The sequence below is a fragment of the Rhincodon typus genome, chromosome 5 (assembly GCF_021869965.1).
Source record: "Rhincodon typus isolate 14 chromosome 5, sRhiTyp1.1, whole genome shotgun sequence".
Taxonomy (NCBI): Eukaryota; Metazoa; Chordata; class Chondrichthyes; order Orectolobiformes; family Rhincodontidae; genus Rhincodon; species Rhincodon typus.
The window spans coordinates 45,419,278-45,491,366 of NC_063336.1; positions in this window are offsets into that span (position 1 = coordinate 45,419,278).

Here is a 72,089-nt window from a genome sequence, read left to right on the forward strand (position 1 = left end):
CTGATTCCAGCAAAAGATAATACTGGAAAAGTCAGATTCCATAGTGAAATCTGGTTTGATAAAGTGTAAGTTGGTTACCATGATGGTCTGACGCTGAACACATTAAAATGAGGTTGTTCAATGTATCCTGACAAAAGAACTGAAGTTGATTAAATGAAAGAACAGAAAAAAATAAGCCACATAAAAAATGATTTGGAATGATCTTATCATAAACAGCACAGAAAATTCAACCTTCTTTTTCCCAGCCATATCCTTTAAAGACAATCAACCCTAGTGAAGTGTCATTTCTATCTTCACTTTGAAATTTCACACTTAAGGGACAAGGTCACAAGAATGTTTTTTGGTCACTTTCTGTACACAGACCAGATGTGATTCTTTTTGTCTCTCCCAGAGGCACACAGATGAACTGACAATTTCTCACTAACCTCTAAGAAAACATTAGTGGCTTTTTCCAACACTGTCTATTTGCATTGCTAAAACAACGAAAGACTTCTTTCCAGTTCTGATAGCCTGAAGACTGTCAAAACTAAAACTGCCCTTATGCTGATCTGAATATTTCTTCTTCTGAACTGAAGCTGCATATGGCCTTTGGCCTCTCTTTCTATAATTTGCAAAAACTCCAATTTAGCACACACTTCAGCAGTTATGTCCACAGGATAGCTTGCCTATTCATTTAGCTTAAGTCTTGTGTTTTCTTTGAAGCTGTTTAGAACTCACTGTTAAAAATGACTTTTGACCTTTCAACAAATAATACATGCCATCTTCAGCAACCTGAAACCAAAACCCCTTTAATGTTAATTTACAATCAAATTTCACAAATGATATTATGACAAATTTTCACCACATACCTGTTAAAGGTATCTATTGTGGACAGTCCTGCAATCAGCATTATAGGGAGAATGTGATAGTACTGGAGAGGGATAGCAATGAAGATTTACCAGGATGTCGGCAAATGTAATTTATAATTAATAATTAATTTATATTATTAAATTATATTTTGTATTTTTGTAATTTAAAAAGGGACAGAGACCTGATTGGTCATTTTTAGAGTTTCATTTGCAAACTTGGGGACTAGGTGACAAGAGTCTGGAAGCCAGGTTATGTATGTGCATTTTAATGAGGTTTTGCAACCTTGAAGTGAAGAGCTGGGAGTTAAAATTTTAGTTCATTTAAAAAAAGAGTTAAAGGTAAAGTCACCTAATGAAAGGACTAGGAACAGACAGAGAGACAGAAGAATTCCAGAAGTTAGTCAATGTATGTATGGTTGTACTAGGGAATAGATTTTGAAGTGTTAAATCCTCTGGTAAGAAGCATAGCAAAATCTTCTGGAACTGCAGTTTGGGAAGTCATAGGTTTGCTCTACAGTTAAAGTAATAGTGATTTTAGTTTGCTGTTAGTTTACAAATCTCAGGGACACATACCCGTTGGAGAAAAGTAGCATCTTGTCCACTAAAAGGAAATTGGTCATAGCCAGGCCAAGAATTCTTAATCATAGAGTCATAGATAGAAGTCTCCAGCACAGAAAAAGGCCCTACAATCCATTAAATCACTAATGGACAAAAACAACTACCTAACTTTTATAATCCCATTCTCCAGCACTTGGCACATAGCCTTGTGTGACTTGGCATCACAAGTGTATATCTAAATATTTGTTAAATGTTATGAAGGTTTCTGTCTCTACCACCCTCACAGGGAGTGATTCAAAGAAATTCCTCAGAACTTCTCTAAACCCTCTGTCCCTCACCTTAAATCTAAGCCCCTGGACATTGTTCCCTCCATCAAACAGAAAAACTTCTTCCCATTTACCATGTCTATACCCCTCATAATTTTGTACACGTCAATCAGACCTCCTCAGTCTCCTCTGCTCCAAGGAAAACAACCACAGTCAAGGTAGTCTGTCTTCATAATTAAAACTATCTAGACCAGCCAATATCCTAGTCAATTTCCTTTGCTATCTCTCTCCAGTGCTATTATATCCCTGCTGTCATGTGGATTCCAGGACTGTGCACAACACTTTAGCAGAGGCCTAACAATAGATGCCTTATACAGCTCCAGCATAACCTCCCTGCTCTAAAACTCCTATGCTTCAGCTAATAAAGGCAAGCATTCATTTGCCCTTTTAACCACTTTACCTATCTGTCGGTTACCTTAAGGGACGATGGACATGCACAAGAAGATCCCATTGGTCCTTTTCACTGCCCCCTCAACAAATCCAACCTATCTCCCTCCGAACTGACTGCACTCCGTGCACTCAGATCGAACCCTAACTTTGTCATCAAGCCTGCCGATAAGGGTGGTGCTGTTGTGGTCTGGCGTACTGACCTCTACCTTGCAGAGGCTGAGCGCCAGCTCTCAGATACCTCTTCCTACCTTCCCCTGGACCATGACCCCACCATGGCACATCAGGCCATTGTATCCACTATGGTTACAGATCTCATTTCATCTGGTGATCTCCCCCCATCTGCTTCCAAGCTAATAGTCCCCCAATCCCGCACAGCTCGTTTCTACCTCCTGCCAAAAATCCACAAACAGGACTGTCCAGGCAGACCCATTGTTTCAGCCTGCTCATGCCCCACAGAACTCATCTCTTCCTACCTTGACTCAGTCTTCTCCCCCCGGTCCAATCCCTACCCACATACATCCATGATTCACCTGACGCCTTATGCCGGTTTCAAAGCTTCCAGTTTACCGGCTCCAGCCACCTCCTCTTTACCATGGATGTGCAATCCCTTTACGCATCCATTCCCAACCAGGAGGGTCTTAGGGCTCTCCACTTCTTCCTGGAGCAAAGACCTGAACCATCCCCACCCACCACCACTCTCCTCCGCTTGGCTGAGCTTGTCCTCACCCTCAACAACTTCTCTTTCAACTACTCTCATTTTCTTCAGGTAAGAGGTGTTGCCATGGGTACCCGCATGGGCCCTAGTTACGCCTGTCTCTTCATGGGGTACGTGGAATATTCCTTGTTCCAGTCCTATTCCGGCCCCCACCCACAACTCTTTCTCCGATACATCGATGATATCATCGGTGCTGCTTCCCTCTCTCATCGAGAATTGGAAAACTTCACCAATTTCGCCTCCAATTTCCACCCTGCCCTCACTTTCACCTGGTCTATCTCTGACTCCTCCCTTCCCTTCCTCGACATTTCTGTTTCCATTTCTGGGGATAGATTGGCCACTAATATCCATTACAAACCCACCGACTCCCACAGCTACCTGGACTATACATCCTCACACCCCACTTCCTGTAAAGACTCCATCCTATTCTCTCAGTTCCTCCGTCTCCGTCACATATGTTCAGATGAAGCTGACTTCGACAAGGGAGCCTCCGAAATGTCCACATTCTTCCTCAACCGAGGATTCCCCAGCTCCATTGTCAACAGGGCCCTCAATCGGGTCTGATCCATCTCCCGCACTTCTGCCCTCACCCCTCCTCTTCCCTCCCGCAACAGCAATAGGGTTCCCCTTATCCTCACCTACCATCCCACCAGCATCCATATCCAGAAGATCATCAGATGCCATTTCTGCCACCTCCAGCAAGATGCCACCACCGGACACATATTCCCCTCCCCTCCCTTGTCCGCCTTCCGCAGGGAACGTTCCCTCCGGGACACCCTGGTCCACACTTCCTTCAACCCCAATACCTCCCCACAGCCCTACGGCACCTTCCCCTGTAACCGGCAAAGGTGCAACACGTGCCCATTTACCTCCTCCCTCCCCAGAATCCAAGAGCCCAAACATACCTTCCAGGTGAAACAACACTTCACCTGCACTTCCAAGAATCTAGTCTACTGTATTCGCTGCTCACAATGTGGTCTCTTCTACATTGGGGAAACGAAGCGTAGACTTGGCGACCGCTTCGCAGAACATCTATGTTCTGCTCGCAAAAAAGACGCTGAACTACCTGTTGCCTGCCACTTCAATGCACCACCTTGCTCCCTAGCCAACATCTCTGTCTCCGGCTTGCTACAGTGTTCCAGTGAAGCCCAGCGCAAGCTGGAGGAACAACACCTCATTTTCCACTTGGGGACCCTACAGCCCTCCGGCCTCAATATTGAGTTCAATAATTTTAGGCCCTAAACTCTCCCATGTTCCAGCCCCCAACCCCATACACCAGGCCTTGTTACCACATAGCCTGCCACTACACACCCCCTGTTGTTAGTCACTAACCATCCCCATTAACAACTATTCACCCTCCCAGCCTGATCGTTAGCAACTCCTCTGTCTGTCCAACTGTTTTTCTCTCTCTTTGGGCTCTATCCTATCATTTACTCCCTACCCCACCCACCTCCCTATTTTCTGCATATAAACTGACGTTTTCCCAGCCACCATCAGTTCTGAGGAAGGGTCACCGGACCCGAAACGTTAATTCTGTTTTCTCCTCCACAGATGCTGCCAGACCTGCTGAGCTTTTCCAGCAACTTTGTTTTTGTTCCTGATTTACAGCATCTGCAGTTCTTTTGGTTCCCATTGGTCCTTGGTGCTTCACAGGATCCTACTGCTCATCATTTATTTCCTTGTCTTGTTTGTCCAGTCTAAGTGCATCATCTCACATTTGTCCGGATTGAATTCCATTTGCCACTAATCAGCCCATCCAACCAGCATACCTATATCCTCCTGTGGTCTAAGGTTATCTTCCTCACTATTTACAACCTTGCCAATTTTTGTATCATCCATGATAATGGTAATTCTTCACTGAGTTTTAGGTGTTTGCGAGGATATTGCTGGAGGAGAAGGGGTGGTGAGAGCTTGAATTTGTTTCTAGATTTTGTAATAAATCTCTCCAGTCTTTTTATCTTGTGTAACTTTTTTTTTAACTTGTGTGCATTGCATTCTGTGCACTAAAAGTGCACTGGCAAACTCTTGTTGATGCGTTCACTAACAGACCTCCATGGTTACAAAAGGGCAAGGTTCTAGCAAATCAGATTTTACTCTGGGATCTATATTGTTCAGTGTTAACATCAGCTGTGATCATAACACTATAGCTATCAACTCTTTGGTTTCTACTACAAAGAATTTGATATGCAGTCATTTCCTCCTAGTCCCATCATCATTATCTGTTTCAAGTCAAAAATTACTCTTTTTCGAGCTCTGAAGGAGAGTCCTGCTGGACTCAAAACAGTAATTCTGCTTCTTTCTGCACAGATGGTGCCAAACCTAAAAGATTTCTCTCGCATTTTCTGTTTTTATTTCAGATTTCTAGCATCTGCAGTACTTTGCTTTTATTACCTTTCTGTTATGTATTGCACAGAGAAAACAAAACATGTGGACTCGCATTCAGCATTGGGGTGATGGCCACTGATTTGAGTCCAAACCTCAAGCTTGACTCCCCTACCATTCCAGTTGCACACAATTGTGTTATTCACTGGTCTGTTCAGTGAGATGAACTGTACTAGAGTCGAGCACTATTGCAGTTGAGGAATCCAAAATCCTGAGACAAGACATGCCCTATCCCCAGCCTTGTGCCTCAATCTAAATCAGTGGACATCAATTAAACAGTGCTTTTAGAAAGTCCCTTCATTTACAGTCATGTCTGTTGTGATATATGAGTAAATACAAGGACAGCCAACTTTATAACTTGGAAAAGATCAGTAATAAGGAATTAAAGTGATAATGAAGGAGGTTACCTGAGGACTGGCATTACAGGATCAAAGAAGACAGCATATTACTTAATGTGAAACCAATATTGTTTGGGCTGTTCTTTTTGAGAACATTTGTTAATGAGCATAAGATTTTCTGTTAAATGGATTAAAAGAAACATGTATTGGAGTTTGAAAATTTTGCCTATTCTGTTATCCTTGTTTAAGAATCAAGCAAAATGTGTGAAAATCATTTATGATGAGCATTGTGTTAACAGCTGAACAATGAAATCAATACTGTAAAAGAATGTCCCAGATCTTCTGATCTACAGGACCAGCCTAAGGTCCAAACCCAAAGTTTGTGAAAGGATCTCATAGATGTCCTGATGTGCTGACTCTATGGGATTTGTCCACAAAGTTTGAAATTCCAATGAGCAATTTCACACTCCCTGGGACCTTCCAAAAAAGTAGCTGATTCTGAGTTAGCAGCAGACACTTTAGAGAGTTCCAATATATCTTACCCAAGAAATGTTAAAGATAAAGGGTCCACTCCAACTCTTGGATACAATACAACCGATCCCATCCACTATCACTCACGCTGACTGCTCGACCCCATCAGCTTCCACCTCCACCTCACTGACACCCTCCCCTAGCAACCTGAGTTAACCCACTGACATCTCAATGAATTCCAATGATCCAACCCGGTTATCCATCCTGAGCCAAGCGCACTAATCCTCCAACCCCACCTGACCAGCCCTTACCACTTAACTACTCACCCAATCTGACCTAACAACACCTGGACACAACTACCCACTCACCTACCTGTCTCCCAACCCAACTGCCAAACCATCATCTACCCATCCACCTTCAAGCCCTCCAACCCATGCACTCATCCACCTGTGTTGGGGTGCAGAAAAGAAGAAGCAGAGCAGAAATCGGTTGTTGACTGTTGCTTTGTCAGAAGTGCTTCTAAAGTATTACTGAATCCGACTGATTAAGAATGTTGAATTCGCAGGAACATTTCAGACTGAAGGCTTTGTGGTTAATGATTTTACCTCTACAGATATCAATTCCACTCCTATCAACTCTGCTCGTTCGATCCAGTTACCTTAATGATCTCACCAGTACTTCCATTAAACAAAATATATCTTTCCATAGTCGCTACAAAAATCTAACTGAAATAAAGGAATAAGAAGGTCAATGATTTCATTAAAATTCAGTTGTTATATAAAATGCACAAGTCGCGATGGCGACAATTGATCTTTGAAGTACAATGCTGCATTTTTATTTTAATATTACACAACAGCTGGTCAGTTAAAGGTTAAATTTTAAAAATAAACTTGGAAAGGGCAAAGAAGGTTAATCCCACTTTAGGGTTTTTTCTGAAGTTTTCTTCAAACTGTTCAAGTCATGAATTTCAGGAAAGCTTTTACTATCACAGATACAAATATACTATCATTTTTAACACTCAATGAAGTTTCACAGTATTTCTTCCGCAGTAAGAAATAGTCTTGTTATTTTCTATAGTCATTTTTATACAACATATAAATACAGCTGGTGGCTAATCTCCACAGTATTACCATAATCTTGCCTGCTCGAGTTTTAGCTGCAGTGCTGGGACCTTTGTGATGGGACTAAGTCTAGTGTAAAAAGGAGGCTGTTGAGATCTAATTTTTGATAGCTATTAAACAGCACCCATGTAAAAGTGAAAAAGGGAAAGTGTCACCTTAAATTTTACTTCATCCTTTCAGTTACACTGAAAAATGAAAAAGGAATAGAGCTTCCAGCTATTCAAAATTCCCAACTGAACAAACGACTTAAATTTGGGAAAATGTAATGCATTTTAAATCCTGTTTTTTTTTTCAGAAGCAGCCAGTTGCAGTGATCAGATGGCATTCACACATGGAATAATTCTTTGTGGGATTTTCATATTGCATATAATTATAGAGCAATGGCACTGCACATCACACCAGCCTGAGCATGGAAAGTGTAATTTATGGGGAAGGTTTTGCGTGGACAGACCAATGGATTTTCTGTTTTATTCTGCGCTTAAAATTAAAGAAAAATGAACTAAACTGGAGAAATTAATAACGTCAGTTTCATGAAAGGATTTTGCTTTACACAAAAAAGAAACTGTGTTCCCAAGTCTCAATTGTTGGCCACAACATTCTCCCCAGTAAGCTGTTTTGGAAATTGCTGAGCTCACTTTCTATTTAACCTTCTAATGCAATAGTCAAATATAGGTATTTGGAGTTCCTATCACGTCAGATTGAATTTTGTTTACATAGAAACATAGAAGATAGGAGCAGGAGGAGGCCATTCAGCCCTTCGAGCTTGCTCCACCATTCTTAATGATCATGGTTGATCATCCAACTCAACAGCCTAATCCTGCTTTCTCCCCATAACCTTTGATCCCATTCATCCCAAGTGCTATATCTAGTCTCCTCTTGAACACATTCAATGCTTTGGCATCAATTACCTCCTGTGGTAATGAATTCCACAGGGTCACCACTCTTTGGGTGAAGAAATGTCTCCTCATCTCCATCCTGAATCTTCAGACTGTGGCCCCTGGTTCTGGACACACCCACCATCGGGAACATCTTCCCTGCATCTACCATGTCCAATCCTGTTAGAATTTTATAACTCTCTATGACAGTCCCCCTCATTCGTCTGAACTCTTGTGAAAACAATCCCACCTCATCAATCTCTCATCATATGTCAGACCCACCATCCTCGGAAGCAGCCTGGTAAACCTTTGCTGCACTCCCTTGAAAGCAAGAGTATCCTTCCTCAGAGAAGGAGATCAAAATTGCACACAATATTTCAGGTGTGGTCTCACCAAGGCCCTGTATAACTGCAACAACACGTCCCTGCTCCTGTACTTAAAACCTATCGCAATGAAGGCCAACATACCATTTGCCTTCTTTACTGCCTGCTGCACCTGCATGCTTACCTTCAGCGACTGGTGCACAAGGACACCGAAGTCCCGCTGCATACTCCCCTCTCCCAGTTTATAGCAATTAAGGTAGTAATCTAAATTCTTGCTCTTTGCTTCCCAAGTGAATAACCTCACATTTATCCAAATTATACTGCATCTGCCATTGATTTGCCCACTCACCCAACCTGTCAAGATCATGCTGAAGGATCTCTGCATCCTTGTCACAGTTCACCCTCCTACCCAACTTGTTATCATCTGCAAACATTGAGATTCACATTTTGTTCCCTCATCCAAATCATTAATATATATTATGAATAGTTGGGGTCCCAGCACCGATCCCTGGGCACCCCACCAGTTACTGCCTGCCAATTTGAAAAGGATCCATTAATTCTTTGTTTCCTCTCTGCCAATCAGTTTCCTATCTATCTCAATACACTTCCCCCAATCCCATGTGTTTTAATCTTGCACATTAATCTCTTATGTGGGACATTGTCAAACACTTTCTGAAAGTGCAAATATACTACATCAACTGGCTCTCCCATGTCAACTTTATCGTTACATTTTCATAGAATTCCAACAGGTTTGCCAAGCATGATTTCCCTTTCATAAATCCATGCTGACTCTGTCTGATCCTGCCACTGTTTTCTAAATGTTCTGCTATAAAATCCTTGACATGGATTTGAGAATTTTCCCCACTACTGATATTAGGCTCACCAGTCTATAATTCCGTGTTTTCTCTCTATCTCCCTTTTTGAATATTGGACATTAACCACCCTCCAATCTGTAGGGATGGTTACAGAGTGTATAAAATCTTGCAAGATGAGCACCGATGCATCCACTATTTCTCAACTTACCTACTTAAGTACTCTGAGATGTGGATTATCAGGCCTGGGTATTTATCGGCCTTTAATCCCAACAATTTTCCCAACACCATTTCTCTACTAATATTGATCTCTCTCAGTTCTTCCCTCTCACTAAATCTTGCCTCTTTCAACAATTCTGGTATCTGGTTTGTGTCCTCTTTTGTGAAGACAGAACCAAAGTATGTATTCAGTTCCTCAGCCATTTCTTTGTCTCCTGTTATACATGTAGGGGACCTACATTTGTGTTTACCAATCCCTTTCTCTTCACGTTCCTATCGAAGCTCTTAGTATCAGTCTTTAAGTTCACTGCAAGCTTACTTTCGTACTTTATTTTCCCCTTCCTAATCAATTCCTTGGTCCTTCTTTGCTGAATTCTAAACAGCTCCCAATCTTAAGATTTATTATTTTTCTTGGCCAATCTGTATGCTTCTTCCTTGGATCGGATATTATCTCTTATTTTCTTTGTAAGCCATGGATTGGCCCTTTTACCCATTTTGTTTTTGCGACAGACAGGAATAAATAATTGTTGCACATCCCCCCATGCGTTCCTTGAATGTTTGCCATTGCCTATCCACTGTCATCCCTTTAAGTAACTCTCCCCAATCTACCAAGGCCAACTCACACCTCATATCCTCGTAGTTTCCTTTATTAAGGTTCAGCACCCTAGTCTCAGAATCAACAACCTCACTCTCCATCAAAATTTCTATCACGTTACAGTCGCTCTTCCCCAAGGGGTCCCACACAACTAGATGGCAATGACTCCCTTCTCATTACACAGCACCCAGTGTAAAATGGTCTGCTCTCTAGTTGGTTCCTCCACATATTGGTCAAGAAAACCATTTTGTATGCACTCCAGGGATTCCTCCTCTATGGCATTAGGGCTAATTTGATTTGCCCAATCTATGTGCAGATTAAAATCACCCATGATCACCAATATTCCCTTATCATATGCATCTCTAATTTCCTGCTTAATGTCATTCTTGACATCACCACTGCAGTTTGGGGGTCTATATGTGACACCTACTAATGTTTTTTGCCCCTTGGTATTTCTCAACTCTACCCATACAGACTCCACATTTTAAGAGCTAATATTCTTTCTCACTATTGTGTTTATTTCCTCTTTAACCAGCAATGACACTCTGCCACCTTTCCCTTTTTGCCTGTCCTTCCCAAATACTGAATATCCTGGGACATTCAGTTCCCATCCCTGGTCACCCTGCAGCCATGTCTCCATAATCCCGATTATATCATACCCATTTACATCTATCCACACAATTAGTTCATCCACTTTATTGCAGATGCTCCACGCATTAAGGCACAAAGCCTTTAAGCGTGTCCTTTTAACAGCGTTTGTCCCCTCTTTATTTTTCTCAATAGCCCTGTTTGAATCTCATCCTTGGTTTCTCAGCCTATCATTTTTCTTATTCCATTTTTTGTTAGGAGGTAAATAAATGGACCAAATCAAGTAATAACCTATCTGAATTCATCTTTTACTAAAATTAAAATAATTAGCATCATCATAAAGTAAGACAGGAGAGGTTTTCCGTGTTCTCTTCTTTTTCCTTAGATCTCAACATACCTAGCTTTTTTTTTCTCTCTTTTACTATTCAAGATGTTCTGCTTTTTATTTTAAAAACGCTAACACTTATCTGTAATGACTCAAGATTCAGGTGTCTAGGGTAACATCAAACATTTTATTAGTTTACCGCTCATCTGATTTCCTTTTCATGTTCGTCGATGAAGGGAAATTTTGAGCAGCTATAACTTGCATTTAGTCTGATAATCCCCATTAAACATAATTGCTAAAGATTAAAGTTACACTTAACATTAGTTTCATCTTCCCTTGATCATTTTGTATTAATTATTTTAATCCAAATCTTATAAACAAGACATTTTCTTGCTAGCAGTAGCACTGTGATAAGGGAAGGTGGTAATAGAATGGTTATAGCACTTATCTAATAATCCAGGGTCCCAAATCCTGTCACAGCAAATGGAACTGAAACTAAATTAAGAAAGGAAACCTGGAATTGACTGCTAATCTCAGTAGTGGTGACTGCAAAACTATCATTTGATTCACTAGTGTCCTGAATGAAATCTGCCACCCTTACCTAGTCTGGCCTACGTATGACTCCAGACCTACAGGAATGTGATTGACTCTTAATTGTTTTCTGAAATGACTGAGCCAGCCACACCAGTTTGAGGGCATTAAGAATGAGCAACAAATGCTGGATGCCATATCCTACAAAAGGATATTTTGCACAATGTAAAAATAGATTTTATAACAAAAATGAAAAAGTAGTGAATTAACAGCCCACTTTATGTCTCAAATTGATCAACAGAATATGCCAACTTGTCAATACCCAAAATATATCCCCAAGTCTCTTAGCATCATGAGAGAAAGTATCTGTAACACTAAATACTTTGAATCATTCCCAACCACAGAGTTATTCTTTCAAACTAAGCAGTGCATACATTTCCATTTACCTTTCTACATGTCTAAGTCTGTGAAGTCTTATACACGTTACATCAAATATTATTAAAACAACACGACTAAATTGAATGACGAAATACATGTTACTAATGTACTCAATTAAGATGCATATATTTTGAACCCATGTTATTTTCACAGCAGGCCAGAAGCTGATACTATAGTTCAGTTGAAACATGAGCCCCTGGAGCACTGACAGGAAAACAGTTAGCTGTCAGAACAGAACCATACTGGGACTGATAAAGTGTGAACAGTCTTTTTAATGGGCAAATATTTTCCAACTACCTGGACTTTAACTCTTTGAATGAAGAACACTTATGAATTTTGAACCATAAACAGTTTATGTGTAAAATGAAATATATTGCACTGAATTACCTCTTGGTACTACTTGCTTTAAAGGAGAAGGCTTGTACGAAGCATAGTGCAAAGCAGCAGTGTGGAGCTTTTAAATAATGTGGTAAAATTGAAGCACAGATTGAATCTAACTACTCTTTTGAGTTCCGATCATCAGTTAAGTTGCTCCAAGGAAGCATGATGCAGATATTGTTCCACTCCCCAGACGTGAGAAAGTGAGAGAGATTTTAAATTAAAGGGTGATAACCTAAATTGGAGGGAAAGCTAACCATGTAACATTGTGAGCAGACCTCTCAGCCAGACATAACAGATCAGAAAACAGAATAGAATAAAGAGTAAATTCCTTTAATAAATGTACACCATATCTCTCAATGATGCTGAATTATTATGCTTCATAAACAGTTTTAATGCAAATTGAAAGAAAAAAATTGTGTACAATGTTCCTAATTATTCATTGTGAAATTTCCACTGAACTCTGGAAGGATATTAGTTTTGAGCAGTTTTGACTATTGCTAGTTTTAAACTATGACATTCAAAGTCTTTTTTGTTAAAATGAAGTGTCTCCTGCTTCTGTACAATGTCTTGTTTGCTCCTAAAAGCTGAAACAGTGCCTGAGTCCACTGATGTTGGCATGACAAAGAAATTTCAACAGAAGTCTCATGTGAGGGTTTCCTGGTCTCTACTGAGCTACTCAATCAAAAAGCAGACAGTGGTAGACACTTCTTTGTGAAGCAAGTTAGTAGAACTGCAGGACGAATGATTCTTTACAGGTAGCTTTGCAGTGGTATTAGCAGCAGCACCTCAGCTGGTTCAGTGAGTCAATAACATATGAGTACAGTAATAGAGCTAGTTCCAAGATAACAGTTCCAAGATCCATCTTTAATCAATGCTATATCAGCTGATGTCATTCAGTGTGGATGCTGAAGCGTCAAAATGGACATCTATGTCTGAATCAGGGCAGAGAAAAGTTTCACTCCTGATGACTACCCAGTGAATCCTCCTGGAAGATGAATGTGCAGTGCAAAGGATCAGCCTCAGCTGTCCCACTCAGCTGATGTAATCTGTGCTGATATATTTAATTATCGGCTGATACAGTGTTAAACCTTCTTCTACAGAAAGCACCAAATAGGATTATGTAATTGGAGCAGTATACAAAATAACAACAACCTGGCAATAATTATAAACATCAGTAACTGTTTCAATTTTTCTCTTCTGTTCTTTTTGTATGACATTGCAATCTTCCATATGAGTGGGAGGAGCAGCAACATCATCATCCCACAGATGATATTTCATGTTATATAAAAAATCATCTCAACTTTTGCTGTTCCAGATTATCCTACATGAAGCAACGAATAGCTTTGTAGATTGATATAAACTGCAGCCTTTAAGAAAGGAGCAATAAAGAGAATAGCCTCATTGGCGGAGACAACATTTGCACAATCCTACTTTTAAGCTAAGAATATTGCACAAAAAAGAAGCAGGAGAAACTTAAGACAGCAAAGCAAAACTAAAGAAGAACAAGAGAGCAAACAACTCACTTGACATGCATTTACAGCAAACATTCAAACTAGGAGCAGGAGATGGTCGTTCAGCCCCATGAACCTGCTGTGCCACTTATAAGTGCATGGCTGATCTGTTTGTCACCTTAAACTTACTTTCCTGTCTCCCCCTGCAGATATCATGTGGTTCATTTATTAATTAAGAATCTATCTCCTTCTCAAAAATATTTAATGGTGTTGATTCCACCACTCTTTGAGGAAGAAAGTTCTGCAGACACACTTAGAGAAAAACATTCTTCTTCTGTAGTGGATGTTAAAGACCACACATAACTCGACTGATGGCCAGAGGAGCTGCTACTGGTGTCCTGGATAATAATTATCCATCAACCAATGTCATTGAAACATATTATCTAATCATTTATCTCATTGTTTGCAGGATATTGTTGTGTGCACATTCAATGCTCCAGTTCCCCACAGTACAGTTTGGGCTACACTATAAAGTTACTTCAGCACAAAAGCAAAATAACAGATGCTGGAAATCTGAAATAAGAACAGAAAATATTGCAAAAACTCAACAGAAATTAGTCAGCATCTCTGGCGAGAAGTAGACTTAATGTTTTGAATCAATAACTCCTCATCAGAAATCTTTAGCGTTCTTACTTATTCCGCTGGTTGTAAAATGTCTTAGGATATCCTGAGGTTGTGAAAAGTGTGCCTTTTGTCGTATTCAGAATGCCCCAATATTTGATATTTCATAAGTGATAACTGACACAAAACTCACTTAGATATCTGTCTGCAGGGAATTTCAAAACAGGGCCCTCAGAAAGTGATTACAATGAACAGCAAAACTATTGGAGAGATCTTGATACAGCCTTCTGGTGTGGAAAATATTTTATTTTGAAGAAAAAATGTCCCCTTACCAGGCGCAGATCAGAGTAGAATTAGGTTAGTACAATATTAGCTATGAAATTGCTAGTTATCTTCAAACAGTCAGTGTGAACCACCAGTTTAAATCACAAACTATATCACTAACCCAAAGCCGTTCTCTGGAATGTGTATGACTGGACTAATGATGTTGTTACACCTAGTATTCTATTGGTTAGAACATAATGTTTAAAGATAATTCTTGTTACTGTTCTCCAGTGATTTTGGCAGTTCAGTTTTTGTTTTGAAGTCATGTAGGGTGCAACAGAACTTTATCCATATTTCCCAATAGTCATCGTTGTTCATGCTTCTGCAAATATTGATAGATTTGTTATGTAACTTAAAGGACCCTCAATTCAGAGGCATTGAAGCTGCAACTCAAAAGATGATTTTTTTCCCTTGTATGAAAGAAGTGGGAACAATATAGAAATAAATCCAAAATATCTACTTTCAAGTTTGTGCAATATTTAAAAGATCACATGCACGGTTTTTCAAATAACTGCAACTTCCATGAGGTTAGCTATTGGCTGGATGTAGAGACATCTCTATTCCCTGCCACAACAAAGACAATTGGGTAATTCCCTCATCAATCATACTTGAAGACCATCTGGCTGGAAGGAACTGGGTTTGATCAAACACACACAGTTTGTATGGAGCCATCCTCCACTGAGTGCATTTTACTGGGCAAAATGTCTTCTCTTAAATTAGGAGATGTTGTTTTTGTTTTAGACGTGAAATACCATCTGTAAATAGACTTTTAGTTGGATTTTCTCACAGATTGTGGGTGGAAAATTCAATTTCCTGAGTAATTCCTTCCGAGTCTGTGACAATGGGGATTCTGCAGGATCTCCATGTGGAACCTTTATCAATGCAGTTATAATAACTGTTATAGTAGCAGAAAATATGGGCCAATGTGTTCTATGCCCTTTGCTGAGTTTTACTCACTGTAACATCCAATGGTAAGTTACATCTAAATAATCAGTTGACATAGTGTTGCCAATGGATACTCAATGAATTATTTCCCCATCCCTTCTTTTGCAGAAGTAGGCTATTTGGTTCATCATTCCTGTGCTGCTATTTAATAAGGTCATGACTGATCTGAACACATCAACTTCCCACCTATTTTGATAACTTTTCATCCCTTTGTTTGTCAAGAACCAAGCTATAAAAATACTCACCGACTCTGCTTCTACTGTTGTTTGTAGGCATGAATTCATGATACTCTGTGAGAAAACTCTTCTCCTCTGTGACTTAAATGGGTGATCATTTATTGTTAAATAGACATTCCTGGTTTTATTTCTCCTACAAGGTAAAACTACTCTCCACATCTACCTGGTCAAGATCCCTCAACATCTTATATGTTTCAATCAAGTCACTTCTTGCTCTTCTAAACTCCAGCAGAAATGAACCAAATCTATCCAACTTTTCTCATAACACGACATACCCATTCCAGATATTAGCATAGCAAACTTTTTCTGAATTGCTATAAATATATTTATATCCATCTTTAACTAAGGAGACCAGTACTGTAAACAGTACTGCAGATGTGGTCACACCAATGTCCTGTATAGTTAAGCAAAATTTACCTACTTTTGTATTCACTTTCCCTTACAATAAAAATGATATTCTATTAGCTGTTCTACTTACGTGCTCTACCTGTATATTAACCATTTTCCAATTCATATACTTGAAGAACCAGATCCCTCTGCATTTCAGAGGTCTGCAATATTTTAACACATGGATAATATACTTTTTATCTTATTTTTCTGCCAAATGTACAATTTCCCATATTATACTCCATTAACTAGACTTTTGCCCACTCACTTAATCTATCTATGTTTCCTTGTAGCTTCCTTATATCCTCTTCACGAGTTATCTATTTTTGTGTCATCAGCAAATTTAGCAAGCATGCCATTTATATAAACTTTACTAAAAGGCGACAAGGAGTTGATGCTCTTTGTCTTGCAGTTATCGGGTCGAGATTGAAAGGAACAGACTTCACATTAAGGATACCAATTAATACAGCATGCAAAGGGGCTGCTGATTGGTTTGGCACTGAGCGGCATGGAGATACAGCCAGAACAGTTAAGTGTCAATCTTAGTTCTCAAAACAGGCAGACAGATTCTGGGAATTACCCAGCCGTCTTTGTTATGGCAAGGAACAGTGGTGTTTCTACATATAGCCAATACCCTAACCTCATGGAAGTTGCCATTTATTTGAAAAAACTTATAGAAGATATTCTTTTGAAATGTTGCACTAACTTGAAAGTGGAAATTATGTATTTATTTATATATTATTCCCAATTCTTGCATACAAAAACAAAATTTTCTTTTGAGTTTCAGCTTCAACGCCTCTGAATTGTAGGTTCTTACACTATGGGTGCTGCCATGGGAATCAGTAGAGATTAGCAATGTCCATGATCCTTTATTTCATGAAAAAAGTGTAATGTATAATTACCTTTTGTTTACATAAAGCAGAGTCCTCTGCATTTACATACATATGGGAATATATACACACATATAGAGCACATGAAAATACATCAGTATAGTTTCCCATAAAGTTGTAGCTGACTAATGACCACAACAGGTAGAAGCAAAATCAGACCACTCAGGTCATCAAGTCTGCTCCACCATTCAAGAGCTGATCTGATAATCTTCAGTGTGAAATGATCTTAAATTGGTTTCTGGTGTCATTTTGAGCACGGTCTGGATTATTTAATATATGGAGAATTCTCTATTCTGAGAGGGTTATGTATCAATGGAATTCTTTACCACAGAGGGCTGTTGAGGCTGGGTCATTAGTATATTCAAGGCCGGCACAGACAGATCTTTAATTCGTAAGAGAATCAGGGGTGATGGAGTAAAGGCAGCTAAGTGAAGTAAAAGATTATCAAATCAGCTATGATCTCATTAAATGGCAGAGCAGATCTAATGGGCTGGATGCCCGAATTCTGCTCCTATGTCTTATGGTCTTACGTCATATGTTCTTATGTCTAATGGTTTTGTGATTTCCAGCAGCAGAATCACATCTAATGAGATTTGCAAGCATGGACTTTTTTTTTTGATTTCTCTTTCACAAAACTATGTTGGCTCTGTCTGACCTTGAACATTTCTAAGTGCACACTATAACATCTTTAATAATAATTTCTAACATCACCATGACAGATGTTAAACTTGCTGTATTTTCTTGCTTTCTGTCTTCCTCTCTTCAGAATAAAGGAGTTTACATTTGCGATTTCCTATTCTAATGGAACTTTCCCTGAATCTAGGGAATTTTTGAAAATTAAAACCAATACATTAGTTATCTTGCGAGCCAGGTAATTTAAGACCAGAGGTTGAAGTCCATCAGGGTCCAGAGATGTGCCAGCTCGTAGTTCTAAAATTTTGCTCAGCACCACTTCCCTGGCAATTGTATTTTCTTGAGTTCCTTCCTACCTTCCATTTGCTATTTCTACGATATTATTTGCATTCTCTGTAATGAAGATTAATTCAAAATAATTCATCTACCATCTTCTTGTTTTCCATTATTAATTCCCGGATTTACTTCTTATCGAGTCAATGTTCACTTTGTTGAATTGTTTCCTTCTTAAATATCTGTAGAAATTCTTACTATTTGTTTTTATGTTTCATCTCATAGTCTAACATTTTTCCTACCTTATTAATCTTTTGGACAGCCTTTGCGATGTTCATATTCTGTGCAATTTTTTGACCTACCACCTATTTTTATGCAAATATATATTTTCCTGTAGGTTTCACAACATCTTTAATTGTTTTTAGTTAATCATGGATAGTAAATTCCCATTGGAATCTTTCTTTCTTATTGGAATATATTGATCCCACGAAAAGGCTGCTGCTGCATCTCAATTGACCCAACTCAAACCCAATTTGTGAATTAATTTTAGCCAAGTATGCTTTCATGCATTAATATTTGTCCCTATTTACAGTCAGATTACAAGTACTGGACCAATCCCACTCTCCTTCAAACTGAATGCATAATTCATTTATATTATGATCACTGCTATCTTCAGATATCTTCACTACAAGGTCATGAACTAATCCAATCTTGTTCACAATACGACGTTTCATACGATTTTCACTCTGGTCAGCTCCAGAACTTTATGTGAAACTATTCTGAAAATGTTCTATAAACTCCTGTTCTAGTTTACCTTTGCTCAACTGATTTTGCCAGTTAATATGTAGATGAAAACTCCCCATCGTTATTGCGGTACCTTTCCTGACAATCTCACATTAGTTCCTCCAATATGCTCCATTGTATTGTGTGGTTATTGTTTGAGAGTCAGTATATCATTCCACAAGTGAATGTTTACCTTTATCATTTTTCAACTCTACCCAAATTGCTTCTGAATCCCGACTGCCTGAACTTAGATCTTCCTATTCTATTGTGCTGATACAATAACTAGTTAACAGAGCTACACTTCCATTTATTCATAACTTCAAATATCCCATACCATTGAATATTCAGGTCCAGATGTTTTTTATAATAATCAATAATAGTTTCATAGTCACCATTGCTGACAGTAGCTTTCAATTCCAAATGTATTGATTGCATTTATTTTACAACATCAGCTATGTTGGGATATGGGGTCACAACCCAAGAGTATTAGCCTGGGTTTTGCAATTACTTTTTCAGTGACAATACCCTATACCACAGTCTCCCCATAACTAGTGAAAAGAGAAAACCACATCTCCGTGTCTCATCAATACCTCAAGAGGCTCAGGCTTTCATGACAGTTTACTATTTATACCTGAAACAAGACGTCCTTTCAAGAGGCAACTGGTGGGTATGCATTGGCAATGGTTTACTGAATGTTTGTTAGAGGGAGCAAAGTCCCCAATCCTCCACTCCCACCATTCCAAAATGACTGGTCAGTGGCTTTCCACGGAAAATGGAAAAGGGGTGTTATCTCAACTGGAAAGTCACAATCCTGCCTACGTCGACATTCTTGATTAAATTTCCAAATCCGTATTACCAACAGAGAGCCTCCTCTCTCAAAAGCAAATATTAGAAATTCAAGTGGGCAATTATCTACCCACTATGGTTAGAGATAATTCCAAATTGCATTCCTGATCAACAAGACTTCCTTTGACAGTATTGACAGCTGAAATGATCCCATTAGACTGATATATCTGCAATGGATGTGTTTGATAAGTTCTCAGTTCATAGAAAAAGTGTTTAATATCAGCATGAAGATGTTCAACAGATTTGTCTAAAAATTCCTTTGTCCTTGGATTTAACAAAGCATTAGTCCTTATATTTTGAGTAACAAAAACAATGTGATACTAATATGTTAAGCGTATATATATATATATATATATTAAACAACTACATTTCACATCAGTTAACTATGTGAAAATATTGTTCAATGGAAATAGATAATAAATAACTCCAATGCCAGCAGTTCTCCAAGGTCTGGAAAAATGGCATAAACTTTCAATCTCCAAATGAATCAGAGTTGGAGACTTCAGACAGCTACGATTAATTTACCTGGATGTTTACCCAGAAAACATTAGGCTGAAAATATCCTAGCCTAACCCTTGGGTAACTACACAACTGACAACTCCCCCTTATAAAATTCTGCTTGACCACTCCCTCAGTCGTCCTGACTAACCCCCATCGCCCAACTCCCTACAACCCGAGCTGACCGAACTGATCATTCAAGAACTGCTAAACCCTAACTCCTAGCTTCACACAATTTGACAAGTCCCACCATCTGACTCCAACTGACTCACTTCCCGAACCACCAGCTTCCAAACAACCTGACCTGGCAACAACTCCTAATCCAAAACAACTACTCCCGACCCACCTACCCACCTCAACTACCGGCCATCCTACCTACCAAATAACCTACTCTACATACCTACCACCCTAACCACCTGCCACGTGACTCAGTTACCCACTAACCTCCCCCACCTGCCCACTCTACCATGATGCCAATTCAGTAAATGACATACACTCACTCTTTCAGTTCCATTCTCATAGGACCGGACATTTGAACCCACCTTACAGCAGCGAGTGCTGTAGTAAGAAAGGGGGTGGTGGCTGTGTGGTTTATCTTCCCCGCTTATGTGACTTCACCATGATGAAACCTTTTGTTGGATGGCTTGTCCATATTTCTGATGATCCCAGGATCAGAAGAGCTGGCCAGAAACATGGATCTCTGACAAGGCAAAGAAATATAGGGGTGGAGCAACAATCCAAAGGCAGTTGCAACTTCACACTGGGGAAGGTCCCAGAGGAAATTCTACCTTAAGTCCTGGCTCCCAAAATTTGCAATCATTAACCTAAGTATCTGACTGTTGAATACAAAATGGTTTCTCAAATGGCCTGCCACCAAATCAAATCCCTGTTAAGTAGGTTCATTACTGAGGCACTTCAGAATAAGCAGATCACAACCTAAGTTAACTAAGATGCCTAGATACTGAACTTTCATAGCCAGGAATTACATCAGCTCTAGACTATGAGAGGAACAATAATATATTTATAGTTCCCAATGCAAGATTTAGAATTAAATTTCCACTGTGGTCACAAAACCTTTTGTTTTGTTGCAGCTTGATAAAACTGCCAAGAGAATCTGGTTTATGCTATTTCAATGGGCAAGGAAGGGGACAAAGTTGGCCGGGATTCCAATCTTTGTCACTAACTGAATACGCCTGCTGCAAAGTACCTGCGCATAAATATTGGATGATAAAAGGATTAAACAGAGAAGTGACACTTTCTGCAGATGAATAACTTGCAATAATTCAACGTATCGGACCCAAACATCCCTTAAACCTGACCACTCTCCCTCATTTATTGCCCAACTATTTCCAAACCTTTAGTTATCCTCCTGCCTCAGCATTCATTTTTGACCAATTCCACCCCTTCCCATTTACAATCTATTATCTCTCAATCCTATGGTCTGCAGCACTGATTCAATCAATCTCATTGTGAGCTTCAGGAATAGTATCCAATCTCTCTCTTGGGTGGTCCGAACATCTTTGGTCTGAACAATTACATGAGAAATTTAAGATATTAGCTAATTTACCATTTTCTTTGCAGTAATAGTGCGATAGTGCATTGAAGAACCTGTTCGGAAAGTAGGTTGATCCAGTTGCAGATCTTTAGCCAGAACGGAGTTCTTGTTGGCTTATTTGTGCTTTGGTTTTATTGCTGATATGGAATTGATGTACCCCCAGTTGATACTTATGAAATTTTAGTTTGCGGCTGAACCACAAACCAACTTGTACTTATACATTGCCTTTAAATACAATAACATCTCAAGATGATTCACAGGAACATTAAAAAGCAAAATTAAATATCGAGCCACTTAACATTAGTGCAGATGACCAGAAGCCTAGTCAAAGAGATAGGTTTACAGAAAATCTTAAACGAAGCAAAGGAGGTCAGAGTCAAAGAGTTTTAATGAGTAAATTCCAGAGACTTGGGGTCTAAGCAACAGAAGACACACCACTTCAGTACTTTGCTCATTCTTTGCCTCAGCATTCACAAACTGGAGCTTTGCAGCAGAACACATCACACTAAATACCACCATTCTCACCAAATTTACAGACTCCCTGTGCTTCAGGAAACTGAATTTAAGGTCATTCTTCACATTTTAAATTTTCACTAAGATGTTCCTGAGAAGCATTATATATAAATATTGGTGACAGTGATGGTGCTGCAGTTGTGTTTGTGGCAGTGATTATTACAATGGTAAAATTGAGAGCGTCGCTTATTTGAGATCTCCTTTTACAGCTGTCAGGCTTTGTTCCCTGAACTGGGAGGGTGAAGCATTCAAGGTCAGTTAATTCTCTATTGTTATTATTGATGCTGCTCCCATGATTGACTAGTGAAACTAAATTTCTGTAGATCAAGTATACCACAAGCAGTGCAGACATGGTTCAAAAGCTTTTCTTTCCATTTTTATAAGATGGAGATTTTATTTTTTGCATATTTCTTCATAAACTAATCAAATTAAAACTGATCAAATCTTTCGTATGAGAGGAAATAAGTCTCAAAGTCAATCAAGGTCAAAACTGACTTTGTAGCACTCAAGAAGACCTCTCCTATACTGGTTATACCATCAGGTCACGAAACAGACATTTCACATTTTTTGTGCATAGGCACATCCTTATAAGAAAATAGAAAACATGCCTGACACCATGCACTCACTAATTCAATCGCAATGTTTCTTGACTTCTTTTTGTTTTAACAATTCATCTACCTTCTTTTCTAAGTAACATTCAGGAATATATCTTCAGAACAAAACAAAACGTATGGAGTTACAATGGTGGATGCGATCTGAGAAGTTTGGAACAGTGCAACTGAACTGTGATAGATTCGAAAAAGAAAGAAAATATGGCTGCATTTCAATAGCAAAGTCAAATCCAATACCGTGTTATATTCCGTGTGTACGAAAGACAGAAAGAACAGTCAGAGTTATCTACAGTGACATTTCAGCTTGGATCCTTTTCTCATCCCGCGGGAGCAAACTGCATTGACAGCAGTCCTGTGTCAATTTCCATCTGACTGTCACTTTCACTTCCCTCTATTATTTGCAGTAAGCTGGGGCAGTTCCCAGTCTGGATAGGCTGCTGATCACTATCTCTCCAGCTCTAAGCTGCCCTACTGTGAACCTGACCAAGGCAAAGGGACGCTGATTCTCTTTGGATCCTTTTTTTACTCTCTATTCCTTTCCTTTTCTCCAGCGCCCAGTCTTTTGTGTCTGTTTTCGAAACTGCTGTTTGACTGGCAGCCTGTCACAGATCAGTTACCACCTAAAGCCGCTTGGCAGGGTGAGGTGACGGCCCAGGAAGGGATCTAAGTGGGTTTATCAGTGCTTCTTTACGCCTCGTGGGCTTCTTGACACAAAGGAAAGGGTATTAAAGATCTGAGGCGAACCTAAAAGCGTGAAAGCTCCTTATAGGCTGCAAAATGCAGATGTGACTAAATGTTTAAATATTCTGAGAAGCAGCTATTCATTCAGCCTATGGAGGAGAGAAAAAAAAAAATGTGTTTCTTTCAAAACAAGAAAAGGTATATGTTCCACTTGAATGAGACTTGGAGTCTCTGGAACAATTAGTTTCGAGAAGCTGTGGTGAAATGGTGCCAAACAAATACTTAAGCTTTATCCTTTTTCAGTGCTACTAAATCACAAATTGCATTCTTCCTCACTTCATGCAGACAGTGTATCAGTTCTGATTAAAACAGACCTTCAAGTGACAGTTTTACTTTGTTGTTTACTGCAGTGAATGTAAACTGGTCTTCTTGCTATGATAACATGAAAAGACTGTATTCATTTTCCACTAGTGTCAATCGACAAATTTCAGAAGACATTTGCTACTGTTATATGTTTTTACTGCAGAAAACTATTAAGCCATTCCTGTTTATTGTGAAATACGAAAAATAATTTAGCATTACACAGCATCAGAAAATCTTCACTTTACAAAACAACTGTGATTGCTTAAATTTATTCACTAAATTGCTTTGTTTTCTCCCTCATCTTCATTATAGTACCATCAGTTTTCTGAAGAACAATATAAAGAATGATATTTCAACATCAGATTCATGTATTTTTCTTCCTACTTAAATTGCACTTATATCATTTTTAGAAGGCAGAATCTTAATTACTTTCCAGCTCCAATAAATCCTCGAAAAGGTAAAGTACAGAAGTACAGTGCATCCAATCAATTCATTTTGCAATTATTGTTATTATACTTAAGACACATGAGAACTTACTATAATATGTTAATTTCAATATTAGAAACTAGGCTACTTTGGTAATATTCAGACAGCTGATTTTTTTTAATATGTTACACTGAAGACATATGTTATGGTTTCAGAAAATATACCTTCTGATTAGTAAATGCCAACGGCATGGTTCTACTTATTACAATTAGATTTGTACTCTTTGCATCCACTTTCAGTTGCCCTGACTTTGACCTGCCTTTCTCTGACAGGCACAGATAATGAATGCTCAGTGCATTCATCGTGCACACTTTGGATATAAAGCTACATCTTAAAACCATGGGCTGAGTCTTACGTTTATTAGTTAAGAGCAATCTTCGATGGGATTCTCGGCATGTGGTCTAGCGAAATTTTTTGGCATACCTTACCAAGCATACCTTATTAGTTATCTAGACTTTCCAATGGGATCCCTCATTTCTGATTCTACCCCATCTTATCACGTGCCATTCCCAGAATAACATGCCACTCAGCGGATATCTGTGATAAGATCAGCATTTCTTGAGCTGCACCATCTTTAAGACGAGAGTTGGCAGTCTGGTGCTGACCCTCACTAGCAATGCAACTGCACAGCATCTACAAAACCATGTTGCTCATGGCACATTACCAGCATGGCTGACCCACCTCACACATGCAACCCCACTCTCTCACCCTAGTCAACATTCAACCACCAGGGCAGACAGGTTACATGCCCTTAGAAACATCCCATCTGAAGACCTCTCAGAATCCCCAGTTTCCCCAATGCCCAATGGTCATCCACACCCAGCTCATATTTATAGGAACCGAGTGTCAATCAGGTCCTGTCTGCCACCAGACAATAAGATATAGGAGCAGATTTAGGCCATTTAGCTGATTAAGTCTGTTCCACCATTCAATCATGGCTGATATGTTTCTCAACCCCATTCTCCTGCCTTCTTACACATAAACCTTTGATCCATTTACTAATCAAGAACCCACCTATTTCTGCCTTAAATACATTCAGTGAGTTGACATTCAATGGCAATGAGTTCCACAGATTCACCACTTTCTGGTTGAAGAAAGTCCTCCACATCTTAGTTCTAAAGGGTCTTGCCTTCACTCTGAAGTAGTGCCCTCGGGTCCTAGTCTCTCCTATTAGTGGAAACATCTTTACCACATCCACTCCATCCAGGCCCCTCAATATTCTATATGTTTCAATGAGATCTCCCCTCATCCTTCTAAACTTGTGCTTGTGACACCAGTTGAAGCTGAACTCTTATCCACAAGGAAAGTTATCTATCAGCATCTATCACATCATCTTGCTGACTCTTCCAATAGTACAGAGCACAGCAGGCCAGGGTGGTGTGGCACATTCTGTTTGGACTCGTAAGGAAGACCAACCTCAATTACTCCAAGCAGTAGAACTGGGCTTTCAGTAGCCCTAGTGTCTGATCCACCATGAGCCTGGTCACAGCACGTGCACCAACATGGTGAGGCTTAGAGCAGAGTGACCAACACATTGGATTACAATGAAGTTGATTTGATTTAATATGATTTATTGTCAAGTGTGCCTAAGTACAGTGAAAAGCTTTGTTTACGACAGTAGGTAGATCATAGTAAGCAAGGACATACAGATCATAGGATGAAAAAAAAACTTGGATAGAATAAGGCATACAGGTTACACCACACAGGATGTGTGTTAGGCAAGATCAACACTAACAAGGTTTATTTGAAGATAAAGAGTCCATTCATCAGTCTAATAACAGCAAGGTAGAAGCTGTTCTTGAATCTGTTGGTGCGCGTGTTCAAGCTTCTGTATCTTCTGCTTGATGGAAGTGGTTGTAGACTAGCATTACCAGGGTGGGATGGATCTTTAATAATGTTGGCAGCCTTTCCACGGCAATGAGCCATGTAAATAGAGTCCATGGATGGGGGGTTGACTTCTGTGATGGTCTGGGCTGTGCACACCACCTTCTGTAGTTTCTTGCAGTCCTGGGCAGAGCAGTTGCCATTCCAGGCTGTTATGCACCCGGACAGTGTGCTCTCAATGGTGCATCTGTAAAATTTGGTGATGGTCCTTATGGACATGCCAAATTTCCTGAGCTGCCTGAGGAAGAAGAGACATTGTTGTGCCTCCTTGACCGTCACATCCATGTGGGAATTCCAGGACATGTTGTCGGTTATCGTCAGTTGTAGCAACTTGATGCTCCTCCTTTCTTTCTGAAGTCGATGATCAGTTCTTTAGTTTTGCCGACGTTGAGAGGCAGGTTGTTTTCATTGCACCATGTCACCAAACCCTCTATCTGTCTTCTGTATTTTGATTCGTTTTTGTTAGATATCTGTCCTGCTACAGTAGTGTCATAAGCAAATTTGTCGATGGCGTTCATTGGGAAATTGATCACAATGTTGTGGGTGTACAGGGAGTAAAATAGGGGGCTGAGGATGCATCCTTGTGGGGGCTCTAGTATTGAGTGTTATTGTGGAGGAGGTGCACTCGTCTATCTTCGCTGATAGCAGCCTATGGGTCAGGAAGCTGAGGATCAATTGCAGAGGCTGGAGTCAAGACCTAGATCTTGGAGGTTTGAGGTCAGTCTGGAAGGGATAATGGTGTTGAAGGTGGAACTGTAGTCGATGAGCTGGAGTCTGATGTAGGTGTCCTGGGTGTCCGGATGTTCCAGGGATGAGTGCATAGTTAGGGAAATAGCATCCTCTGTGGACCTGTTACATCAGTAGGCAAATTGCAGGGGATCGAGGCAGGCTGGAAGACTAGAGTTGATGTGGGTCATGGCTGTCCTCTCAAAGCACTCCATGATTATGGAGGCCAGAGCCACTGGGCAGCAGTCATTAAGGCATGTTGCATTGCTTTCTTTGGTACTGGGATGCTGGTGGTCTTCTTGAAGCAGGAGGGGACTTTGGCTTGTAGGAGGGAGAGGTTGAAGGTGCCAGTGAAGACCTCCACCAACTGATCCACACAGAATCTAAGTGCACAGCCAGGAACTCCATCTGAGCATGAAATGCCTGCCGCTCTCCAACCCTCCTCCCATCCCAGACCCATCTCAACAATCCCATGTGTCACTGAATTGAAGTCAACTGACATACTTAGATGACATACGATACAGCAATGTTCCCCTCATCCTATAGTACATTTGGAAGCTCCACAAATGATGGAGCGCTTTTGGCCTGTATTCATCTCAGTTATCAGTTATTGCTAATAACCTCTGCCTCACTAAGATGACAGTGTTAAATTATCAAGCACCAATGGTATGGTGCAATCCACCTTTGGCCAGCATTTGACATATGAACATTCACCCTGCATGCATTGCCTTTGTTTGAAGAAAAAGTTGCAAATGCTCGAGTTTGCAAACTTATCATTTATGCATTTGGCCCTTCAATGTCTTAATGTCCAGCAGACATGCATCCCATCAAAATAACACTGACTCCATCCACCCTGGGCATTGTCCAAGCCATTTTTCAGTAGCAGTACGCATTTTACAGAATGGCAAGCAATGGCAGGGAAGGTTGTTTGTGATGGATACTGTCAGCTCCGGATCCTACCTAGCCACCAGGGACACCCTAGGTCTCCATAACCCCTCTTAATTCACACTACTCAGGCAGCCCATTTCCTCTCAATCTCCCAAAGTGGGGACCCACTATCTTGAAATTTCCTTCCAACAGTCCTCCCTACCTCTGAATCCCAGCATTGTAAATATTTTTTACCTAGCTTGCTCCATTATGGACCCTTGTGGAGGCAATGGTACGAGTTTTCATTTATTTATTTCTCTGTCCACAATACACCAGAATTTTTGTTTTCAACCATTTACACTGTCGATTATAGGGCTTCATCAGTTTCCAAAACAAGTAACAACAGGAAAGGACAATAACTGTAGAAATTTAGGACAAATGGAAAAATTATTTCAACTCACTGAACAGCATGTGGCTTTAATAATATAAAATGTCACAGGCAACTTCATAGAAGTGTAGAAAGAAAATTTCAAATCAGACAAAATAAAGACTTATTGAAAGATAATCAGAAAAAAGTTTATACTAGATTCCAAATCTTAACTCTGTATCTCTCTCCACAGATATTGCTGACCTGCTGAGTTTCTCCAGCATTCTCTTTGTTTGTTTCTGATTTCCAGCATCTTCAGTATTTTGCTTTTAAGGAAATATTAGGACAGGTTGACAAAGTTTAGTCAAAGAACACTGTTTTAAGGCTTGTTCTGTGATGATGGGAGAGATGGACAGGTGTAGAAAGAGAATTTCAGAGCTAAAAGCCAAGGAAGTTGATGGAATGGACTCTAATGGTGAAGCAATGTCAAGAAACCTTAATTGGGAGAGTACAGGTATGTCCAAGAGTTTTAGGACTGGAGGGTGTTACAGACGTAGACAGCAGCATGACCATAAAGGGATTTGAACACTAAAATGAGCATTTTAAAGCTCGGGCACTGCCAGAAATTGATTCCATTGCACACCAGTGCGGAGAAAGATTCTACAATACGTTGAACTACTTGAAGCAGGCTAAACAAATGGCTATTGAGCTCATGAGATGGTTCACTTATTTGATTGAAAGATCAATCATCTGTTCAGCTTGTTTCAAACAGTCCAATATGTTTGGTTTCAGAGCCTTTTCTCACATAGCTGTAGAAAAGAATCCCATTATGAATGCTTGGCTAGGCTCCAAACCTACTTTTGGATTCCACTGTCTATCAGGTCTATTGCAACAGCAAAGAAGATTGTTCACTCTTTTGATTCACAGCTTTGTGACTTTTTAATAACTTTATTTTGTAATATATTTTTCTCAGTACCTTTTTAAATTATTTGGACAGAATTAAGTGGTATGAAAATGATTTGATAGTTTGCTTGATTAACAATGATGATGATATTGTGAGATGAGTACTTTTTTGAAGAGGACTTTGAATGTTTTTTGATTTATTTTGACCATGTCATCAGTGTTTCAGTGATTTAAATCTTGTCTTCCTCCATTCCAACATGGGCAGAGGCAGAAAATCCAAGCTAAAGAGACTGTGACTATTTAAGTGCACACTGCAGAAAGTTTGGTACAAGACCCAACAATGACCACTTTTTGGAGATGCTGTTAGAAGAATAAATAAGGAATAAAGGAGAACTCCCCTGGACTTATTTCAATCAGTTCATGAGATTTTTACATCCACCTAAACAAGTGAATGGCTTAACAGTTTAATATGTTATGCAGCAATAAAGCAACCCCATCACCCTATACCATTAATGTAGTCAAATGTTAGCCAAAATTGCTTGCTCCAACCCTTAGCTTTCCAATAGGATTGTCACAATTGAGCTAATGTTTCCACCGAGAATGACGAGAACAATGGAAGCATGAGAGCACAATGCACTATCCTGATTTGGAACTATATTGCCATTCCTCCTCTGTTACTGAGTCAAAATAAGACCATAAGGCTATAAGAACATAAGTAAGCCATTTGATTCATTGAGTCTGTTCTGCTGTTCAATGAGATATAGGCAGATCTGAAAATCTTTAACTCTACATTCCTACCCTTTACCCACAATACCGCAATTCCCTTCTTGACAGGATTTTTGGGTGTAGCTTGCTATCTCCAAACACCCATGCCCCATCTCACTTTCCATGGACCACAGCAGTTCAAGAAGGAAGCTCACCACCTCTTTCTTGAGGGTAATTAAGGATGCTCAATTAATTCTGATCAACGATGCCTACATTCTGCGAATGAATAAAACGCGGAGGGAGTTCCTCTGTGTACCAGCTGTATTGAAATTGTGAGTATGGTTTAAAGAAAAGATTTGGATTTTACTAAGCCAAAAAATGTTGTGCTAATTTTTTACCCTCACTGCCTGACAGTAATCTGACAGAGTTGAGCAATAGCACATTCCAGAACCTGTCCAACGTTCATCGCACAGGTTCCATAAGAGATGATGTATGGCATTAAATAATCACCCATGCAGTGCAGATAAAAGTTTACCCCAAAATTTCTACTCTTTGAGCGTTCATAAAATGCTTAATTATATTTCCACTGCTGTCAAATTTCTTTATCAATTCAGTGTGCAACATCATGTTTATGATTAAAGTGGAAATGTTTTGAACATGCTTTAAAAGCTTTGCAATAGAATAAATAACGTATACACCACTCTTCACTTTATGGCTTAACAAAGGTGCAGAATCTTCCCAAATTTCATTGAAATGATCAGAATTTCAAGATTGACTTATTGATTGATATTTTAGAACAAAGAATACAGCACAGGAACAGGCCCTTCAGCCCTCCAAGCCTGCGCCTACACATTTTGCCCTTCCATGTAAAACTGTCTTCACTTATAGGATCCATAGTCTTCTATTCCCTTCCTATTCATGTATTCATCCAGGTGTTTCTTGAATGTTGCTATTGTGTCTGCTTCCACCACCTCCTCTGGCAGCGCGTTCCAGGAACTCACCACCCTTTGTGTGAAAAACTTGCATTGCACATCTTTTAAACTTCCTTCCTTGCACCTTGAACCCATGTCCCCTAGTAACTGACCCCTCCACCCTGGGAGAAAGCCTAATACTTTCCACTCTATCCATGCCATTCACAACCTTATAAACTTCTATCAGGTTTCCCCTCAACCTCCTGCATTCCAGTGAAAACAAACTCAGTTTTTCCAGCCTTTCATCATAGCTAAAATCCCCCATACCAGGCAATATCCTGGTAAAGCTTTTCTGTACCCTCTCCAAAGCATCCACATTCTTCTGGTAGTATGGTGACTGTATGCAATATTCCAGTGTGGACTAGCTAAAGTTCTATAAAGCTGCAGCATAACTTGTCTATCTTTATACTCAATGTCCCTTCCAATGAAGGGGAGCAAGCCATAAGCCTTTTTTACTACCTTATCTACCAGCGCTGCCACCTTTAGTGATCTGTGGACCTGCACACCCAGATCCCTCTGCATATCAATACTCCAAAGGGTTCTGCCATTCACTGTCTCATTTCTACCTGTACTTGACCTTCCAAAATGCGTCACCTCATGTTTGTCCAGATTAAACTCCATCTGCCATTTTTCTGCCCATGCCTCCAACTGATCTATATCCTACTGTATTGTCTAACAATCCTCCTCACTATCTGCAACTCCATCAATCTTTGTATCATCCACAAACTTACCAATTAGATGAGCTACGCTTTCCTTCACATCATCTATGTAGACCACGAACAGCAGAAGTCCCAGCACTGATCTCCGTGGAACACCACTAGTCACAACCTTCTATTCCGAAAAGCATCCTTCCACCTCTACCCTCTGTCTCCTATGACTAAGCCAGTTCTGTATCCATCTTGCCAGCTCACCCCAATGCGATGTGACTTCACCTTTTGTACCAGTCTGCCATGAGGAACCTTGCCAAAGGCTTTACTGAAATCCATGTAGACAACATCAACTGCTTTTCCTTCATCATCCATCTTTGTCACCTCCTCAAAAAACTTGATCAAGTTAGTGAGGCATGACCTCCCCCGCAGAAAACCATGCTATCTATCACTAATCAGTCCATTTGCTTCGAAATGTGTGTAGATCTTATCCTTGAGAATCTTTTCCAATAATTTCCCTACCTCCGACCTGAGGCTCACAGGCCTATAATTTCCAAGATGATCCCTGTACCCTTCTTGAACAATGAGACAACATTGGCTATTCTCCAGTCCTCTGAGACCTCAGCTGTGGCCAAAGAGGGTACAAAGATGTCTGTCAATGCTCCAGCAATTCGTTCTCTTGCCTCCACAATATTCTGGGATAGATCCCATCAGGACCCAGGAACTTATCTATCTTAATTCTTTTTAAGACTTACAGCACCTCTTCCTTTTTTAATAGCAACCTGGCTTGGAAATTCGACACTCCCTTCCTTAAGATCATCCTCCACCAATTCCTTCTCTTTGGTGAATACTGACACAAAGTATTCGTTTCGGACCTCACCTACATTTTCTGGCCCAACATATAGATTCCCTCTTTTTGCCTTGATGATCTAACCCTATCCCTGGCTACCCTCTTGATTTTTATGTATGTATAAAAAGCCTTGGGATTCTCCTTAGTCTGTTTGCTAATGGCTTATCATGACCCCTTTTAGCCCTTTAATTCCTTGTTAAAGTTCTTTCCTACTTTCCTTATATACTTAAGGGCTTCGTCAGTTTCCATCCTCCTCGACCTTACATATGCTTCCTTTTTCTTTTTGACAAAGATCAGATTTATTTATTTATTTTAATAGACGGAGATTTGGTATTTATTATATGGGCATATACATTCTGCTATTAGGTACTAATTCATTCATGCAGTAATCTTCACTTCTATTTCATTTGGAAGATTTACATTATAAATGCTTTCCATTGATCAAATGTATACTTAAAATATGCAGACATGGTTAACTTCCATGTGTGTGGACTGTACTTTAAACCTTGGTACAGTACGTTGTACATTTAATTTCTGAATCATGAAAAGAAGTTTTATTTCAATGCATTCCAGTGTTATACATAGTTTATTTTAATATATACCAATATAATTGTACAATTAATCCCATTGTTGTTTAGATGTAGCTTTTATTCAAACACGTATGAACTTAAAGTAATAACAGTAAACATCAACTATTCATATTCAAAGAAATATTGCTTTTACTTTCATACAAGAAAACCTTATAATTGACTCGTTCATTTTGATCTAGTTAATTACATTTCAACTAAAGTGTAATAGCCACATGCTAAAAAAATGTAAAAAGAAACTTTGTCACAACCTACCGAGAGCAGGCAAAAAGAAAGGACCCAATTTCCCTTTTTTGCCTGGCTGTAACAAGCACAACTTATTTTACGGTATGTAGCTTAGTCCAAAGAACATGTGTAAGATGCAATTTGTTAAGTGTGGTAACTAATCATGACACATTTTTTTATTATGTTGACAGAGTGAATGACTTCAACTTCAAACGTTCAGTTTCTTCATTCTTTGGATAAATGGACAGTTTGAAGTGTACATTTTTAAACCATGACTGCATAGAATTAATTGCAGAATTGTAACTAAACAAATACTAAGGAAAGGAATTGTCTTCAACAGTTTTGAACAATTTTCTAAGTTGCAATTTTAAAATCAGGAGAGAATGTTGCAATAGGACTGTGACTTCTGGGTTTTGAAGTCGTTTCAAAAACACAATGCGATAGAATTTTTAAACCTAACGTCTTAGTTCTATGCTGTATGTTCAACTGAAATTAACGAGAACGACCTAGTTCAATGCTTGAGAATAACAAAGTTATGAGCAAAAAGAGAGTTGGATAGAAAAGTGAGTGATATTCCTGGAAAACTTTAGCAACGTTAAAAAAAGTTACAAAACAATAGGTCTGCTGTATTGGTATTACTGACGGGGCCAATGAGCTGCCACAGTGATGGCCAAATAATTGGTTATTCCCTCTGTCCTCATCTCGCCCTGACAGTTCCACTGATGCCCTGAACAATGCTCTAATGACAATGTTCATTGGGGGCAATTCCTCATTAATCATTTCAGTTTGACAGGAGTAAGAGCATTTACATCTGTAAAACTAACCCATGGTGTTTTCTTGTGGAGGTTATGCAGGTTTGGGGAAGGATAGAAAGCCACATTTACTGAGGAGGAGATAAGGTGGTTGAACACAGAAAAGTCATGCTTTATTTATTCATATTTACATGTTAACTATTTGATGGTTGCAGTTACTATATGCATTAAAAAAAATCCCATCAGCTTTTTTCAGCCTGTTCCATCACAAGAAACATAGGAATAGATGCAAGCCAGTCAAGCTCCTTGAGTCCATTCTGAAATTCAATCAGATAGCGTTCATTTAATGTTTTTACCTGCATTTACTTCATGGTAACATTGTTCAACAAAAAATCTATTAATCTTAGCTTTAAAGTTTTCAATGGATTAAATCTCAATTGTAATTTAGAAGAGTTTGTTTTTGTTCAGAGGATGCTGGAGTCGCTGGCAGAAGAGACATTAATTGCCTGAACCTCATTGCTGTTGAGAAGATAATGTTGAGCTGCCTTCTTGAACCTCTGCAGTTCATATTGTGTCTGCAGACCCTCAGTGTTGTACATTATTTCAGGATTTTGATAAAGCATAAGTGAGGGAATGACAATATACTTTGAAGTCGGGACAGGGAGTGGCACGCAGGGAATTTGCAGATGAGGATGTTCCCATGTATGTGTTGCCATTGCACCCCTAGGTGGCAAAGATTGCAAGTTTGAAAAGTGTCATCACATGAGCCTTGCTAAATTGAGCATTGCATTTTGTAGATGGTGCTGCAGCCTCTGTGAATTGGTGGTGGAGAGACTGACGTTTAGGATGGTGTATGGTGAGTCAATCAAGCAGGCTTCTTTACCCTGGATAGTGTGGAGGTTTTTGTGTCATTGAAGTAGTGCTCATCTGGGCAAATAAGGTGTATTTCATCAGATTCCTGACTTGTGCCTTTTTTGGATTTTTGACAAGATTTGGAAAGACAAGAGGTAAGTTACTTGCCACAAAATTTTCAACTTCTTCCCTGCTCTCTTAGCCTGTGTATTTACGTGGTTAGCCCAGTTATATGATAGCTCCCAGGATGTTGAATAATGGAGGATTCAGTGATGGTAAAGCCATCAGGGGTGAATCTCTCATGTTGGAGATGGTCATTGCCTGGCATTTGTGAGGCATGCATGTTATTTGCCATCTATCAGCCCAAGCCTGAATACTATCCAGGTCTTGCTGCACGTGAGCTGCTTTAGTATCTGAGAAGATGATATTGAACACCACAACCAGTGAACTTTGCTGCTTGTGACCTTACGATGGAGGGAAGGTCAGTGATAAAAAAGCTGAAAGTGATTGGGCCTATAATACTATCCTGTGAAACTACTGCAACAATGTCCTCAGGCTGACATGAATGGCCTCTAGGAACGACCACAATCATTGTTTTTGTGCTAGGTGTGATTTCAGCCAATGAAGAGTTTTCCAGCTAATTGCTATTGACTCCAATTTGCCAGAGCTCCATGATGCCATACTTGGTCAAATGCTGAAATAACATCCACTTCATGTCTGAAATTCAGCTTTTCCATGTTTAGAACAATTCTGCAATGAAATCTGGAGTCTACTGGTCCTGGTGGAACCCAAATTGAACTTTGATAAACAGATTATTACTGTGCAAGTGCTGCTTCATTAGATTTTTCTCTGATATTTTTCTTTGACATTTTGCGTCACTTTGATGAGAATTAGATGCAGACTGATTGTGTGTACCTGGGCCATTTTCCACATCATTGGGCAGGTGCTGAAACAGCCTTGGCGGGAGTTGGGGGATGCTAATGCTGGATTTGTTGGGCCAAATTTTCAGGAAGCATTGGAGGATGCCATTTTGAAGCTTAAATAAATATTGTTTAGATCAGTAAAATCGCTGTTATCATTTGGCCAGAGAATTTGCAGAAAGGTCATACAATTATTCTAATATATGCTAAACGTGTTGTAATATATGCAGGAGAGTAACATCTTCTAAGCATCTACTGTTTTGAATATATACTATTGTGTATGTTGCATTTTCATAACAAGAACATAAGGATAGGAAAAGACTTTTCAATTCATTGGAACATACCCAATCTCACCAGAATTCTCCTAAAATAGCAGCTGGGTGCATTTTGATTGCTTTTATGCCAGTTATCCAAATATGTAGATTATTCCCAAAATTGTCAATCTTTGAACAAAAGATGTATTTTGTACCAATTTAAATTCATATAATCCGGTCTATTTTCCTAGCCTAATCTGAAGTAAAACAGTGCCGGCCACAGAAGCAGATAAGTTTGTGTGTGTGTGTGCTGAAAGACTTTGACCTCTGTCCAGGTGACCCTTCCCTCCCAAGGAGACAGGGCGGTCCTAATAGGCACCCAGCCAGAGATGGAACCACAGACAGGTAACCCTCTCAGGACACTCTAGATGTGTCCATCACTATCACCTCCTCCCTGCCAGCAAATCCCCACCTCTGTAGAACTTCAAGCTGAGCAGAGTAAGACTGCATTTTGTCAGGGCACTCATACCATCTCTGGGCCCTCTAGCCACAAATGGACCTGAGGTTACCTGCCCAGAATTCCAAGGCCAACAGGTACTTTTGGAATACTACATTCAATTCTGGCCTCCCTGCTATAGGAAAGATGTTGTTAAACTTGAAAGGACACAGAAAAGATTTACAAGGATGTTACCAGGGTTACAGGGTTTGAGCTGTAGGGAGAGGCTGAATAGGCTGAGACTATTTTCCCTGGAGCATCAGAGGCTGAGGGGTGACTTTATAGAAGTTTGTAAAATCATGAGGGGCATGGATAAGATGAACAGCCAAGGTCTTTTCTTCAGGGTAGGGAAAGACCAGAACTACAGGGCATAGGTTTAGGGTGAGATGAGAAAGATTTAAAAGGGACCTGAGGGGCAACTTTTTCACACAGAGGGTGATGCGTGTATGGAATCAGATGCCAGAGGAAGTGGTAGTGGCTGTTATAACTGCAATATTTAAAAGGTATCTGGATGGGTCTATGAATAGGAAGGATTTAGAGGGATATGAGCCAAATGCTGGCAAATGGTTCTAGATTAATTTAGGCTGTCTGGTCGGCATGGACAAGTTAGACCGAAGGGTCTGTTTCCATGCTGTCCAAATAAAGGTACCAATATAGGGCAAGCTCCTCCAGCTGAGCTGTCATTCCTAGGACTGCATCTAGACATAGAGAGAGGGAAAGGGAAATGGAAGCTTTATGGGAGCACATAGCGGCATGGGTGATCCTTCATTCTAAATATGTTATGAAATTTGTAAATATTCCTATCATTCAATTCCTATCATCAGCTGTGTGAGTAACTGTCATTTTAGTTACAGCTATCAAAATGAAGCTACAGAAGCTAGCAATCCTTATTGCCACACAATGATCGAACACTGTCTGTGGGATAACTATCCTTTCTGTAGGGCCCATACCAACATGAAACTTTCTTACAAATTGAAAAAGGGAGCATCAGATGCTGTGATGGCTTCCATCAGTTTTTAGCCTCAATGTTTATTGGAACCAAGAGAAATAAAAAGAAAACAAAAAACAGTTGGCTGCATTTACAACTGGGGTTAAACAGGGGATAAAAGCAGAAGTCGCTGGAAAGGCTCAGCAGGTCTGGCAGCATCTGTGAAGAAAAAAGAGTTAGTGTTTCAAGTCCAGTAACCCTTCCTGTGAACTGATGGTAGCTTCGAAAATGTTGGTTTATATGCAGAAGATAGGGAGGAGGATGGGGTAAGTAGTAAACAATAGGCGGGGATAGAGCCCAAAGAGAGAGAAGAACAGTTGAATAGCTGTAAATGGACACGGTTAGTGGCTAACAATATGGCAGGCTATGTGATAACAAGGTTTGGCATTCTTTATTTGTAAAGTACTGCAGAAAACCCTACAGATCTGACCAGCATGCAAACTTGATGTTAAGAAGACATCTTGTGGATCTCATTGACCCCAGTGGAACAAGGTGCTCCATTGTGTAGATGCAGGGTATCCTGACATAGTATTGCCAGTTGATAGCATAGATGCCCTTGACTGATTGAGGCAGGACTCCTCTGGCTGAAGACAGATTCCCTGAACTCAAATAAGGATAATTGCCCTCAGACTTTGAGAAGTGGCCAACTGATTAAATCATATGCAGGGTGTTTGGTGCATAAACTGCTGGCATTGACATACCACCTTCCATACAGAAACAGGGCCGCCTTCTTGACTGATCATTGTTGGCAACCATTAACAAAATCCCTGGCTTTAAGAATTCTGCTAAAATGCAACGTGAGATTGAAGTACTGTGGAGTTGTAAGTTCAAAATGATTTGCCGATGAGCTGAAAGACAAGGCAAAGCAGAGATGCTTTGGCTATCCAAGTAGACAATTATACAAAGTAAAGCACCGCTGCCATTCGCTCATCTGCATGACATTCATGATTCCAAACTCTATCTCAATACTCTATTTTGGTCTAGCCTAATACTTTGGTTTCATATTCTAGACCCTTGACCAGTCTCAAATCACTCAAATACAGATCCTGTTCCCTCACGGATAAAAAGAAACGCTTCCTCCCCCTCTCTGGATGTGGTGGAAAACATTTTTTTTTCATTTCAATGGCACACGTGATTTAGATGAAGTTCGAGGACAATGAGGGTCGCACTTCACGGAATGAGTTGCAGTTTCAGCCTCTAATTCTTAGTGACCAGCCAAACATTCATGTAATTTCCCTCTCTCTGAATCCCTTATGGCTTGATTTTCCTCACAGACAACTTTTGTATTTAATTCTTCACCTCTGTACTTTACTCCCAAAGCCCGAGATACACAGGTCAGTTAATAACAATCATACTCATGCACTGCTCCCACCTTCGAAGACAGGATGGCGATGACCATCATTGATAACCACATTCACGTAGTGACTGGACTGGTTGCACTGGGCTGCAGGACTGACTGTAGCCTACTCTTGAGACTGGAAGAATATTGACCATTGACCCTGACCATCTCAAGTGGCTGAATGTCCATGTCCAAGCCCTTGAACTGATATTTGACGACACCCTTGACTGATTGAGGCAGGACCCCTCTGGCTGAAGACAGACTCCCTGACCTCGAATAAGGATAACTGCCCTCAGACTTTGAGAAATGGCCAACTGATTAAATCATATGCAGTGTGTTTGGTGCATAAACTGCTGGCATTGACATACCACCTTCCATACAGAAACAGGGCCGCCTTCTTGACTGATCATTGTTGGCAACCATTAACAAAATCCCTGACTTTAAGAATTCTGCTAAAATGCAACGTGAGATAGAAGTACTGTGGAGCTGTAAGTTCAAAATGATTTGCCGATGAGCTAAAAGACAAGGCAAAGCAGAGATGCTTTGGCTATCCAAGTAGACACAAAGTAGGCACTAAGAAACCTAGATATCCTTGTTGATAACTCACTGAAGGCTGATATGCAGGCACAGCAAGTTATCAGGAATGCTAATAGAATGTTAGCCTTTATTGCAAGAGAACTTAAGTACAGTGTTAGTGGCATCTTATGTCAATGGTATAGGAGCTTGGTTAGATCACACCTGAAGTGCTGTGAGGAATTTGGGTCTCCATATCTCAGGAAAACTATTATTGCCAAAGACAGTGTATTTTTTAACTCACTCACAGGATGAGAGTGTCACTGGCTGGATCAGCATTTATTGCCCATCTAGTTGCCCTTAAGAAGTTGATGGTGAGCTGACTTTTTGAACTGCTTAGTTCATGTGTTATAGGTAGACTCACAATGCCATTAGGGCAGGAATTCCAGGATTTTGACACAACACTGAAGGAAAAGCTTTATATTTCCAACTCAGAATGGGAAGTGGCTTGGAGAGGAACTTACATAGAAAACATAGAAAAACAGGAGCAGAAGTAGGCAATCCGGCCCTTTGAGCGTGCTCTACCATTCAATATGATCATGACTGATCATTCAAATCAGTACCCTGTACCCACTTTCTCCCAATACCCTTTGATTACATTATCCATAAGAACAATATCTAACTCATCCTTGAAAACATACGATGTTGTGGCCTCAATCATTTTCTGTAGCAGAGAATCCCACAGGCTCACCATTCTCTCGGTGAAGAAATTTCTCCTCATCTTAATCAGAAATAGACTATACCATTTCCTTAAACTGTGATCCCAATACAATGAATATAATACAAGCCGATTCAGTCTCTCTTCATGTGCCAACTCTGCATTCCCAGGAATCAGTCTGGTAAACCTTTGTCGCACTCTGTCCATAGCTAGAACATCCTTTCTCAGGCAAGAAGACAAAAACTGCACACGATACTTACAGGTTTTGTCTCACCAAGCACCTTGCTCCATAATCTGTTAAAAGGCATGTGAAAAGGGGTGTAAACCTGTCTTTCAGCAACTTCTAGTAGCTAAAGCAAATAAATCTCTGACACTCACTTTACATTCAACAAGTAACAATTTATTTATCTAAACCTAACAGTGAGCAAATTAACTAAACTATTAACAAGCCAAACAAATCCTATAAGACCATAAGACATAGGAGCAGAAATTAGGCCATTTGGGCCATCAACTCTGCTCTGCCATTCAATCATGGCTGATAAGTTCCTCAACCCCATTCTCCTGCTTTTTCCCTGTAACCCTTGATCCCATTGATAATCAAGGACCTATCTATCTCAGTCTTAAATGTACTCAATGACCTGCCCTCCACAGCTTTCTGTGGCAGTGAATTCCATAGATTCACCACTCTCTGGCTGAAGAAGTTTCTCCTGATCTCCATTCTAAAAGGTCTTCCCTTTACTCTAAGGCTGTGCCCTTGGGTCCTAGTCTCTCCTACCAATGGAAGCATCTTCCCAACATGCACTCTGTCCAGGCCATTCAGTATTCTGTAAGTTTCAATTAGATCCCCCCTCATCCTTCAAACTCCCCTGAGTATAGTCCCAGAGTCCTCAAACATTCCTCATATGTTAAGCTTTCTATTCTAGGGACCATTCTTTATTTTTGGGACCAATCCTTTCTAACTACTATCTATTCCTGAATAAAACAAGGTTCTAATGGTATGCTGTTCTAACAAATACAAGTCCCACTTAGATATACATAAAAAAAATAGAATTTAGTCTCCTGAAATTACAGCCAATTACTTCTTCCAGAATGTTCTCCGTCAATTCTCCTGTCGGGAATGCTTTCTCTGTCAATTCTTCTGTAGGAATCTTAGCTAGAAGTGCCATGATACCGTTGTGAATAGATGGTGCTCTCTTTAATATCTGAGAGCTGTTATCTCTAGCAGATAGCAGTTAGCTTTGTCGATTTTCCACTGCCCCCTTCTTTATACCCCTGATGACATATCAATTTCTTGCAATCGGATTGGTCCTAGGTTTTCAAAACCATCAGATGCAAATTTGATAGGTTTCTGGTATCTAAGTGCCTGGTTCAAATTGATTGGCTAATTTCAAAAACCTGTTTTCTTGATAAAAACGCTGCTTGGCCTGCCAATGGTACGGCCTTTTGATACAAATGTTTCAATTTGGGTGCAAACTTTCAAGCTGCTCACAGACATCTCCAAGCATAGAAAAAGTACAACCTTTTAAAGGGATTGCTTTCGCCCCCTAGCATTTTACAAACACCAAATTGTAACGTCCTGTCTCCCAATCCACAAATAAACTACCCAAATTTGCAACATGTATCAAAACCTTCTGAAAGTCTAAGTAAAGCCTATCTACTGACCCCTCCTTCCCCCTCATTGACTCTATGAGTTACATCTTCAAATAATCCAGTAAATTTGTCAAGCATGATTTCTCTTTGGTCAATCCATCTGACTCAATCCGATCCTGCCACTGTTTCTAAAGTGCCGAGTTACTAAATCTTTTATTATGGACACTAGCACTTTTCCCACTCCCAACATCAGGCTAACCAATCTATAATTCCTTGTTTTCTCTACACCTTGCAGGGAGACACTTGCGGGTGGTGGTTGTTTCCATGTATCTGCTGTCCATGTCCCTCTAGATGAAAGTGGCTGTGGATTTAAAATAAAAGTTCACCAGATTTGTTACCGAGATAATGAGACTATAGTATAATGAGCAAACGGCTTGTTTTCTCTAGAGTTTGAATGAATGAAAGGTGATCATTGAAACTGAATGACACTTACAGGGATAGACAAGGTAGACGCTGGAATGAGAGATAGTAGGAACTGCCGATGCTGGAGAATCTGAGATAGCAAGGTGTGGAGCTGGATGAACACAGCAGGCCAGGCAGCATCAGAGGAGCAGGAAAGCTGACGTTTTGGGTCTGGACCCTTCTTCAGAAAAAGTATCTCAAAATTCTGAATTCATTTTCTGAAGAAGGGTCCAGACCCAAAACATCAGCTTTCCTGCTCCTCTAATGCTGCCTGGCCTGCTGTGTTCATCCAGCTCCACACCTTGCTATCTCAGATGCTGGAATGATACTTCCCCTGGTCAGAGAATCTCGAACTAATTTAAAAATTACAGGTGAGCCGTTTATGTCCAAGGTAAGAGTATCCTTCTTTGGAATTCTTTGCTATCGAGGGCTTGGGAAGGTCAGTCTTTGAGTATGTTTGAAGAAGAGATTAATAGATTTCTGGTTACCAATGGTGTACAGGCTTATGAGACTGGGACAGATGAAAGGCACTGAAGTATTCATTCATGATCATATTGAATGGCAGGACAGCCCTGACCTAAGAATGGCTTTAAAGGAAGATATCAATTCAGCACCACTATCACAAGGAAAACACCAAAATTAAACAGCTGCATTTTTAAATAAGTACTATGGATCATCAAAACAATGTCTGATTGTATTTTTTTTTGGTTATGAATTTAACTTTTATCTATCCAGCCCTCACACTATGACTTGTATTTTGTCTGCTTGTTGTGTGCCCCTGCATGTTGAGCGCGTCATGGAAGTTGAGTTTTTTTTAATTTCAATAATTTTCCACATCTTTATCTGGCTAGGGTTTTATGAATAACATTTTCATTTATTTGACTGAAGGAATTAGGCTAGATTATTTCTTTGCACTGACTACATATATAAGCTACATTGGTAATATAGCATCCTTTGAAATATTCAAACTCTGTTATAACCAATGTTGGAGTGATCCATAGAGTCAGTTCAGTCCCCCTAATCAGATTGTAACAATACTTATGTATACTTCTGAGTATTGTAACTTTAAAGGACAAACATAAACAGTTTTTCTTTCGTAAGTTCCAGTCAATAAAGATGCTAACCATCAGTTTGTGCAACATCTTATGTGTAAATGCTATGAAACAGTCACTTCTTCAAGCAGGTGCATATAAAAAAGTGTGTTCCAGAGACAAAGCGTGCACTTATGTTATTAACAGAATAGAAGAAATAAATCATGTGATCTTAATTAGTCCTTTAAGAAGGTTAGTAGTGCAGGTCTAAAGAGTTTTTCTCTCCTGGTGCTTTGACGATAAATAGAAGGTGGAAGTTTCTAGATTTTCATTCAAAGTTGTGACTAAGCCTCTCTAAAGAAGTATAATCTACAGGAGAAAACAAACTAGCCCTTCTTCTCACTAACTAAAATTGATTGTTGTTTATGGCAGCTGTGAGATACTAGACTGACCTGTCCTAGCAATAACTATAGAATCCCCAAAGTGTAGAAACAGGCCCTTTGGCCCAACAAATCCACTGTGACCCTCAGAGCATCCCACCCAGACCCATTACCCAAACGCACCTAATCTACACATCCCTGAATGCTATGGGCAATTTAGCATGACCAATCCACCTAGCCTGCACATCTTTGGACTGTGGGAGGAAACCCATGCAGACAATATGCAAACTCCACACAGACAGTTGCCCAAGGGTGGATCAAACCCAGGCCCCTGGCACTGTGAGACAGCAGTGCTAACCATTGAGCTACTGTTCTGCCCCCACTAGATTTATTCTCTCAAACCAATTTTTGATCATGAGACCACAGAATCAATACTTCCATTCTGCACACAAATAATTTAATGGTGTAAGCCATTGACACAGAATTGGGAAAGAATGGTGGCCATTCACACTTGTTTGTGATTAAATGATGTCTTCATACCCTTCTTTGTTATACTTCAAGTTTGCAGACACTGAGTGTGGGATGACCGTTGCATTTTAACTTCTGTAAGAATCCAGACCAATAATAAATTAAAGGGGTGGTATGGTGGCTCAGTGGCTCAGTGGTTAGCGGTTAGCACTGCTGCCTCACAGCACCAGGGACCCAAGTTCAATACCCCCCTCAGGCAACTATCTGTGTGGAGTTTACACATTCTCCCCATGTCTGCATGGATTTCCTCCAGGTGCTCCAGTTTCCTCCCACAGTCCAAAGATGTGCAGGCTAGGTGGACTGGCCATGCTAAATTGCCTGTAGTGTTCAGGGATGTATAGATTAGGTGGGTTGTTGGGGTGGGATGTTCTGAGGGTCAGTGTGGACTTGTTGGGCCTCACCTGGGATAGAAATCATAGGTCATCAAATCCCTTGGACTCCATCTGGGTCAAGGTAAATTGTTCAAGTTCAATGCTGCTTCTTTTGCAAATCAAAAGGTAAAATTGTCCATCATCTTGATATGTTTATGGTCATTTGACCCAAATATGACAGATGATTTTCTCTCCTGTTTTCCCCAGTGACTGAAAGTGGGTGATTGATTATGTCTTGACAATTGAAGTTCTTGGAATGAAACCTAACTTGGTTGTTTTGAAAGTGCAAAATTGTTCCTTTCTGTTCTGCATTTCAACTTTCAGCCTGAGGAGGCAATGGCCTGAAGTTAAAAGTCAAGTGATAATGTTTGGATGAGAGATTATGGCTGTCAATGAAATCCATTAAATACTATATGATTCAACATTGGATAACTTTTCTGAAATCATTGTTTTTTTCAGTTATGTTATGAACAGTATTTGTTACGAAGAAGCACACTGACTAAAACTAAATGCTTCTTAGAATTGTTTTTGTGAAATGATCAACGTTTGTACGCTGCAGATATTTCCCACATTCTCTGTAGATTTTCTATTCAATAAAGGCGTGCACCTGAAACAGTGTTGTAGGTTAAAAAAGAATGATGTCAAAAAAAAATCAGTGCATTGAGCTTTTCCAAATAAGGTAAAGAAGGAAACAAAGATCTTGCATTATTATAATGCCTTGCATAACATTAGGCTATTCACAAATGATTTACAACTAATCGATTATTTTAAAGGATACTAAAAACGTCATAATGTCATATCCTTCTTAATTTTACATGTGCAACATTTCTGTCTCACAAAAGTGCATGTATTATAAATATGAACTGCATTACCAAAACAGCTTCACTGATGGAAATGCAAAGTGTAACTTGGGTGCAAAATCCTCAGAAGCACTCTTAGACTTGGGTGTGAGGATGTACTATCGCACTAGTCTGGCTTCACACCCACTGCAACATAACTGGGTACTTGACACAACAGATGGTGCACAACATAAGGAAAAGTAGAAAAGAAAGATAAGGAACTTTATTATTTAAACAAAAAAGCAGGAAAGCCCAATAAAATGATATGTTTAGGGGCAAATATAAAGAAAATGTCACAATATGGGATTTTATTCAGTTTGATTCAATATTTGTAATGTTGAATAGTTTGTTTTATTGGCTGAGATAATCTATCCAGGTATTGACTGGAGAAATTAAGTTTATTCACAAGAAAAAATACCAGTCCTGCAACATGGTCTTTAAGCTGGATGCTCATGGGTAACAATAAGTAGGCTCTGAAGTGAATATTAGGAGCAGAAAAAAGCTGAGAAGAGCCAAAAGCAACCATTATATTTGTTAAATAATCACTGATTAAAATAATGGGATAAATTGATGACAAAATGTAAAACCATTGCACCACTAATAACTACCACAAAATGCAATAATATTTTTTTCAGTTCAAATCAGATAACGAGTTTATCTTCCATTGAAAGCTGGGGTCTATAATAGCAATATTAACAGCACACTGAGCAGAATGTCACCAGTAGGTGCAGTTTGAAATGAATATCAACAGAATTGTATTACTAGGAATTATACCTACCCACTGGTGAACCCTTGAGAAGTAATGATCCTGATTTTCAAGGGTGAAAGATTGTCCCTCCTGCAGTGTCTGCGTAAGTAAAAAATATGTCCTGACAACAAACTATTTGAAGTTCCAACTGAAAGTGGTTGCAAGGGCTACTTCACACAGATGACAATTGTTCAAGAGCAAGTCATAATTTTCACATGTTTTGTCTTCCTCTGTTCACCTATATTAGAAAACATAGAGCCTACTCCGTACCTGTAGGTACAAGTGGAATCCAGGTTATGATTCTGATATTTTTTTGCCTTATAATAAGTGCACCCACGGACCAAAAGAAAATAGATATAATATTTCCGATTGCAAATATCTTTTTAAATATACTAATATTTATCACTAGTACCACGTAAAATCATTTTATGAAACCATTTGAATTTAATATGTCACGTTTAAAGCTGGAGACTACAGTAGCTCATTATCATCTGCCTTTCTGTTGATGCATATATTTCAGAGATAATTTGGTATATTTTGCTCCATTCACTTATGATGAATTGACAGCCTGAACTTACACTCTCACTGGCAATCCATGAAAATCAATTAACTGAGGGAAACGTAGCAAAATGTTCTTTCCATTATTCTTTGCAGACTTTTCTTAAAAGTCAAGAAATACCTGAGATAGTATGGATTAGTCTTGGGAAAGACAATAGTTTGTTTCAATCCAACACCTCACTGGGAGGAGGAATGTATAGCTTCTGGATGGGAATAAAATCAAGAAATGGAAACGCAAAAATTCTTTGCACACACCATTTCCAAATAGTTCAATCAAATGTCAATCAATTCTTGCTAAAGTTGCAGTAATAACATCAAAATCATTTTTCTGTGGGAATATAAATATGATGCATCAATTATAGGAAGTGTATTATCAGTGTTAGCCATCAGTCACAGTCTGTCTTGTAATTCAGGTGGATGCTAAAGATTCCATACCACTGCGAGAAGAACCACAAATTCCCCAGGTACCTTTGTGAATATACCTCGCTGAATCAGTACAATCCATAATAAATTAGCTGATGATTCATTGTGGTGCTTTTTTTGATATCCTACTATGCAAAATGGCTGCCCTTTCTAAAAATTCATTACATGAAAAAGATTTTAAGACACTCCTAGAGGATCTAATAATATATATCTATGTGATTAAGTCCACTTTATTGGTCAGAATTACTTGACCCAAAACAGACTTAAACATCGTTTCATCACAAAACAAACAAAGGACAGATAAACTGGCCTAACAACAGGGACTGATCTTGCCTTACATTTCTAAAAATAAACATAAATCTCATAAAGTAAGCTTCAATCCTGCAACTGATGAATTCATCTGAATTAATTGACCAGATTGTTATTTTGTTACTGTCCGTAAATGGCACTGAGGTGTCTATTACTACTTCAGTTATCCACTAATTCCCCTCCATAATATTTTATTGATTATTTATGAACCATCCTGACTATCTGTGTATTTTACTTTTTCAAGAACAAGTGTTATGCAGTTAATGGGCACTACATGTGATAGTGCTTTTAAAAGAATGATCATTTAGGCCATCAAGGATGCTGTTATAAATTTGGCACCTGTAAGACAACTAAGGCAACAGAAAGAGTGATTGTCAGAAAACAGCATAACGCTGTGAAGATAGTAAATATAGCCCAATATTTTTGGCACGGCAATTAGAATATCTGCAGGTACCAATACTGGTGCTGTGAACGAAACACACAATAGAATACTAATTGGTTTGTTGACATCAAAGGGTAATACATGGATCCATATTTTGCAGTTGTAATGATGGTGAAACTGCCAGTGTTCATAATTGCAATTGTGAAACTGTCTGGTGTCTAAATATGTGCGGTTAAATGCTGAAGTCCAGAAGATGTTTTTAACCAGAAACTGGTATGATGTTCCTCCACAAGGTGCACTGTCGAAGTCCCCACAGATGATATTCTTCTGATATCACTTGAACTGACATAGTTGTGTCATTTGTGTCGCTGTTAAAACTCTTGACAAAGTTGCCGTTGTTAAATGAGATGCGCCTGGGGTTTTAACAAAAAAGTTTAGAATTCTGGCTAAACAATCTGTCCTGAAAAATTAATTTTATATTTGTGGAATATCAATTTTCTTCCTTATGTTAAAAATGATAGAAATTTCTAATAGAATTAAAAAAAAGTTTGTTCATGATATTTTTGTTTTCACCTTACACCATATACATATCTTAATTTTTATTTTTCTATCTGTATTATTATTGCCTAATTTTTCCAAAGAGTAGCAATTACATGCACATTGCAAATCCCCAAACCTGACAAGTATGGGAACCACATGTTCAGAAAACATGGCACTTGTTGGCCTCAGTAGAACAAGATGCTCCTTTATGGATGTCAGTGAGGTCCAAAGTACAGTATTGAATTGGTGCACTGTATTATAAATGTGTTAAAGATGTGCCATGATGTGGTAAAGTTGGTGCTTGCCTGATGTCAGCACCAGTGAATGAAGAATGCGGGTAGTCACTGCCTATGGAGTATGCCCTGAGATGTTGTTGAATTCTCAACAAAGTGGGGACCCAGAGAAGACACTGGTACCTGCTCAGAAGTTCATGTGGGGAATTGTCATTGTCAAGTTTCTCTCCCTGCCTGGGAAAATAGCAAGCTGCGTACAAACAAGACAAAATTAGGTCATAATGTGATTTTAATGCTTACAAATGCCAGGTATTTAGCAAGATTCTCATCTAGCTGTTGTAAACTACTGTGCAAAAATCAGACTTTGCTTCTTGACATCAAGAATCTCGTTTTTCTTTTGATATTTTCCCAAATGATGCACAACTGCCGACATCATTCAGGGCATGGGAAAATTCCACCCATTAAGTCAATACTAGGCAAGCATAATTTGGTTTAGTGCTTTACTGCTCAGTGGATTAAGCATGCAAAACATTTGAGCAGATGAGAGATGTGGTCTATTCAGAATAACTTTAGTTTCTGTACTGTTCGAAAAATTAAGCACATGCTGGATCCAGAAACCTCTTCGAAATATTCAAACAGTTCAATTTGCTAATTTTCTCAGTAACATTGTAAAGTTCAAATTCATAATTTAATAGATCCTAGATTGTAACTCCAAGATCTTGAGTCCAGTCAGACAAAGGAGGGTATTACTGAGTATCTGTGAAATCAGAACCGAGTAGGAAGGGAATTATTGAGATTTAGCAGTGGGAGAGTGAGAGGCAGTGGCGAGGTGATAGGGATGGTGTATGTTGGGTCCAACTGCAATGTGGAATATTGAGGCTTAGGGAGTCAAATTGATGTTAACTTCTTTGAACCTTTGCACTAACATTCCTACCAATCAACTTCTTCTTGTCTAAGCTGGGCTATCTTCATACACTACCTCCATAATCAACAGTGCTTATTTATTTTGAAAGGCACATCAAACACTGCCTGTGCTTCCAACTGAAAACAAATCATGTGGATCTATTCAACAAAGGACTTGGGAATTCCAGTATCTTGACCTACATTTGTCATTCAACCAGCACCAATAAAACAGATTATTTGGTCATTTGCGTCCCTGCTCTTTGAAGGATTTGCTATGTAGAAATTACCTTCTTTGTCTCCCTACTTCACAACATTAACACCACCAACAGGTATTTCATTGGTTATGATACACAAAGGTTCTGTTGAAATGTAGGTTCTGCTTCCAAGTGATCAAAACATTTCTGTCTCATAAAATGAATAGAAAACAATCTCATGGCATGTACACTTTCTTGATATACACTTCTGGCATACACCAAGAATAGAAACAGGAAATGTGTACTTTCGTACAACCTGAGCGAATTTGCAAATTTATACGCTCCTGAACAAAGATAGGATATATTTTCATTCTTATCATCTGGTCAGTAATCTAATAAAAATTCTACAAAGAGTAGGTGATCTGCTCCACTAGATTACTGCTTCAACACTGGGACTCTAAATGCATGGCCAAAACTTTCCATAAATAAATAAGCATTACCTCATAAAATCCTAATAAAAGTTTATTGTTCACACTATTTCAACTTTTTATATACAAGAGAACTTTATGCTTCAAATGGTTTAAAATATAATCAATTTTTAAACTGAATTTTCAATAGCAATAAATGACAATCTATTTGCCACAAAAAGATATTTTTTTCTTTTCTAATCATCCACAATACCAGGTTTTGATTTTCATGGATACTGTCTATGAGAAGTTCATAACACGAAAGCTTATAATCTTTATAAATGTCATCATATTCCTGAAATAAATGCACTATGAATTCAAATTCCAATTTCTCTCAAATCCTTTGGAAAACAAAGAAACTCAAATCCTCTCATGATTTGAGGTGGTGGGGTAAACACACACTTCTAACACTCAATATTCATTGATGCAAAATGCACACACTTAGAATGGATAGGTTTGATTGAAAGCCCCCCCTATCTTCATGAGATTAAAAATATCAAATCAAAATCCAGTCCAAGGTCTTCAAGTGAGAACACAAGAGACAATTCAGTATGCAGTATTAATCACATTGTTGTGAAATGTTTAGTTGTTCGGAGTTTTTGTTTGAGACGCTATTTCAGAAATTACAGATCTTAATTCTGAGATTAAAATAAATGATTATTTTTCTGATATCATTTTGACTGAGAAAGGATAACACAACACCACCTACTGGCATGGCTGATAATAGTGGCACATCATTGTTGTCAGTCAACATTGACATTCCATTCTAGTACCATCTAGTGGCACTAAACGCAATAGTCACCGCTGAGCCGAACAAGTAGGCATTGATATTTTAACATTGGTATTCCTATTGTAAAAACTGGATGTAGGAGGTTTCAATAAAGAGCATAAACTACACAACAATTAAAAAACCAAGGCATAAGCAGTCAGATCTTTTGGTAAGGGTTTTCAGATGGTAACAAAATGCAAGACAGGAAAAATGACTGTGAATAATGTAACAAAATGTAGAAACATTCAGCTCTATTGGATGAGGGGACAGCAAGCACCATTCATTCTAATTTTGTTTCCGCCTGCACGGGCCTCCGAGGTCTGTGCACAGCACCGACTTCTGGACCCAAAAATCAACGCTGCGATCAGCACACCAATGCGCAGAACATTGGAATGTCTGCATGAGTTGGTGCAGCTTATAGAGAACATTGCCCGTTAAGTGGTAGATACAATTTAATAAGGATAAATTTGAAACTATTAGTATGGGAGCAAGTAGGCAAAATGCAAATTGGATGATAAAGGTCGTATATGCTGCGTACAATAAAGATAAAATACTGCAGAAACTGGAATTTGGAAACAAACACAAGGAATGCTGCAGAAGCTCAGCAGGTCTGCCAGCATCTGTGGAGAGAGAAACAGAGTTAACATTTCGAGCCCAGTGTGACATCTTCGGAACTTGCCATCAATGGTGTCATATAATGCCGTCTAAGTGGTTGTACCAATAAAAGTTACAAAATATTTTTAATTTTAATGAGACCGTTTCATTAAGCTTAAAACAATACATTTGAACAATCTTTATGTGGATTTGAATTGTTCATTATAGTACAAAGCTACGGTGAAAAAAGGAAAATCATTTGCGGATGGTTGTTGTAAAATATTGATACATTTGATGGTTGCTGCTTTCAACGTTCTTCAAACTCCTCTATGTATGCTCTTGGTCATCTAATCGCAGAAATTTTGTTACTTGATAAGACACAAGGCAAGCTGAATAATCATTTAAATTTGAACAAAGGTTTAGGAATTTGCTCTCATTCCTATCTTGGAAAGAGATTATTTCATTATGTTCTTCAGGGAAAGGATTCTAGCCTATGGTTAACTCAATGACCTCAGGGCCCCAGTGGATGCAGAAACTACAGGGCAATTGAGACATGCTTGAGAGTCATTCCCATGCAAAAAGACCGAAGTGTTTGAAACAGTAAAGCTTGAGCCGTAGACAAAAAGAGCACAGGGAAGAATCCTTTAAAACACTGAAAAAAAACACCACAGCAGCTACATTGCCTGACCCTCACAAGGTGTAATCTTATAGTTTGGCTAATTTGGATTTCCTATACATTAGTAGCATTTCCAAACAAAAAGGGAACATCAAGAAGATGACCACCAAATTCACGAGAATGACTTGGAAGACAGATGTCCTGTCTGAATTTAGGCATTTTAAACAAAGGATGGAGCTCTGTTTTTTAGACTTGGCTATTGAACAACCAGTTACATAAGTAGTGAAAATAAAGATAGCATTGGAAACGAGGGGGTACACAGATCAAGCTGAAGAGCACCACAGACATCCTGCTAAGTTTTGGGAGATGATGCAGGATCTGCTTCATGTAAAAGCAAACTTTAGAACTCACAGGCGAGACCTGATGTCTTAAAAAGATGCTGTTACAAATGAATGCAATGGCACTTACAACAAAGAGTAAACCACCCAATACTTGAAGGACAGTTGCATTTTTCCAAACAGCCCCGTTCCATTAAACAACACAAGAAAACTTCATTCACTATCATGTGAAGCTACAAATTATCCAATTTACCCAATACGCATGGTCACAAAGAAGACTATCAGTCATTAAGGAAACAACGTATTAACTCTAGTCAGTTTCATTTTTGGCAGTCCATACAGGTGCAATGCACATCTTTCTCAGCATCTGAACCATTTGGCAATGGCAAGAAATTTAGCAAAATATGAAGAGAATGAAAAAAGATCTCATTATTAGCTCATATCAGTTTATTTAATGGAACAACATTTGTGGAGAAACAAAAGCTAAATCAGGGAACTGTACAATACTCCAATTATTTACAACACGCACTCAAAGATATGCTCAGATAATGAAGGTGTGGTGGAAGATCATGAAGACAACAACCAACAGGAGAGTATTAGGGATGAGAAGACATTGGACAAACTTGGTTTATTTTCACTTGAACATTGGAGGCTGAGGGGTGACGTGATAGAAGTTTGTAAAATTATGAGAGGCATGGAAAGAATGTATAGTAGGAGTCATTTTCCCAGGATAGAAATATCAATTACAAGGGAACATATGTTTAAGGTAAAGGGGGGAAAATTGAAAGGAGATGAGAGAGGCAAGAATTTTTACACAGAGGATGGTAAGTGTCTGGAATGTGTTGCCAGAGGAGGTGGTAGAAGCAGAATACAATAGCAACATTTAAGAGGCATGTTGACAGATACATAAATACGTAGGCAATGATGGGATACAGGGTGCATAGAGGAAAAAGGTTTTGTGTGTCAGTGCAGGCTTGGTGGGCTAAAGGGCCTGCTCCAGTGCTGTACTGTTTTTGTTCTTTTTTCTACACATAAGACCACAACACACACAAAGCCAGATCTCCAGAAGGTAATACCAGCAGTTGATGTGGATGGATTGTCAAAGCACCTCTATATAACGAAGACTCTTCGATTCTTAAACTCATGAACATTGTTTCAAACTAGATTTTTTATATCACCCATTTTACAAGAATAAGCCCATAAGATGTAAGAGCAGACGGAGGCCATTCAGCCCTTCAAGTCTGTTCAGAAATTCAGTGAGGTCATGGCTGATCTGATAATCCTCAACTCCACTTTCCTGACTTTTTCCCATAACCTTTGATTCCTTTATTGATTGAAAATCTATCTATCTCAGCCTCAAATATAGTTAATGACCCAAGCTTGACAGCCCTCAGTGGTAAAGAATTCTACAAATTCACTATTCTCTGAAAGAAGAAATTCCTCCTCATTTCTATCTCATTTTCTTAAACAATACCTTCTTGTCCTAGAAACTCCCAGAATGGGAAACAACTTTCTGCATCTATGCTGTCAAGTCTTCCAAGAATCTTGTATGCTTCAATAAGGTCGTCTCCACTATATTCCAACAAGTATAAACCCAATCTACTCAGCCTCTTCTGAGACAATCCCTCCATACCTAGTAACACCCTCTATGGACTGCCTCCAATATCTGTATATCGTTCCTTATATAAGGGGCCAAAGCTGTTCACTGTAATCTAGCTGTGAACTGACCAGTGTCTTGTAGAGTTTTAGCAAAACCTCCCTACTTTTATACTCAATTTCCTTTCTATTTACCTTTCTTATTACCCACTGAACTTGAATGCAAGTGTTTTTTAATGATTCATGGACAATGACTCCTAAGTCCCTCTGTGATGTAACTTTCTGCAGTCTTTCTCCATTTAAATAATATTAATCTCCACTTCCTGCTAAAGTGCCGCATTTCATTCTGTTTGCCATGTTTTGCCCAGTCACTTAACCTGTCTATATTTCTCTGCAGCCTCTTTGTGTCGTCCTTACCACTTGCCTTCCAACCTATTTTTATATTATCTAAATGTGGCAGTAGTACATTCACTTTACTCATCCGAGTTATTTTAAATAATTGCGACCCCCATTAATATCAGAATCAGGAAAATTTATAATGGAGAATAGAGAAATGACACAGAAGCTAAATAATTACTTTGTGTCTGTTTTCATTGAGGAGGATATTAGAAATGTCTCAGAATTAGATATCGATGTGACATCGGAGAATGAGAAGTTGAAGAAAAGTCATATAAAGAAGGCTGTACTGGAGGAATTAAGGGGGTGAAAGTTGATAAGTCTCTGAAATCTTATAGTCAACATCCTAGAGTGTTGAATGAGGTGGTTATAGAGATAATCATGCATTGGTAATCATCTTCCAAAGTTCCATAGATTTTGAATGATTCCTGCAGATGGAGAATTTGCAAATGTTACTCCAATATTTAAGAAACAAACAAGAGAAGAACAGGGAACTACAGATGTTTCAGCCATACATCAACAGTAGGGAAAATGCTAGAATCCACCATAGGGGTTATAATAAATGGACAATTGGATAAAAATAGTCTGATTGAGTATAATGTCCATCCATTGTACCACCTTCATTAAATCTATAAATTGCCAAATTTGAATTGGGTTTGTGACTCTTTAACTCTTAACATCTCGCCCAAATCCAACCCTTTGTTTATAATGTTAAAATTCAGCTCAGTAGTCTTGTATGGTGTTTATGTTAATGGTTAGGATTACCACTCAAGTGCTATTAGGCTTCTTGACAACACTTGTTCCTCTTCTCATTTATTTGCACCTTTGTACACATTGCACTGTTGTATAAATGCTTGTACTATGTTCCTTCTGCCTTGCTCTTTCTGTTTTGCTAACTCACGTATAATCTATCAAGTTTCTATCTTTAGATTATAGAACTTCCCATTGCTAATCTTCTCTAAATTGATCACAAGCAGTCACATTAGTTAGCTCATCACCCCGTAGTAAATGGATCAGTTCAGTCCAGCTCCCTATAGAAGTGTTGTGTTCATACTGCTCTGAAAGCCATGTAAAGAGGAATGAACCATTATATGGCTATAATATCAGTATTCCGAAGGAAAGAACCATGCTCAATTTAATCCAGAGCAACAACACTGGTGTGAACAGATGAATCTGCCCTGAATGCCTGGAAATGAGATAGAAATGGAATTAATAATCAAGGATAAAACCTTTCATTTTGCTTATAAAGAGATACTATAACTTATATCAAGAACAATATCATTGATGGTGCAAAACTGAATGAATGTTTCTGATGACTGGGGAGTCCAGAACTAGGAGTCACAGTCTAAAGGGCAAGAGAAAGGCTATTTAGGACTGAGATGAAAATTTCTTCAGGCAGAGAGTGGTGAGCCTGTGGATCTCCCTGCCACAGAAAGCAGTTGAAGCCAAAACACTAAATGTTTTCAAGAATGTGTTAGATATAGTTCTTAGGGCTAAAGGGATTGAAGAGTATGAGGCAAAAGCATGAACAGAGTACTGTGTTGAATGATCTGCTATGAATGGTTGAGCATCCTCAAAGGGCTGAATAGCTTAATAAAAACCAAACGAACTGTGGATGCTGTAAATCAGGAACAAAAACAAAGTTGCTGGAAAAGCTCAGCAGGTCTGGCAGCATCTGTGAAGGAGAAAACAGAGTTAACGTTTTGGGTCCGGTGACCCTTCCTCAGAACTGAATAGCTTACTCCTGTTCCTATTTCCTATACTTTCATGTTTCTTTTTTTTATTAAATCAGCCTGTTCAGAGATGTTGTTACACACCTCTGAAGGAGGTGGGACCTGAAAACAGGCCACGACAGTCCAGAGGTAGAGACATTATCACTGTGCGAGAAGGTCCTTCTTCAATTTATTTTAATATTTTCTAATCAACCTGTTCAAAAATGTTCTTAACTGTCTCTGGAGCAGGTGGGACTCGAACCCTGGTCTCTTGGCCCACTGCACCACACAGGCCCTCTTCTATCAATCTTTTCTTTTTAACTTTTACCTGAGTGACTGGATTGCTGGTGTAATGACATACAAGAATATTCCTTCCCCTTTTTAAATTCCACCAGCTGCCGTGGTGGAATTTGAACCTGTGCCCCAGAGCATTTGCCTGGGCCACAGATTACCAGTCCAGTGACATTTCCATTATGCTCTTACCTTCCACCATCATACCACCTCCAAACTGCTCCCTTATGAATCTTACACAAACTTACAAACTAACAGCACATGTAAGGCATTTGGCTCCTTGATGAGATAATGGTTGATTTGTTGTGGCCAGAACTCAAGAACAGAAAATCACGAAAGATCATCAACTTGGAATTTTAACTTTGATTTACTCTCTACTAATCCTGCCTGAACTTCTGCGTATTTCCAGCTGTCTCTGCTTTTAAAACTGAACGAAGTGTGACAATTTTTGTTTTTGAAAGCCTTAAAGTAGAGATCAGAAAAGTTATTTGCTCTTTTCTTAGTTTGTCTCATAGTAGCCCCCACTCCTAGCTCATCTGGTGGCTGCCGCTTTATTTGCTCTTGAATTAGTTAGCCTAGTGAAGAAGATTTCAGTCTCCAATCATAGCCTTCTCACTGCTAGCCTGCACTTTTCCAATAGGTTTGCAATGGAACTGCCACTAAATGAGCAAGATATATGTCAAATGTTAACAGTCCTGAAAAGCCAGAGAGAATCCCAAATGGGGGTCTGAAACTTGCAGTGTGTTGGGAAACAGTCACTCAATGTGATATTCCCAGTACAGAAAATCAATGGCCAAAACGAGAGCTTGTTGTCCAATTATGGATAATAGACTGGTTCTTGAAGATGAAACAGATTTTAAAAAAACTAACAGCAGAGCAGGTTAGTGATGCACTTCAAAATGGTGACACAAACTCCAAGGCAGAGGGTGAAGAGCTGCATAACTCAGAACTGTAGGGAAAATGAAACAAGTTGGTGATTACAGTCGGTGCTAGGTCATTTATGGACTCAATTGAAGAGGGTGAATTTACAAATTAGCAAGCTGGGAATCCATAGAAATGTCATTCCACAGAGTGAAGCACTGGGGTTAAAGGACAGGGATGTCAGACTAATAGTTGTGCAATACTCAACACTAGAAGCGGTCAAGGGAGCAACGGGGCAAGAGACCATAAGGTAGAGCAGAAGTCGAAAGGAAAGAACAGAATCAGGAAGAAAGACGGGGCTGAGAAAACAAAAGTGCTAAGTGAAGAAAGTAGAAGACTTGGAGGTTAAGGGAAGCATTGGCGGGAAAGGCAGAGGGTAGAGTAAAATCAAAGACATGAGAAGTGATGAAAGGCAGGTGGTAGGGCAGACGAGGAAGGTGAAAATGGCAGGACAGAGGAGGAAAGTAGTCAGTGGGTGGTTTGAGAGAGAAAACACGGATCATTGAATAAAAGTGAGAGGTGAGGCAGGAAGAGGAAGCAAGATAATTCTAGATCAGTGCTTTTTCCCCCTGTGCTAGTTAAGCTGGGAGCACATTTGTTGTAACTTAGTCAGAGTCCCATGGCAGTCATTGCTGCTCCGATCATGGCACCCCAAAATTTCAGTTCCTGACCTCACTTGGGGTCTAGGCCCCTACTTTGGGAAGCCTTGTTCTGAATGTTTTTTCCACATTCTCACTCGAAGTTTGCCTGGGAAGATTTGGGACAACTGTTGGATTCTGTGCAGCCCACCTGTTTACAGAGATGACACTTGCCACATGAAACAATGTTCTGAAATCTTTATTTTTATTCATTTGCAGAATGAGGGGATCACAGGCTCGGCCAGCCTTTATTGGCCATCTCTAATCGTTGAGAATCAACCACATTGCTGTGGGTTTGGAGTCATATGTAGGCCAGACAAGGATGGCATTAATGAACCAGATGGGTTTCTCCAACCATCAGAAATGGATTCATAGACATTATTAAACTCTTCCAGATTTGTACTGAATTTAAATTCACCATCTGGAATGGTGGGATTCAAACCTGGGTGCCCAGAAAAATTACCAGGGTCTCTGGATTAACAGTCCAGGGATAACACCATTAGGCCATCTCCACTGGGTAATCCTCTGACACTGGGCATATGAAGAAGTGAAAGGATGGTCAGGGAGAATTGCTTTTATATTGTATCAGCAGTATGAAAAAGAGTGAACAAGTAGCATGAACTGACTTCTTAAGTTCAGAAAACTATCGCTGGAAGCATGACCAATTAGAATAATCTAACAGAGTGTCCATTATTTTGAAATATATAAAATCCTTAGAAGTCTTGACAGAGTATATGTGGAGATGTTATTTCCTCTTATGGGAGAATCTAGAACTGGGGTCGATCTTTTAAAACAAAGATGAAGCAAATTTCTCACAGACGGCCTTGGACCTTTGGAACACCCTTCTTGAAAAGGTGTTAGAAGCAGAATCTTTGAATAATTTTCAAGCAGAAAGGGTAGATTCTCAGTAAACAAGTGGGTGAGAGGTGGTCAGGCATAGTTGGGAATGTTATTATGAGGCTACAATCAGATCAGCCATGGTCATATTAAATGGCAGATCAAGCTTAAGGGGCCAAATGGCATGTATGTGCATGTATGTACATTCATATTTTTAATTATAGGTTCTCCACAACATTGGATGCAGACCGTAGTTCACTTTCCCTTTATTCTTCAATAGATAATGATAGTGCTTTAAGGTAAAAAAAAATGCTAAATAAATTCAAGTGAATAAATTTGATGACAGCCAAGAACAGGGAGGGATCACTGGTTGGGAACAAAAAGCTGCACCATGGGATTTGAGGCCAGCTATAAATAGCTGAAAAGAAAAGGCCACAAAGCAAAAGAGGCAGAGTAGACCGTCAGCCCACAAGACCAGAGAATCATTTCATGAGCATGAACAATAGGGCAATAAAAGTCTGTCTCTGAACAATATTTTAAACAGAATAAAGGTCAGAGATTATTGAAACTGGAATGGGTTCTGAAACACAAACCTTTCCAGAGATGGCACGCAGAGCATGGCAGAGTAAGATTCAATTAATTTAACGTTTATTTTCAATTGTGCAAAGGGACAGAAGGTTTAAAACATAAAACATGTTGAAACAAAGAAATAAATTCACAACAAAATTAAAACATTGTTTCCACTGAAAATATTACGAACATTTTGCCAATAGAAACTGGTATATTCAATCAGCTGATCCTTTACAATAGTATCTACTGTGCATATCACTCAGGAGGGGAGATGGGCTTCTTGAAGGTGCAATCAGGATGTGGAGGTGGTGAGTAAAGAACCAGTAAAGAAGAAAAGTGTTCAAACAAGTCTAGAGCAATCAAAACCTTCTCAGTTGTAAATTATATAACAATTCACAATTTGCACATTGTATTAAGTCCCTAAGGTCTTCTACCCCAAAATTAAAAACAGTTCCTCAACCATTTCATTTCCATGAAGCACTGAAGACTGTACCCCCTTAAATATGCAGGTTCAAATTCAATTATAATTTACAATGTGCTCTTGTGCAGTTATAAATTTTTAATGGCAGAAGGAAAGAAACGCAACAGAGCACTAGTCCATCCCATGTGGAAATATATTATTTCCATTTGATTCACTACATTGTAATTTAATTTCTGATAACATAGTTGTTGGAAAGTGTCAATTCAACCAAACATTTATATTCAGGGTAGGGGAGAGAACAGACAATGTCGAGTGAACTACAATAGATTGTCATTGTTATGTTATATTTCAGGTCAGTACGTCAGAAAAGCTTCAAGAGACATGGCCATGACATCAGCAATCTACCATAGCATGAAACCCAAGGTTATAAAGGTCTCATTTTCTATCTTACCTCAGATCACTTGTCGCATGACACTACTGGAAGTACGCAACTTTGTTGTAACCCAATAGTTGAGTGTTAGGCCAGACACTTACGTACCTGTGTAATGTTTGTACGTAATAGTTAATCGTAATAAATGCCTGTTGAATTCTTCAATACCACAATATACATGCCCAATTTCTTATGCTCTGGGTTCTGCTGCATCAGGTGAAAAACCCCTGTTGGAAGCAAACTCACACCAGTCACTTTAGTTACAGAGTAACACTTAGAGGAATTAGGGGAAAATGTTTCTGCCCAGTCTATTCACCAAGTAAACAACAGACCAAGATGAGAATGAAAAGAGATTTCAAAATATAATACTGTATAATTCACTGTCTGAAGCTTTTCACGCGCGCGCGCGCACGCGCGTGTGTGTGCATGTTGGTGGGGAGCTGTGGAGATGTGGTTTCCTGTTGAAAATAACCAGATTTTGATTTAATCATAAAAACTTCAATTAAAGCTTTTGAGTATGGGCAAATCATTTTGTATCAGTTGCCAAAACCTTCTTAGTAGGCACATCTTTAAATTGATATGATCAAAACATATCATATGAGTGAAACCAAAAACATCCAAATTAGACATACTTATGGCAATATGATTTGCAGGCAGAATGGTCAATTCCTTTTTGAGCATTGCATGATGAAAAATGATCATGGACTTAGCGATATATACTTGTTGACTCCAAGCGCATTAACTGTTAGGTCTTTGTCATCAGCTGTGCGACAGAACATGATCTTAACTGTCCATTGTGCCAGCCAAGACATAGCTACTTAAAATCTACTGAGTTGAACTATACATTAATTCAAAGGTGCATAATCATTTATGGCTTATAGATTCCATTTTTATTAATTGTTCTTTTTCAAGGACCTCTTGTTCATCATCAAGAATCTACAGACTGACTCCCTTGTGGCCACTCCATGCCTGATTAAGAGGTGACATACTGCACTGATGCATTATGGTGCTGCTCCTCCTTCTGTGCACACTGAAGGAGTGGGAAGGTGGGAGTGGGGGAAGGGACGAATATGATTTGTCAACATGGACAGATTGGTTTCCAAATATTACAGCATCAATTAAGTTTGGTTTGGGCTCCAGCCACATATATCCCTCTCAAGTCTTGGCAATACCAGGAATCATTTCCATTCACCAAATAACTTCCAGAATATCAAATGTGCATAGCTTGCCATGACTAGACAATCCTTGTCTGAATTTTTAAAAACTATTTTAATATGTTTTTCACTAATACAGCAGATTTTCCCAACAGAGTACGTCCAGATGAACAAATGTGAATGGATATGCGCATGGCTAACGGAGGTCAAATATTGTGATAAAGAATAACAAAAGGAGAGAAATGTACAAATGAATAACAGCTAAGAGCTATTAAACATCATTGCACTTAGGAGGAGTAGGCAAAGTGTTGACACATCAACTTTAAAAGATTTGTGGTACTATATTTCATGCAAATCAAAACCAAAATTAAAGTATTTCTGTGCTGAAATTCATTTCCAATTTTTCTAAACTGTCGATTACAAACGAGACTGACAACATAAGCATATTGGATGAGAACAAATACTGGTTTGGTCACAACGCACAAAAATAATTACTAAATTTCATTCTTAAGTTTGGTGACCTTGGGTTCCCAGCTGAAATTTACCCCCTTAATCAAGGAGAGTACCAAATATATGAACCTCCACCCCAACACAATTATCACTAAATCTTCAGTAAAACACTGTGCCTGAACAGAATTAATCAAGGTGTTTACAATAAACATTAGCCTTCACAATGAAAAAGATTAATGCAAAATTCAGGGTTTCTTGTGGCCCTCCCTTCCCTCCATTCTCAAAACACTTTTTCTTGTGTTGCTGCAATCAGTCTTTTATTGTAATCTCTTAGCTTTTCATTTGTAACTTATAGAAGAAGAACTATATTGATTGAGGCTGATTTTTCTCAGTGAAATCTATTGTTTGGAGATTGTACAAGCCAGGTGATTTTATCAAGTTCCCTTTGGTTTCATTTTCTTCCTTATCCTCCTGGGAGATCAGAACCTGGCTCACACAGCAAATCATACTAAATTAAAGTTCCTTTCCTAACAGCATCAAGCAAGCTTAGGTTTTGAGTGCATTTTTTTCATGTAAACTTCATGTGTTTTCTTTTTCCTTTTCCTTTTTCCAAACCTTCTCACCAATTAAATAGAATGAAGCATGCACCAATACCTGCTTCCAATTAAGTGAGATCTGTATTACCTGCCATAGCCTGCAGTTCTTTTTCTCTCTCACTCTCTCTTCATTAGCCTTATTCCTCTGAGACTAGCTGGCAAACTGCCAGGAATGAAAATCCTAATACACAGAGCATCTCTCTTCCTCACTTCCAAAACCCCACCCCCACCCACAACTCTTCCCACCCTTCCACCACGCACAAATACAGCAATAACTGGATTACGTTTGTTTTCTCATGTTTGGACAATATTGGAATGAGATAACATTTTATGCAAAATAAAACTGAGTAATGTTAAAGGCTAATCGAAAAAAATGAACATATTCATGATTTACTCAATGCTACTCAGCTTCACTTAGTCCATGTAATATAAACATTGAAAACATTTTCAAACAACAGTGCAACATGACAGCAAGTTTTATAAAAGTAGGATTCAAGACAATGTGTGTCAGGAAGCAATGATTCATTTGATTTGTTTTAAAAAACATATAACAAGTTCAAGTAATTAATGTGACACCAAAAATTTAACAAACAAGGTACATCTTAAATCATTACTAAAAACACAATATTTTATTCAAATGCATCGTCTCCAAAGAACTTGTTAACAAAATATTGCCAGAGGCTGTCAGGCAACAGAGACCAGGGCTCATAGTTTCCTCAACAGAGGTCTGGTTTCTGTTTATGAACAAGTGACCGAAACAGAGCAGCGTCATTATTCCCAGGTACGCAAAGTAATTCATATGTTGCATGTGTTTCACTCTTTAAAAAATGTCAATTGTTAGACATGACAGAAGAAAACGGGCTCTTTTCATATGAAAGATCCGTTCAGGCCTAAGAATCTTGGTGTGAATTTTTCACCAGTTCCACCATGATAGTTAATAAGATGCAAACCCAGGAGAACCCTTAACAAGCTGAGCCTCATGAGTAGGAACCTTTCCCCTGAACAATGGACAAAGACAATAAAGCTGTCCATAGTAATTAGGAGGCAACCACAAGACCTCCCAAACTGGGGGCAGCCAGTGCTATCAGCACATGCATGAACTAAGAAATTTACAAAAGAAAACAAAGTTGATTATCCTATTTTGTATCCGGGAACACTCACCAGATTTACTGAATAACTTTTTGTTTAGACCAGAGTTCAATTCGTGCTATCAGAACAAACAGAGATCTTTGCAATCTCATTGATAATGGAAAATCTGGACTAATTAACAACTTTTAAAAATTGACCAAACATAATTTAGCCTCACTGAATTGAGCAATGTTTCTTATGTCATAGTCCTGATGGATGCAAGATGAAAAGCCTTGACTTCTTGTCTCCTTTTAGCAAAGTTTAAATTCTGGATTACTGAGCAATTATGTATAAAGACAAATATCTCAAAATAAACTCTCACCCACCAACCTCCATGCCACCTGTATTGCCCAACATAATGACTGCAATATCTGATCATCTGTTCTTCATGGAACTTAGAGACTGATCCACAGACCTTTTCATAACTTTTATGCTTTTTGAACTTTAATTTCTAATCTGTGTGTATTTGTGTTGTGTTATTTTTTTCTTTTCACAGTTGTAACTAACAAATGCATCCTTTTGTTAATTCAAGAAAGCCTGGTTAAACTGGCTCCTGTTAAAACATAACTTCATTGGGAGAAAGGCAAAAAATTAGGGAGGGCATCCTTTCTAAATTAACCTTGTTCTGACTAATTGAAGGACTGGGTGAATAAATAACGGGAATCAATGTATCCCTTCTCACCTGAAACCTGACAATTTGAGCTAACAAACCTAGAATTTTAATTACTTGGGAAAACACACCCAAGGTTTGGTCATAAAAACTGTCTGGTTAACCTGGCTAGTTTGTTATTTAAAGAACGTGATCAAGCTCATCAACGGAACTGAGGTTAATAGAGTGAACAGCATCAAGCTCCTCGGAGTGACGGTAACCAATGACCTCTCCTGGACTTCCCACGTAGATGTGACGGTCAAGAAGGCACAACAACGCCTCTTCTTCCTCAGGCGGCTGAGGAAATTTGGCATGGCCATAAGGACCCTCACCAACTTCTGCAGATGCACCACAGAAAGCATACGGTCCGAGTACATAACGACCAGAAATGGCAACTGATCTGCTCAGGACTCTAAGAACCTACAGAAGGTGGTGTGCACGGCCCAGACCATCACGGGAGCCAACTTTCCATCTATGGACTCCAATTACACATCTCGCTGCCGCAGAAACGTGGCCAACATTAACAAGGACCAATATCAAAGACCCATCGTGCCCTAGTAATGACCTCCTACAACCTCTTCTGTCAGGCAGAAGATACAGAAGCCTGAACACACGCACAAGCAGGTTCAGAAACAGCTTCTTTCCAGCCATTATCAGAGTGTTTTATGGCCTCTAGCCTCAAATAATGTAACCTATATGCCTCCAAGTCTTTTGATCTGTACATCCTTTGCTTACTGTGATCTGCCTGTATCGCTCGTAAATAAAGCATTTTATTGTATTTCAGTACACGTGACAATAAAATCAAAATCAAAATCAAAATGTCTTCAGTTCAGGAACACAATGATAAATAAAAATTCATAATTACTTTCCTCTCATTCGTTAAAGAAGATCATATTAACTTCTATGTACATACCAATTCTTTTTCTCTAAACTATTGTTTCAGTTGCTTTCTCTTCCTACTTAGCATCTCTTTACATTACTCAATGAACCAAAATGGTGGCCTGGTAACATTTACCTATACTGCTACCGGTATCAGTTAAAGTTATAAAGACATAGAGATCTACAGCACAGAAAAAGGCCCTTCAGCCCATCGTGTAGAAAACAACCACCTAACTATTTTAATCCCCTTTTGCAATAGTTAGCCCATAGCCGTGAATGCCTTGCCATCGCAAGTACACATTTAAATTCTTCATAAATTATTATTCCACTTCTAGGTCTGGGAGATCTACAGACATATTCTAGTTCAAGCCATTCACCAGCTTTTCCTCTTCACTGGATGTGAACCCCTGCTCCACCATCATATTGTACTGATGTTCAATGTGGAGGAAGGGAAATTTCCCCTCCCTGTTGTCATGACAGTCACGGTGAATATGATGACAAAACAGAGTGAGAATGAAAAAATGTGGTTTTTAATGTCGAGAAAAAGTTCCCGATTTTTCTATCAAGCTGTAAATGACAAGTTCAGAATCTTATTTCCATGTATTTACATCTCATAAATTCACCAATGTGCCTCATTTACATCCCACTTCCGATTCTCTCCTCCATTGAGAACTAGGTGATACAAATTGCCGATAGGTAAAACACAGCGGGGACCTGGCAGGTGCCGCTTACAGACTGCTGCCCAAGCAATCATGCCACTGTTTAGTCTGTACATGGAGCTCCATTCTCTTTGGCCACCATCCTCCTTCATCCACCGAACTCTTCATCCACATAACTCCAGCTGACAAACCATCAGTTTCATCACACCGTCATGCCTGCTCTTGGGCCATCTCAGACACCACTTCAGACCATTTGCACTTTACTTCGGAACTAGTGGAACCTGCCATTTGTATGCCTCTGGCAGGATACTCGGCAAGCAGGAACAACCACATATCTCATGCATCTGCACAGGATTCTTTTGCATTGACATGATCTTAGCTTGTTTTCTTAGCCACTTAGCCACTCACATTCGCACTTAATTTGAGTCCAGTTTGCATCAGCTTCACTTTGCTTTTGTTGCACCTGCTGATGTTAGCATTGAGTTATAGGATGCTAGCCTGTTATTTTTCAGTGCAGAAGGAGAGGCAAGCAGCTTGTGAGGGTGGAAGATACTGAACAATCAAATCAATAGCCAGGCCACGTGTGAATATTTCACTGGAAGGCACTGTGTTACATTAGCATCAGAATGACATCATGTGGTGGCAGCTTAGACAGCAAATGCACAGTATACGCTTCAAGTAAATGGTAATGTGTGAAGGTCTCAGGGTAAGATTCCTTACTGAGGTGAAAGGGGATTATGGTCAGTCAAGGGGTACCACAATAATTGGTCAAGGATTTCTTTGATGACGCTACAGGGGTTGTCCATGGTCAATCCTGCAGGTCAAATGAAGATAGTTTGGGAATTACAGGTAGATCAGTCAGGATATTGTACAGACATCAGTCAATGTGTGTGTGTGTGGGGGGAGGGGGTGAGGAGTGGGGGGTGGTGAAGGGAGGTTGTGGGTGGTTGGGTGTAGGTTGGCCAGTTTCTTTTATAATGAGATAAAGGGAGGGATTATTCACACAAGATTCTTAGAAAACTTGCAGGATAGTTTGGGATAGATGGTTTCCAATTGTGTCAGAGGGCATAATCTCAGAATAAACTCCAGGAAAGTGAAGATTATGCTATCTCACTCCTGACAGATTTTGTAGATGCTAAACAGGCTCTGGGGGATAGGGGTGAACTTTTTTGCTTCCCAAAGAGAAAGCTCTGCAAAATTTATTGCTATCCTTATCCAAAGTCAAATTGAATAAAACTTCATATCTAATCTTACATAAATACATTGTTACATCCTAGCACAACTGCATCCCGTGAAACAGCATTCTCAAAGTAAAGCAGGATTAAACGTTCAGCATACATTCCACCCATTTGTACCTCAGAATTACAAGAAAGGTCATCAGACCTCAATTGCAAATATAAAACAGCCTTCCTAGTCAACCAAGCAGGTCCTCAGTCTGCCCTTCTCAGGGACCAGCCTGAGATAGCGGAAGCTGGAGTGCCAGGGTGAACTCAATAGTTACCCCAATATAAACATTAAAAGTAGAGCCTATAGTTCTCAATCAAACTGTAACTCAATGAAGTACTGAGAATGCCTTCCCATCAATCAGACATAACGGCAAATAAGTTAAGTTCCATTCAATGAGTTATGATTAACTCACAAAAAATAGCAAACTATTTTCTAATAATGGACATTATTAAATTAATTTTATTTTATGATTTGACTGCTGGGATGCAAATTCATTTATAACTTACAACATCATTCCTAAGTCCCAAAGACCTTATTTCATTGAGCACGTTGGACTAAGTGAAAACCAAGTGAAGGGTCCATTTAAAATCAAGTGTAGGGCTGACCCACTTCCTCCCTGCTCCAGTCTAGCTGGTCTCAGTCATGGCAAGGACACTACTTTCAAGCTGGCAAGGTCCTCTTTAAATATGCAGCTCTGGATACAAGATAGTTATCAACGTGCAATCTACAATTTTAGGCATTTTTACTGACCATTTTAAACCGAGACCAAAGAAGAGCATGATATACCGTGACGACAGATCTTCTGGTAAAAGTAGCCATGACAGCAACAACAATAGCAGGAGAGGAGCAGTGCTGCCTTACTTATCAGGACAACCTGGTGGGTGTATTGGTCTAAGACAGAAAAGGCCACACAATGTTAAGTTCTTTGTTTTTATTCTAATTTTGTGGTGTACCCGGAAAAGCCACCTTGGACTCCTTGGCTATTCCTGGCCCAATGTGTACGTCTCCCTTTCTCACAATATGCATTTTGCAGGGCCCCATGATGAGCTCCCAAATATACTGTTCTCGTTAACTGAGCCCATAAGTCTGTCACAGTTGCCTCCTACCAATTAAATTCCTGTCTTCACCCGTGATTCACATTGGTGAAAGTCCGCGTGTATGAAAATGATTTCTTCTTCCTGCCAAAGGTGGAATAACTATAGTAGGGAACAGATTTAGAGTTTTTTTTACTTGTATTGAATTGCATGCAGTATCTCAAATGCAGGATTCTGTTATAAAGACCCTTTGATACAAACTATATAATAAATTTTATTTCCAGTATTGGAAAACAGGTCTTACTGGGAGTCAAGACAGCAAAATCAACAGATAATTTCTGTTGATGACGACATTAACGAATGATTCACACTCCTTAACTACCCACAACCACTTCCATCTGGAAGGACAAAGATAACAGACACATGGGAACACTACCACTTGCAAACTCTCCTCCATGTTCTCTTCATCCTGATTTGGGAATACATAGCCTCTCCTTCACTATCACTGGATCAAAATCCTGGAATTCACTCCCTAACGGCATTGTGGATCCACCTCCAGCACATGGATTGCAGTGGTTCAAGAAGGCAGCTCACCACGACTTTCTCAAGGGCAAGTAGAAACAGCTAATAAATGCTGGCTTAGCCAGCAACACTTATATCCCATGAGCAAATCTTTTAAAAATCAAGATATTCTTGTGCCCTTTGTTTTTAAGTTGATGTGCATCAATTTAGACAGATATATCTGCTTGAATCAACCATTGCCCAGTATTCTTTACACCAACACCTCTCAATCTGTGATACAGGTAAACATCTAGGGGTGTGCAGAAAAAAATTGTTCTATGGCAGATCCTCTTGCACCTCCAAGTCTGCTTGTATTCTGTCTCTCACGCACTCTCATTCGCTTCCTTTCATTTCACTGTAACGTGTTGCAATTTGCATTAATTAGGACTGTCAATCACCAGCAATCATGGCACAGTGGGCACTTTGTAAAAGAGTTTATGTGGTTGGTTGGCAGCATTTATCAGATTTGAACTTTTTGGAAAGGCCACTTGATTTATTCATGCACTTTAAATTTTAAAAAAAACTTGCAATTAAGAAAATTGCCAAGCTCGCTGCTATCCAGACATTACAGGAGGTGCAGCAGGCAGGTCACAAACTCACTGGAAAATTATTTGGGATATTCGGCTTTCAAAAAAATCTACCAAGATTTACTCCTCCTTTGTAGTGTTCTTCAATCTTTCAAAATGCTAGTTTTGGCTTTTGTGCAAGTTATTTTTTGGAAAGGAATTCAAACTACATTATGCTCTATCATGCTTTGTTTTTGGAGCTATAAACTGACGTGGAGGTTAGACTGCTTTAATTTTAAAGCCATGAGGGTTTTCAAATAAAAAAAAGAACTAGTACTGCATATTGTTGAATTGTGCAATACAATGATGCCCTTTGAAATATTCGGAGAGAGAATTCAAATCTGAACGGCACCAAGAATCTCTCAACATTAAAGAACTGCTGCCTGATCACAGGCACTTGGTTGGTTAAGTTGCAGAGTGTTAAAAGCTGTAAGTGTCACAACAATAGAGAGAAAATTCCAGAGTTTGCAGATAGAAAGCATCCTACTCTCCCTCTCTTTGAATGTATGGGGAAAGGATGGAAAAATCGAAAAGCTTAAAAGTAAGCATTCCAAAACAAGGATGACCTAGGTCCAAATGATCAATGACCAAATTGAAGAACAAGTGTCACTTTACAACAATGCGTCATAACTGCTAAAATCAAAAGGGTTGTAAGAAAATAACTTTCCATCTTGAAGTCTGGATTCTTGATCTTCAGAATTGTTTTTACCTTATTTCTAATTTTCTCCTTCCACCTTATATGTGTAAAATCAACAGTTTTTTGTCTGTTGTAATTGTGATAGGGTATGTGTATTTGGAAGTTTTGAAGGGGCATTATTTAAGGCATATATTTGTAGATTAGAAATCGCCTCTTTTCACTGCTCTTGTTAATGTTAACTATGTTCCAATAACGAGAGTTATTTTCTGTAACTGTCAAAGCCTGATGTGAATTGTTATTGTCATGAATAGCAGTGAATTATTCTGTGATTGTAGGGCATGATTATCTCTTCCCAGTTAAATTGTGACAATGGGCAGTATATTTCTAGCCATTGAATACCATGGGCACTGGTGAGAAAATTGGGAAAAGTGCGTGAGGTCAGCAATGAGAAGCTACCTGTCATCTTACCTCATAACAACATCATAGGTATGAGCAGGAGGGCTCAATTCAGCCCCTTGAGCCTGTTCCATTATTTGATACAACCATGGCTGATCTCATCTCAGCCTCAACTTCGCTTTTCTGCCCACTTTCCAAAACCCTTTAACCCATTACTAAAAATCAATCTATCTCCTCTTTAAATTTACTTAATGTCCAAGCATCTACCACACTCAGGGACAGTGTATTCCATCAATACATGACTCTTTGAGAGAAGTAATTTCCCTTCATCTTTGTTTTAAGTCTGCTACCCCTTTTCTTGAAACTATGACCTCTCATTCTAGATTTGCAATTTCCCTTTGGAGAGAAACTCAACATGATCATTTCTGACATGCATGTCAGACTGATTACCTGGTGATTCCAGTTCACAACTTGCTCTTCTGGACCTCCATCAGTCTCCAGCATCTCAGGGCACATTTCATGGGCAGTGATCATGCACACCCCACACTATATCCTCATTAGCAAAAGCAGGGTGCCAACTACCTTCTGTCTGAAACATCTGAAGCAAATAAAATGAAACTGCAGTATAGCTGTGGACTGAAAGTGCTTGCCTGGGTATACAGCTGGCTTTTAAAGTTGGTACCGATGCCAGGGCCAGGAATCCCAGGTAGCATTGGCAGTGGCCAGTACCTCCTCTTATGGCAAGTGGGAGAATACAATGAGGTGATGCTATAGGTGTGTGGAGCATGGGTAACGAGACGAGTTTGAGATGATAGTGTAAGAAGCCTCGATAAGTCTCACAGAGAGAAATCCTACATTAATACAACTATAAAGGACGGATAGTCAATTTCTGGTCAGATTCTTCCCAATGTTTTGAGAACAGTGATTTTATTTAGAAAATCTTTTCTTGTTTTCACTTTATTCAGAGATTGATGATTTGCCCTTATGGTATCCACATTAAATATGAAATGCATAACCTAAGAAATAATGTTAATAAATGTGAAATGTTTTAATCTACATTTTAATACCTAAAGGAAAAAAAAATTCTCCAAACAACTGTGTGAGCAATCCTACTGCTTGAGGTGGTTTTTGGTAATTGTATATGGGTCTAAAAGATCAGAAAGGGTTAACACAGAACAATGCTATGCATCACCTTCTAGGTTCATGTCATATGGACTTGTTGGCAGAACAGCTTAAGATCTTGAAGGACTGAGGATTGGGTTCCTGTGTGGGAACTCTCAATTCTCAACCCACAAGTGTGTCAATGTTGTGACCACTGTAATTTGTATAGGATCACACCACTTCATCTAGTTTCCCCATGAAGAGGTCAGTGCTACAACCTGGGCAATGGGCTTTGCCAACACAGCTCATTTTCCCTAGGAGCAGGGCTCTATAGAGTGTACAGAAATCTCATTGAGAGCACTGTATCATAATACAATAGATTTATTAACAGAAAAGGCTTCCATTCCATCAACATCTAAGTTATCTGTGACCATCAGTACATATCTTAGAAGACTGTACCAGTTAGCAGGAAAGCTGTCATAATGTCTATATCCTTGAGAACTCTCATGTACCTGTGTCACTTCAAGGGCCAGAGGCCAAGCGTAGATATAATGGGGCCCATTCTTCGAGCAGGGCCATGATGATGTGAACTATAGGCCTCCTGAAGATGACATTTAAATGCTTGAATTGATCTGGGGAGGGCCTTATAGCACAATCCAGACTGATGTGTCTCATAAACGTCGGATGCTGTGCTCTGCACAGTGGGAGCATGTATAAATGGGATGTGATGGATGCTGGAGTTCTAGGAAAGGGGCAACACTCTTTTGAAGAGGAAAATGAGGACATTGAGCAGGAGGAACCTCATCTTCAGCAATGATACAGCTCTGCAACATTGAACAGAATAAAGCAGGTGGTGCTTAATTACAAAATAAAAACCAAAAGAACTATGGATACTATAAATCCGGAACAAAAACAGAAATTGCTGGAAAAGCTCAGCAGGTCCGGTAGCATCTATGAAAAAAAATCAGAGTTAACGTTTCGGGTCCAGTGACCCTTCCTCAGAGCTCATCTCCATGATATCAATGTTCCACAAATAGATCCTCTCGCCGCATCCTGAGGTCCACACTCA